General features: G+C 43.9%; 5 protein-coding genes across 7 annotated transcripts in view; 4 read left to right on the top strand and 1 right to left on the bottom strand.

Moving 5' to 3' along the window:
- ptchd1 (patched domain containing 1) overlaps positions 1-4792 on the top strand; it is a 12285-nt gene extending 7493 nt beyond the window's left edge. The window contains exon 3 of the mRNA XM_062521220.1: positions 2891-4792. Within this exon, the coding sequence (XP_062377204.1) occupies positions 2891-4584 (1694 nt within the window). The 3' untranslated portion in view covers positions 4585-4792. The remainder of the gene's footprint in view (positions 1-2890) is intronic.
- A 7044-nt stretch (positions 4793-11836) lies between these two features.
- Positions 11837-40725, top strand: adgrg2a (adhesion G protein-coupled receptor G2a). 2 transcript variants are annotated; one of them, XM_062521398.1, is made up of 34 exons: positions 11837-11995; positions 16374-16483; positions 19748-20350; positions 21015-21053; positions 23306-23347; positions 24019-25227; positions 25565-25612; positions 25727-25806; positions 26100-26126; positions 26216-26253; positions 26731-26861; positions 27096-27213; positions 27535-27599; positions 27936-27983; positions 28883-28953; positions 29053-29093; positions 29223-29265; positions 29379-29413; positions 29598-29725; positions 30076-30199; positions 30346-32165; positions 32664-32898; positions 33139-33286; positions 33399-33584; positions 33738-33860; positions 34033-34078; positions 34356-34459; positions 35525-35649; positions 36250-36521; positions 37030-37129; positions 37268-37551; positions 38508-38609; positions 38843-38992; positions 39212-40725. In XM_062521398.1, the coding sequence occupies exons 1-34, from the start codon at positions 11979-11981 to the stop codon at positions 39313-39315; spliced, it is 6816 nt and encodes a 2271-aa protein (XP_062377382.1). In that variant the 5' UTR covers positions 11837-11978; the 3' UTR covers positions 39316-40725. The 2 variants fall into 2 exon arrangements, with proteins under 2 accessions (XP_062377382.1, XP_062377381.1); XM_062521397.1 differs by having other exon boundaries at positions 16371-16483.
- Positions 40726-41101: 376 nt separating this feature from the next.
- On the bottom strand, positions 41102-51168 carry LOC134066171 (gamma-aminobutyric acid receptor subunit rho-3). The gene is made up of 9 exons (XM_062521414.1): positions 51041-51168; positions 49187-49299; positions 47358-47425; positions 46390-46613; positions 45226-45308; positions 44142-44279; positions 43299-43451; positions 41741-41934; positions 41102-41401 (listed from the first exon to the last, which is right to left on the bottom strand). Exons 1-9 carry the CDS (start codon positions 51166-51168, stop codon positions 41102-41104), a joined length of 1401 nt encoding a protein of 466 aa, XP_062377398.1.
- Positions 51169-53866: 2698 nt separating this feature from the next.
- hhla2b.1 (HERV-H LTR-associating 2b, tandem duplicate 1) lies at positions 53867-61015 on the top strand. The gene is made up of 9 exons (XM_062521292.1): positions 53867-54000; positions 54827-55003; positions 55756-55876; positions 57489-57788; positions 58257-58541; positions 58868-59188; positions 59960-60073; positions 60278-60337; positions 60441-61015. The coding sequence occupies exons 3-9, from the start codon at positions 55807-55809 to the stop codon at positions 60509-60511; spliced, it is 1221 nt and encodes a 406-aa protein (XP_062377276.1). The 5' UTR covers positions 53867-54000; positions 54827-55003; positions 55756-55806; the 3' UTR covers positions 60512-61015.
- Positions 61016-62486: 1471 nt separating this feature from the next.
- On the top strand, positions 62487-68499 carry hhla2b.2 (HERV-H LTR-associating 2b, tandem duplicate 2). 2 transcript variants are annotated; one of them, XM_062521577.1, is made up of 6 exons: positions 62487-62738; positions 63974-64291; positions 64467-64724; positions 65190-65489; positions 66442-66528; positions 66943-68499. In XM_062521577.1, the coding sequence occupies exons 1-6, from the start codon at positions 62666-62668 to the stop codon at positions 67011-67013; spliced, it is 1107 nt and encodes a 368-aa protein (XP_062377561.1). In that variant the 5' UTR covers positions 62487-62665; the 3' UTR covers positions 67014-68499. The 2 variants fall into 2 exon arrangements, with proteins under 2 accessions (XP_062377561.1, XP_062377560.1); XM_062521576.1 differs by having other exon boundaries at positions 62488-62738; positions 63971-64291; positions 66943-68498.
- Positions 68500-71465: the final 2966 nt, after the last annotated feature.

The following is a 71465-nucleotide window of genomic DNA, read 5'->3' as shown; positions in this document are numbered from 1 at the left end:
GTGTGTGTGTGTGTGTGTGTGTGTGTGTGTGTGAGAGAGAGAGTGTGGGTGTATGCATATGTATGTGTGTGTGCTTGCGTGCCTTACATTTTCCTTTTAAGACCTGTTAAAGCAACACAGTGCATTTGGATGCTACAATGTAGCCTACACTATATGCTGTTGATCGGTTAGGATCAAGACCCATTCAGTCGATTTCTTATTTCATATGACCTGGGTATCATCTTTTGACTAAAAATGGCTTTGAATATTTATGCCTAGGGCGTAAATATCAGTTCCTTCACGGTGAGGCTTTAGAGAGTGAGATTGCGAGTCTGAGCCGCCGACTGAAGAGTAGCTGCTCTGAATGAAGCCGTCAGGGGGTTAGGAGTTCAAACCGCAGTGTAGCGCCGTCCTCCGGGGAGCCCTCTCCTCACCCCCGCCGGCTCCGTCGCCTGGAGCGCCCCCTCCTCAGTCCTCACCCTCGATGCCGCCGCCGCCCGCCCGCCCGCCCGCCCGCCCGCCCGCCCCGGATCTCATCCCTCCAAATCCCAAGCCGTAATGGCATCATCCTCCTCTGTCCATCAAAGAGATGTCCATCTAATCCTTCTAGATCCCATTCATAATGGCATCCTCCTCCCCTGTCCATCACAGAGATGTCCATCTCCGTGGTCGGTCACAGCCCTTCCTTCCTCCGTCTGCTCAGTTCAGCTCAGTTCAGCGGTCATGCCGTGTGTTTGTTATGTGCGTGTTTGTTTACGTGTTTGTGGGTGTATGAGTCACGCCACCTTCACCTTTGCTGTTCACTTCCCTGACTGAGAGAGAGTGTGAAAAAAAAAAAAAAAAAAAAACACAGATCATGATTCACTGCCACCAGGCAGGCAGTCACACAAGCTACTGGGTCCAGTCAGTCGTCACGCCTCAGGCACTGTTCCCGGGTCAGGGCTACCAAGCCATCTGGCTCCCGGAGTGCCTGGAAAGACCCTGTGGAGTCACAGAGGCGGCCTGTATCCAGGTCAGTGATGAGGAGGTGACAGAGGAGGGAGAGAGAGAGGAGGGAGAGAAGAGAGAGAGGGAGAGAGGGGGAGGGGGGGAAGTGAGAGAGAGAGGGAGAGAGAGTGAGAGGAGGAAGTGAGAAAGAGAGGGAGAAAGTGAGAGAGAGGGAGAGAGTGAGAGGAAAAGAAAGAGGGAGTGAGAGAAAGGAAGAGAGAGAGTGAGAGAGAGAAAGGAAGAGGTGCCGGTGATGGGGAGCTGGGGGATACACTGCTGTCACGGCTGAGTCACGGGTGCCATGGCAACCCTGGAGGTGAGGGCCATCTGCTGCCTTGAGACGAGAGAGTGGAAGACAGAGAGAGAGAGAGGAAGAGAGAGAGGGAGAGATAGAGTTAGAGGGAGAGATAGAGAGAGAGAGTGGGGGAGAGAGAATGGGTAAGAGTGACAGAGAGTGAATGAGAATGAGACACAGAGAGAGAGGGGGAGAGATCAAGAGATAGAGAAGGAGAGGGGGGAGGGATGGAGAAGGTGTAGAGTGGGATTGAAAGAGGGGGACAGTGAGAAATGGAGCAAAAAGCAGTCACTCAAAGCAATCTGACACAAATGGAAACTTTCTTTCTCACACACACAAACACACACACACACACACAGACACAGACACACACACACAAACACACACACACACTCACGCGCAAACGAAGGTATCTCCGCTTAGCTCACAGGTATTCCTTTACACGTTTTGTCTTGGTCCAGCTTGTGTCGTCCGAGCGATCCAGTTCGACGAGACTTGTTGTCTCCAAGTTTACTTTTCTCTATAAGTAGACTGACCCAGTTAGCACAGGGGGTGTCCACCAACACAGGCACTGGCCCCAGCAACCGCCGCTCAGTCCCACGGCTACGGAAAGAGGCTCTCAGCTTGCGCGGGCTGCCCGAGCGCATCAGATCAACTTAACATGAGTGACTGGTCTGAGTGAGCCAGACGTACCGTTCACAGATAATTCATCACCCCGGGCCTAGCTTCTGAGTTATTTAATTCATTATCTGGCGGCCGCCCGAAGACAGAGGGAAAATACACGCCTGAGCTAAATGACATGACATTGTTTGAGGGCACAGAGAGATTGTTTGGCTTTCCGGCGGGGGGTTGAGTTTGACTGACAAGTGCAAAAAAGATTGATGAATTTGTGTTTGTCTTGCTGCATTTATTATAACTGTGCTGAGTATTTAGATAGCGTCGCACCTACACACCCACACACTGTGCCTATTAGAGGCTCAAGATTAAATTAGCACAGGCTAGAGAGAGAGAGAGTGTGAGAGTGTGAGAATAAATGAGAGAGTGTGTGTGTGTGTGGGTGTGAGAGAGAGAGAGAGCGAGACAGCAAACGGAAGACTGCACAAGAGGAAAAATAGAGTAAATAGGGGGATAAAGACTCGGAGAGAAGGAGAGAGATAAAGGGAATGGAACATGATGACAGGAGCAGAGAGAAAGAAGACTGGAGACAGAGAAAAGAGAGGGAGAGAATAAAAAGAAAGAAAGAGAGAGAGAGAGAGAGAGAGAGAGAGAGAGAGAGAGAGAGAGAGAGAGAGAGAGAGAGAAAGCTCCTTTATCAGTGAGGTGAGGAGTAAGGTGGCGGTGATGTAGGGTCTTATTGAATTATTTAGGCGTGCCTCTCGGCAGCCACAGGTGAGAGTGTAAAGCCTGCCAGGATTCTCGCTCTCTTCCCCGGCTTTGTCTTATCCTCGTCTAGCGTTCATCTCTTTAGCGGAGCGTTTATAAATCAAACAGTCAAAGAGACCCCCCCCCCCACTCCCCCTTAACGCTGTGTCTCATGCTGTCATGGCTTATTTCTTTGTCTCTCACTCTCTCTCTCTCTCTCTCTCTCTCTCTGTGTTTTTTTCTTCTTCTCTCGTCTGTGTTCTCCAGGTCACGGCTTGTTTGGCATCTTCGAGATGCTGGCGTCGTGGCGGCGGACGCGCGAGGACCAGCACGTGAAGGAGCGCGTGGCGGCCGTCTTCTCCGACTGCCTGCTGCCCTTCACGGCGGGCACGGCGCTGCACCTGGTGACCTTCGGCATCGGCGCCAGCCCCTTCACCAACATCGAGGCCGTGCGCCTCTTCTGCCGCAACGCCTGCCTCTCCGTGCTCTTCAACTACCTCTACATCCTCACCTTCTTCGGCTCCAACCTGGTGTTCGCCGGCTACCTGGAGAACAACTACCGCCACAGCCTCTTCTGCCGACGCGTGCCCAAGCCCGAGCTCCTGCAGCAGAAGCCCGCCTGGTACCGCTTCCTGATGTACACGCAGTACAACGAGGGCCCGGCGTCCGAGCCCGACCTGCAGGCCTACGAGAGCCACCTGCTGGTGGCCTTCATGAAGCGCTACTACTGCGACTGGATCACCAACACGTACGTCAAGCCCTTCGTGGTGCTCTTCTACCTGGTGTACGTGTCCTTCGCGCTCATGGGCTACCTGCAGGTGAGCGAGGGCTCGGACCTGAGCAACATGGTGGCCACGGAGACGGGCACCATCGCGTACATGCGCGCGCAGCAGCGCTACTTCAGCAGCTACAGCCCGGTGATCGGCTTCTACATCTACGAGTCCATCGAGTACTGGAACGCCAGCGTGCAGGAGGACCTGCTGGAGTACACGCGCGGCTTCGAGCGCATCTCGTGGTTCGAGAGCTACCTGAAGTACCTGCGCGGGCTCAACGCCAGCCAGAGCCTGCCGCGCGGCGACTTCACCGAGCGGCTGCGCGCCGGCTTCCTGCGGCAGCCGCGCTACGCGCACTTCGCCGACGACATCATCTTCGCGCGACGCGGCGTCGGCTCCGACGGCGGCGCCGGGAGCGACGCCGAGGTGGTGGCCTCGCGCATGTTCCTGGTGGCCAAGACGACGGAGAACAAGCGCGAGGAGATGGCCGTGCTGCTGGACACGCTGCGCAAGCTCTCGCTGACCTCGCGCATCAAGTTCATCATCTTCAACCCGTCGTTCGTCTACATGGACCGCTACGCGTCGTCGGTGGGCGCGCCGCTCAAGAACTCGTGCGTGGCCGCCCTCTTCCTCCTCTTCTTCTCCACCTTCCTGGCGGCCGACCCGCTGGTCAACGGCTGGCTGGCCGTGACGGTGGCCTCGGTGGAGTTCGGCGTGGTGGGCTTCATGACGCTGTGGCACGTGGAGCTGGACTGCGTCTCGGTGCTCTGCCTCATCTACGGCGTCAACTACGCGGTGGACTCGAGCGCGCCGCTGGTCTCGGCGTTCGTGCTGGGCCGCGAGCACTCGCGCACCCACTGGGTCAAGCTGGCGCTGGAGCACCACGGCGTGCCAGCGCTGCAGAGCTACCTGTGCTACGGCGCCGCCCTGCTGCCCGTGGCCGCCGTGCCCTCCAACCTGACGCGCACGCTCTTCCGCTGCCTCTTCCTCACCGTGCTCATCGTGGCGTTCCACTGCCTGGCCATCCTGCCGGTGCTGCTGACCTTCCTGCCGCCGTCCAAGCGCAAGAAGAAGCGAGACCGGAAGAGGGCCGGCGGCGGCGGCGGCAGCGACGGGGGCCGCGAGGAGATCGAGTGCGTGGAGATGGCGGACAGCACGCGCGTCGTCGACCAGATCACCACCGTCTGACGGCCGCAGCTCGGGAAAAAAAAAACGCTAACCCGCTAACCGCCCACTCCCCCCCGTCAACTGTTTGACCAACACAAATGGACAGACAGAGAAACGGAAAGCTGATGCCTTTCCGGTGGAAGGTGACCCACAAGAGGGGCTTTGTTTGAGTCTATGAGTACGTCACTCGCGTGTGACAAGTGTGTCAAGTTTTAGGCTGCGGCTCAGAGCGTTCGGTCTTGTATTTAAAAAAAAAAAAAAAAAAAAAAGTGTTCCAATCCCAACTGCTGTTTTCCGGTGAGGTTCAGTTGCTGTGTCATAGCCCCTTTTTTCTGTAGGCCTCTCTCTGCTCTGCGTGTGTGGAAGTTTAGGCCTGGTTGCCATGGTGAAGTTTCTCTGTAGGCGATAGCGATAGCACAGCGTAGCGCAGCGTAGCAGAAGAACCTTCTCTGCTCCCTCTGCCCTTCTGGACACATCGGAGGCAGATTATCCCAACAGCTGCAGACAATTAGAGCTCGGTGGCAGGCGTCCGCTAACGTAGGCAGGCGTGCACTAATAGAAAGAGCCAGAACGCGAGGGGGGGGGGGGGGGGGTCTTCGAATGTCTTTATTTTCAATGCGGTTGTGTAGTGCGCACTTAGACGTAGAGAGCGATTTTACTGTGATGAGCGCAGCGAGTTGGGGTTGTCGGAGGAGTCAGCCAGTCCCTTTAGTCATATTCATGAACTGATGCACTCCTGCTCTCTGTCACTGTCAGACGCTTGTTTCTGTCTCTCTCCTCCTCTCGTGCTCCTCTCCCTCCTCCTCTCGTGCTCCTCTCCCTCCTCCTCTTCGTCTCCATCCCTCTCCTCTTCGTCTCCATCCCTCTCCTTTTCTCCTCTTTGCTTTCCCCCCTTTTGTGTTGAGCGTGCCCTGCGTCTCTGCTGTTTTTCTTTTAAGACTGAATATGACAGGGAGAATGGATGTTTGTGTTAGTAAAAGAGAAAGTGAGAGAGAGTGAAAGAGAGAGAGATAGAGAGAGGGTGGGAGGTAGTGTGTGTGTGTGTGTGTGTGTGTGTGTTGCATGTGTGTTTGTGTGTGTGTGTGTGTGTGTGTGTGTGTTTGTGTGTGTGAACGGAAAAGAGGGTGCTGCCTCTTGGAATCGTGAGGTCGGGGCGCAGTGCGGTGCTTCCATGGTAACCCACATACAGTAGTAGTAGTGCCGGTCGCAGTTTCTTTCTCTTTTTTTTCTCTCTCTTTTGCTATGCGGAGTATTTTTTAATGCCCAGCCTCTTGACCAAGCCCACCGCTGTGAGTGACAGGCGACGTCTCTGCGCGGTGTCCACAGCCTGGATTTTCCTCCATCTGATCTCTCTGTTTTTGTTTTCCTCCCCGGCTGCAGGAGAGCCCAGCGACATGCCTCATAAATATGGATGGGACAAAGAGCTCTTGTGTTGTCTCCTCCTCACCCTTTGTGTGAAGAGGGAAAAATAGAGGGGAGCGGAGGAGAGAGAGAGAGAGAGTGAGAGAGAGGGGGGGGGGAGAGGATGAGAGGATGAGAAAGACAGTAAAGAGACGAGCAGCAGGGAGGAGGAAAGAGACAGAAAAGAAAAGAAAAGATCAGAGAGAGAGAGGGAGAGAGGAAGAGAAAATGACAGAGGAGAGATGACAGAGCAGGACAAGAGCGCTGAGTGCTGAAGGGTTAGAGGGAGGATGTTAAGACCTGCACACACACACACACACACACACACACACACACACACACACACTTGGGGAGGGAGAATGTGGGGAGTGGTAGCCCACGTTGCTGCAGAGTCCGTGCCACATATGGACCCAAGTGCCCACGGGGACCCGGGTCAGAACCTGACCCTCATTAGAACTTGGCCTGCGGTCATTTCCCCACCCCACCTCCCCTCCCCGACTCACTTCCTGTCTCTTTTCATGAAGGCACAAGGACTAAACCATATTTGGGCAAAATAGAGAGAGAAAGGAGGATGAGAGGAAGCCTTTTGTTCTCCTAGGTGTGGCTGAGACATAAGCATCACTCACTTGGACCTGGATAGGTGAACCTAGGACAGGACAAGCCTCTTTATTACATTCATATCTCCCCCATTCTCTCTCTCTTTCTCTCTCCCTCTCTCTCTCTCCCTCCTGTCTCTTGAGGACACCTGCATCTCTCTCTCTATTTCTCTCTGTTTACACACGCACAATCTGGAAATGCAAAACAGGGGGACCAGGGAGAAACACCAACAGCAGAAATGCATAAATACACAGATGGTGGTCTGCCAGTGCTAGACTCAGTTCCAGGCCAATTATGTCACACACACAAACACACACACACACACACACACACACACACACACACACACACACACACACACACACACACACACACACAAACACATTTGGCTTAACAGCTATCTATCTCCAGCGAAGACCCATATGATAGGTCGATTTTCTGCAAAGTCAGCAAGTGCGCTCAAGGTATCCATGGTGATACACTCAAACACCATGGTGATGGGTCCTTCTGGGACTTAGGGATGCAACATCTCGCCTCAGAATATTAGCTGCTACATTCTCTCCTTATACTCTCTCTCTCTCTCTCTCCATCCCCTCTCACAGTGTCTCTCCTCTCTCTCTGCCCCCCCTCTCTTCTCTCTCTCTGCCCCCCCCTCTCAATCTCTCCCTCTCTCTCATTTCACTCTCTGCCCCCCCCCCCCCCCCCTTCCCCACCCCTTCTCTCAGTGTCTATCTCTCTCTCCTCTGCACCACTTACAAGGCTCTCGACACTGCATACAAATTGCCTTCCCAAAATTCACTCACCAGGACTCCCATGCTTCAAGTGTCCACAACATGACACGTGCCTGAGGCGGTGTCTAGCCAACTGACCAAGGTTCTTATTCTGGCATTTTCCGGGAGATAAGAAGTCAACACAAGACAAAAAACAAGGACCGCAAGCCACTGGTCTGGACAGCAGGGACACGGAGAAGCAGACAGCACGTCGTGTCCGAAGGCTCCTTACTGTGGGTCAAACGGTGTGCTGAAGTATTACTGGACATCTTACATTTTAACCTGAATGTACAATTCCCTGTTTTACATGCAAGCATCAGAGCATCGTCACGCTGCGCCTCTGTGGACTGTGTGACCCGTCCAGTCTGAAGCGTCGGTCATCCCTGGAGGTCGAGCATCATCACGCTGCTCCTCTGCGGACTGGACGACCCGTCCAGTCTAAAGTGTCGGCCATCCCTGGAGGCTGAGCTTTAAAGCTTTGACCCTTTAAAGATTGTCATGGACCTCTCTCGTACGCTCTGGTATTGATTCTCATTTTATAAATGAGCCTCGCCACCCCTCCCCTCAGCCTCTGAAAAGCTGTCACAAAAACACAATTCATCTGCCACCACCTGTCTCGCACTGTTAGCCACCAATTTGCTGAGCCCATTGTCACTTCGACTAATACCTGTGCATTCTCTCAAACATACGCACGCACACACACACACACACACACACACACACACACACACACACACACACACACACACACACACACACACACACACATATGGAACCTCACATAAACATATCAGCTGCTGATACAGATCCCCTTAATGATGTCAGCAAAAGCGTACACACACACACACACACATACCTGGACACACATACATGATACACTTATTACAGACATTAAAGAATAATGTTGTACAACAGAAAGATTGTCTAGTTTTGCAATTGATTTCACTTTTTTTCAGAACAATAAAAATATGTGAACAGCTCTCCATGCGCCCCCAGCTTTATTACATTTGGCCACATTTCTCACTTGGGTACAAGGAATTTCTTAACGTTGCTCACTCTGTCATCATGTCAGTGTTTGATTGTGAATGTGAACTACTAGCCACAAAAGTCTTTGCTAATAATAATGGCTTGGTTGCTTACATAGCTTCACAGTGTCATCTTGTGGTTGCCCTGTGTAGTGCAGCGGAGATTATTTGCACTGAAACTACCTGAGGCCAGCAGCATAGTCTGATTGGACTCGAGGGCAACTTGAATACTCAAATATAAGATGAACAGTGAACACAGATACTTAAAAGAGATGTGATACGTTTATTGCATGGAGAAGAATTAAATGGATTTGTGAAAATCAACACATTCGTTCAGTAGGTTGGTCTAATTGTATCCACAAACCCTGTCAAATTCAGCCCCCTACAGAGCACACAGTGGGTTTGGTATAGCCCCTTATCATTACAGTCACATTGGAAGGGGTCATTATGGAAACAGAACGCTAATATGCATGTGGAAGTTGAAAGAGGGATGCTCGAATGTGTGGGTGGGTGTCTGCTATAAGGACAAAAGGAACCTTTTAACCATAGTGGTGAATGACTAGTATAGTGGTTAAAGTGATACAGATATCCCTATGGGTGGAGGAAGTTATATGTCTCGTGAGGGTAAAGGACTAAGATCATAGTGCAACACCCTCAGCCTTAGGTTGATATCATCAGCCATACAACTAATAGTCAACTGTAACCCAATACAGCCTGTTTGGCTGGGCCTCTATGCACAGAAATCCCCTCATACATCAATGATTGTGTTACACGACATGTTATTGTCCGTGTGTGGTTTTGAACAAGAGACTGTTACCAGAGGGAAATGAGTTAGAAGCCAGGTGCAGGTGGACAAAATGGATTTGTTTTTCAAATCCTCGGTGTAATGAATATGCTGTAGTGTAGACATAAAACTTAGAGGAGAAAAAAGAGAGAGTGACAGACAGTTTGTCAGGGACGAGAGTAGATCATAGTTTTGTGTGGGAAGGAACAGACACATAGAGTGTAGGTGACAGAGGAGGATTTCTTCATTGTATTTCAAACTCAGGTTGTTTGTTTTAGGATATGGGCTTGCGGTATGACCTTGCATGACTGCTCATCAGGAGTGTGCAAAGGGCTGAATGGTTCCTTACACAGAGAGGTGAAAGCTTGATCAGAGCTCAGCGTAGTGGAACACTCACAGACACACAAGCATAACATGTTTCACTCATTCCAAAAATATGTTGGTTTCCCTAGGTATTTGAGAAATTAAGAGAAAGAGAGTGGGGCAGAGAGAGAAGGAGACATTGAATCCATTCCATGGACTCTGGGATGGCCATTGACAGATCCATTCAGGGCCACCAAATAATATGGTTTTTTTTTTGTGGGTGGCAGTTGTGAATGTTTTGAATGCCCTTAAAACATAGAGGCATGCTAGATAAACTGTTCAAACTGCTTAGTTGTAGGTTCTGTTCAAAAGAATATTTATCTATGAGCACACAAAAATGAAATGATTTATGATTGCAGGACTAAAGGCATGATGAGTATGGTGTTGAATAGGTACAGTATCAGCATTTGGAATAATAGTGACAGAAGGACCATGTGCCAGGTGTCAGATAACAGGCCTATGATGCCACAACATTTGTGGATGTTCACTATAGCTTTTGCTTAAGGGACCAATTTGTTGCACATTTGCACCTTTGCTTCGTTAACTGATTTCCTGGTGCATGAGACACGAGGAGTGCTTGTGAGCACAGAATAAACACCTGTCAACATGCACCTCACATCCTCATGAAAGCAGTTTACACAGACACAGGTATACAAAATACACGAAGACATTAAAGTTCCTTAAAATGTGTGTTATTTCATATGTTCTGTTGGCCATTATAAACCACCAAGAAATCATCTGTGCTGCTGCATTTCAATAACATAAGTGTTAAACAGAAAGTATCCTTCAATTGACACTGACACTGGAACTGATCTCACATGGATTCAATGAAACATTCCTCAGGGCAGAAGGAGAGCTCAATGGGGCATCACGTGTATCCAAAAAACCAAACAAACAAACAAAATGGAGCGTCTCTTGGATCAATGTAGCCAACATCACTCTACAGAGAGTCTGCATTTTGTAGCTTTTGGAGAGCTCACATCCATGTGTGAAACCATAGGGGTCTGAATCTCTGCTCGGCAGGCACCAATGGCTGGCTTTGCAGCGCTTGATTGCCTAAGAAATCCACACCTTGCGCATCCCCACCCTTCTCAAGTGAAAGAAAGAATGATGCTCGTCCCGCAAGCTCAGTTCCATAACCACTGGCGTCACTGCGTTCCTGTGAAGAAAAGCCTGCGCAGGTAAGAGGAGGAGAAGCCCGACCGGTCGACTCACCTATGTGACGCCGCAGTCTGTAGCCTAGGGCGCTTGTGGCCAAAACCAACACCCGTGCACTTCACAGTCTGAAGCTAGTTGCAAGAATGACAGCCTGCCACTAATTTCCTTTGTTCTCAGGCATTAGACCTCCAGGTTGAGATAGCAAGAGGTCATATGAATGACAACAAAATACAAAATGAGTTGTTTGGAAATTTGTGATTGCATTACAAATATATTATAGTAAGAAAATAAATAAGAAATTAAGAAATATAGGGGTAGGAATTGTTCCTGCATCTGTGTCATACTCTTGTAAACACACACACATGCACACATGCACACACACACACACGCACGCACGCACGCACGCACGCACGCACGCACGCACACACACACACACACACACACACACACACACACACACACACACACACACACACACACACACACACACACACACACACACACACACAAAGTGGGCTAAAACTCTCTCCAGGAACTGTCTTGGTCAACATCCGTGTAGCAGGACCAGCTGTTGCCTGAAAGCCCCATACCCTCTCTGATTCTCCTCACCCAGTCCTGTCTCAGGGAACAATCAGATGCGCTCACTAAGAGGATGAGGATTAAGACTTTCAAAAGATGTTGTGCTGAAAGGACGCAGGTCCTCTACAGTAATACTTTTTTCTGTATTGATTAATACTTGAAACGATGACGCTGAAAATGACGGGAATGATAAGTAGCCTATACATTTTCGAATAGGCCATACTTTTCTAAAAAATAAATAGGCTGCATAGCATTGTAATGCTCTAATAATTATCCTTGCAAAATATGTTTTAACGTGTTTTATATGTTCAAATGTAGTTTTATGAAGAAATGGGCAGCTCCTTTGTTGCTATAGGCTTAAGCTTGTTCATTTGATATCATAGAAGATTCACAAAAGGATTTGAAATGACATCTAGAATGCAGCAGAAACTTTCCGGCGAGGGCGTGTCATTTATCTGGATGCCTTGCGTATGCTTCATAATGATGGGAGTGCCAGTTTTGAAGGTCTAGTCGGGTGTCACGTTTCAGCATATTATGTTCCTGAGAAATCTCTTAACCTTATGATGCAGTAGCGCTAAGCTGTTTTTAACGATTTTGCAACGAAAAACGTAAGATTAAAACCTTGTTGTATAGGCTACGGGAGCGTTCAACACATTGGGCTACAGAGTGATGCTGGGCTTGGGACAAGTCAAGACTCCAGGAACGTCTCCCACAGTAAGATGGTCTCGCGCATAGTTTATGCGCGGCATCAACAGGTGAGTGTCCGCGGGCTCAGTTTCAAACTCCGGTAAAATGTGAAAATATTCTGTTTGTAAACTTGAATGTGTAAACTTGAATGTGATCTAAAAATGTTTGCGAATATCATAGGGAAACATTCATTAACTACCCTGAAGTTTGACATGGGTGAGACATTCATTCACTAAAAACACTAATGGCTATGAATGATGGTAGTCTACCGGTAAACAAAAAAGGAAAACTGAGGTAGGCCTAGCCTAAACGTTTACGCTAAACTTTTAAGTTTTACGCTATCATGCTTTTCATTTGTTTTAGCCCTTTTTACAAAGAAGGATTATAATTTGTGTTTGATACAACATTAGCCTATAACTGTAGTCTAGGTTAGTAGGCTAAGTGACAGGTAACTCAGTAGCAATCTATCTATGGCCTAGCTATTTAATATGCTTTATATTTTTCATGATTCATGTGTAGCCTATGGATACAGTAGGCCTAGGCCTACACTACACCCTGATATTTGATATCAAATTACTAAGTGGTACAAATAGGGCATACTGTAACATGTACATTCATACAGATTAATCGACAACACACAGACACACACACACACACACACACACACACACACACACACACACACACACACACACACACACACACACACACACAGATAGATAGGTAGGCCTACACACATACTTATACTACAAATACATACACAGCCTACTTAGGCCTACATAGATAGATAGATAGATAGATAGATGGATGGATAGATTGACAACATTCCATAGGTTTAGTGATGTCAACTTGAACTTCCTTCTGTTACCCCCAAGGAAATGAAAGAAGTCATAACAGTCTGGAACATCAGAGAGATGTCAGTGAAATGTAATTTTCTGACCAACGAAACACATTTCACGGCTCTTATGCCTCAGGCACCTCAATGATATGTGAATGAAGTGCCATACATGCCACTGACAATCATTGGGTTTTCAAAGGGATTAAGTCCTGGTGATTCAGCCATAAGAATGACGCACATTCTCTTGGGCTATGTCCTCTTTTGGGATGGGGGAATGAGATGTTAACTGAATGGGACCATGTCATCCTGCAGGTCAGATTGTTCCCCTGCTGTGGTCTGGAATGTTCCTTCTCGTTGTTTTTGGCTCACATTATTGATACGTGACGATCTCATACACTGTAATTCACTTTAATACCAAAATGTCAGTCAAACGTTCTCATCACAGTTATGCAACATCTAAAACAATTGTCTATCAATAATAACTGTCCACACAAAACCTATTTACCAAGTTAAAACTTCATAAGAGAGGCATAACTCAATTCAGACTTTAAAAACTCCATGCCAGCCAGGCTGAGGACATACTTTCCCACATTGTGGAGCTAACTTGGTACCGCATATTGGCATCAACACAGACAATACACATGGCACCGTGCCTTTAAATCTGAACCTCAAATAACCTTGTCAGTGAGAACTGAACAACAAATAATTGTTAGTTGATGCTGAAAAAATAATATACAAAATGTTACAATATTTCTGTTTTCATCATCAAGTTCAATATTTTGATTAGTGTTGTTATTTTGATTATTGTCGTTGTATGTTTTGTAACTTTCCAGGAGGACCACCAACATCTTGATTACACATTGCCACTTCTCATTGGTCTGGTCTGATTCTAGGCCTCCCCCTATTAGGATAAGGGATTATACTCTCACCTTAACGGTAGACACTGGGCATGGTTTTCCAACAGTCCTGAAAGGGATCATACATATTGAGCAGCACTTGTTGGCTGCTTTTTGTGAGAATCATTTCCACGTGACTCTTTCATGAAACTGGTTATGATGATGACAGTGCAGCACAAGACAGTCATGAAGGTATATGGAGGCTATTTGGCAAGTATGTTTTGGTTTTGGGTTTTCAGCATTGTTCTACAACATGTACATTACATTTACCAGAAAACTTTTACAGTATCCAAAGCGACTTACATATTATACTAGAAATGCAATTCCAGAGGAATTACTAATAGTGGATGGAAGGCTACTGGCTATAACGTTGGTGGGGAGACATTGAGTCTCTTAATCTTTGAGTTCTTACAAACTTTCGTACCAAAAAAACATTGTGTGTCAAGGCGTTCTTGAGATATAACACTCAAGGCGTGTTTGACATTTGACTTCAAAAATCAGTTCACTTTCATCTTCATCCCAGAAGCGGGAATTGGACCTATTATTTTTCAGGCATGCTAGTTAGAGTCTAAATAGCTAAAAAAAGAAGGAATTATAAGACAGTGTGTGTTTCAAAATGTTTGACGTTGTACATACTCAGTTTTGCCCTCTGGCTCTGTCATCATCGAAGGTTTGCTTACATGTGGCCAATTTGTGTACCAGAAGAATGTCCACTTTGAATATGCTTGTCCATGAAACTACCTATTCGAACACAGATACAAATAGATACAGACACAGACACAGACACAGACACTCACAAACACAGACACACACACACACACACACACACACACACACACACACACACACACACACACACACACACACACACACACACACACACACACACACACACACACACACACACACACACACGCACACACACACACACACGCTCCCTGAGCAATGCCCTGCTGCAAAATGTCCTGGAAATTGCAAAAAAAAAGCTGATAGATGGCTGACATAATTGACCTTATGTGGCCTCCTGCTCTTGGAAGCTCTCAGGCCTGCTTAGTGAGGGCCATGCTCTTTGCTCTCACCCACTGGCAGTAACATGATCGTGATTAAGTGTTCTCTTGCGTGATCCACAAAGGCCCACACTGCTATCTGTGTAATAGTGACTCTGCCCCTTCCTTCCTCTGGGACAGAGGGGGCTTATCAGCTGTGATTTCTTCTTGTTGTTTTTTTTTTTTTCTCTCGTCAGTGAAAGCGTGGCATATCTAATAAAAATATTTGCTATTCCTCACCAGTGGCAGAGTTTGACACAACACGATGCTGGCTTGCTCTGTGCCACCACAACTGGCGTGCCATTTGATAACACTGCATGTCAAACAGCGATTTGGCACTTGTTCGGACAGCATGAAGTTGGATCGAGGGAGAGGACAGTCTGTGATGACTTTAATGCAGTGGAATGCTTTGATCCGGTTCTTTGACAGAGGGGCCGGTAGCTGAGGTGTTGTGCGTGTGTTACTCTGAGTCAATTCTGATCCAACCCAAATGGTGCTATACACACACCGCTGTACACACACCGCAGCCACACGTGTTGTGAACGGTCCTCAGAGCCGTCTGCCTCGGCAGGGATTAATCGTCTTACCAGTAGAGTGTAAGCGCAGCCAAAGACTTTGAGGCTGGCATGTTTGCCATTTATTAACTTTGTTGCACATGTAAGTGTATTTAAGGTGTGTTCCAGCAGATTTAGGTTGGCATATGGAAGTTTCAATTTGACCTTGATGCTGTCCTATTTGGAGGGCAAGAAGGATTTCAATATTTTGGACTTTTTTTTTTACTTACTGTAATGGGATCCAAGTGGTGAAAAAATATTGTCTACGATATACAGTAGGTCTACTCTGATGAGAGCAACACCACCAGCATGAGATGCAAAAATGGCCGATGCTTATGCATTACTGAAATAGAATATCATTCAAACATTGCTTTTGAATATTATTTTATGGTGTTGTTGAGGGGTTTACACTGTAACCCGAGGTTTACAGTATCATCAGATCAAACAAATCTGTATGTCAAAAAGTCATTTGCATCACTGCACCATAAGGTGATTGATGGCCATGTATAGGGTTTCATTAGTGCAGCATAACCTGGAAAGTCAGCAGCTTTGTTGAGCATTGTTTAGATCTTTAAAGAATGCCATGCAAACAAACTCTGATGAACAAGTCCTCTGCTGTGACAGAGGAATTACATACCGTACAGGGCAAAAGGCTTGGGCCATGAAGCCTGTTTTTTCCCCCACAATGTTGTTATAAGAGCAATAAATGTTTCATTCTCGTTGTCAGAACACAACCACAAATGCAGAAAATACAGTATAGTATGTATGCAGGATTAAAATATTGTAATCATTAAACGTTTATTCATAACCACCGACCAGCAAATCGAATTGTGTTCAAGGCTTAAATTGTCTTTCGTTGACTTCACTCTGGTAGAGTTAAGCTGTGTGCATGTACAGTTTGCACATGCGATGTGGACAGAACAAGGCTTTGTTTTCGGCATCTTTTTTTGAAAATGATCATTACATGGCAATATCCTCACCACTCCCTTCTGGCATTTGAACATAGATATAATTGTGTTTGCTGTACCGTCCTTGCTTTTTACAGTCTTAATGAATCATGGAATATACTGTACAATTCAATTGATTTGAACTTCTTCTTTCTCTCACAGAAGGATGCAGCCTGGTACTGTGGACTACCTCTCACCCATCGCACAGAGCAAACCTGTTGGTCTTCTCACTCGGCTCTTCTGGCTCTGGATGATTCATTCTTCGGTGCTTCAAGGTAAAGAATTGCTTCGCATTTTTCAAGCACAGGGCAAGAAAATGAATTTCACTGTGAAAAGCATAACTTTTTCAGCTGAGATGACTTCAAGTGTGCGTCTGTCAAAGCAATACACCGGAGAATGTTTATATAACCACAGAGTCAGACAAGGACAAAGGCCCATAAGAAAAGCATTCTTTCAGAACAGTTTGAATGTTCTTGGGACTTACCTGTTCCCATGGTTACCTCTTACTGTCCAGCAGACTCTTCAGTAGACTCGCTCCCGACTGGACAAATTTGGTAATAAACTGTGAACAATGAAAGATGAGTGGGGAAGTAGGGAAGGAGCAGGAAGAGAGACAGGAAAGACAACACAAGAGCAGAGCGACTAAAAGACTGCATTGATATGGTATATCAATCTATACAGAGTTGCCAACTTTCAAGGCTGGTGACACAAAACAGAGTTATAGCAACCCTAATGTATAGTATACAGACAGTATATTGTGCTCACAGTGAGTTATTTTACATACTGAATGTTTATTTCCATACGTATTTACAGTACATACTGTACATAGCTGATTCTTTGTACTAGTATGTACGACTATTTGTGTATTTTATATATTTAATAACATGGACTACAGAAACAGTATGTGTAGTGTAGTGATTGATGTATAGAATTAAGATGACATTTGCTGTAAGTTGTGCTGTAAAGCAGCACATTAGAAGATTTGCTCTTGGGGTCCCCCACAGTTGAGTAGTGCAAAATAAACAAACTAAATGTGCATTTTTTGCTACAAAGCATGAACATAACTCGAATACTATATAGGGGGAATGCACCGACAGCAGTCTGTAGAAAGAGATCTCCGAATTCCTGTATCTTAGCACCTTTCCATTTCGATTTCGGAGGAGGGTATGGTGTTCCTACCTATTCTAGGTCGGTAATAGCTAATAGGTAATAGTTACGAGGTTATGTGCCATCAAAATGATTTGGGAAAGAACTCTTAAGCTGTGCGAGTCTTTTCAATATAGACATGATGTAGGCTACTTTATCTAAGGATAGGAAGCTGTTTCTGTTTAACAGGATTCCCAAGTCTACCTTATTGTTTAGTTTAAAGCCAGTCATTATCTTCTGGACACAATTACGTAGGAGGAGAAGCACAACTGAAGCATAACTTCATGATCTCGTTCTGTAAACAGTCTCCTGCAGAGACACTGAATTTGGGCCTGAGGACTATGCGGTATAACACTTGATGAAATCTACTGTATGAAATTCAGTTCCATTCCTAACCAAAGTGCATACAGTATGGCCATTCCTTTCCATGTTTTTGGAGAGCCTTCAGGAGCTTTTGGACGGGTGAGAAAAACCTCGTTGGGCAATGTGACTGTGAGGCTTTTTATCCATTTAGGAAGGAAATGGCAGCGGTGTTTTTTTTCTTTCGGTGCAGTGAAAGGCTTGGCCCTTTTGATGCCCGACGAGAGCTCAGGATTCGGTCGAATGGTCATGAGGCGGCGTGACTTTCGATCTCGCCTTTAATCAGGGGATTAATTAGCCAAGATGACAGCATGGGCCACCCTGGTCAGCCAAGTGGACTTACTGGCCCTTTTCTCTCAAGGATGCTTGCATGTGTGGTGTGTGCGTGCGTGCGTGCGTGCGTGCGTGTGTGCGTGCATGCACGCGTGTCTCTATGTGTGTGTGTGTTTGTGTATGTGTTTGTGTGTGTGTGTGTATGTGTGTGTGTGTGTGTGTGTGTGTGTGTGTGTGTGTTTTGAGTGTCTATGTTTGTGTTTGTTTTTAAGTTTGGGTGCATGTCATGGACAAGCATATTCAAAGCAGACATCCTTCTGAAGTTAAAAAGTGGCCACGTAAAAACAACTCTGTCTGTGTGCATGAGTTCATGATTGTGTGTTTGATATGAAAAACTGAATTTGCACTGATTCCAATATATAATAGGAACAACGTAAGAGAAGATTATTATTATGTTATTATTATGTTACCATTGTTACCTTCCATGATGACCACCTAACCCTAATTTTCAGTGGATCCCTCTCCAAGTATCTCAAATAGAGGCAGAGTACCCATGAAGTACATTAAGAGCTTACTGTGTTTGCTAACAGTGACAGCAAACTATAGCAAAGTGGCAGAGAATGCACAGGTGCAAGGTAAAATGAAAGTCGAAGAATTAAAAAAAAAAATCAATGTTCAATTCAGCAAACTATAGCACACACCGAATTGCATTCCTGTCTTGCGAGGTCTATTCCTAGTTTCTTAAGTGTTTTTGTACTTATATATAACCTTTATGATAACCTTTTGTTGTTGCTCGACACGTCAGTCAGATCTGTAGAATGAAAGGGCTTCAGTCAGCCTCAATGCAGGCTATCCTGTTTTTAAACTGAGCTGTTCTGATGGAAATACATACTGTACTGACAGAGGCATACAAGGGCCAAGCATTGCATCAGAGGAACACTCTAAATACTCTAAAAAAATAAATGGTTCCTAAGAGCATGCCATAGATGCCATAGAAGAACCTTTTGTAGTGCTATAAAGAAGCCAAGGTGAAGAACCTTTAGGAAAAGGCAAGCAGGTGTGAAGATAGTCTTTGTGAAGAACCTTTCACTTAATGTACTTGATGTATCATTTCATCACCCCCCCCCCTTATCCCATTAACACCCCCAGCACACAAATACAGTACACACACATTTCCCCCCTAACACACACAATTACCCCCCCACACACACATACACACACCATGCCCCCACATGCACAACATAACCACCCCTCCATCCACACCATTTCATCATCCCCTACCCAAACACACAGCATACCCCCCACAAACCATTTCATCATCCCCATAAAAACAAGCATTTAAGCACCTTTATTTTTTAGAGTGTACCACCGCATGTTGAGTTTCTTGCCATACACCATTCGACAAATGAATCTTTCCCCACAGTGTGAGACTTCTCAGTGTTGAAGCCATAATAGAATCAGACATCTGGAAGATCAGCACTAACAATCAATCCCCTGTATATTCTTCTTGGATTGTTGATACTCCAGATTTCTTTTTTCTGTGGTTGACCTAACTTCGCTGTGGCTGTGACTTCTAAGAATAGGACTAGCTGCGTGTAAATCAATTGTTTGCTTTGTAGTTTCAAGTTAAGCTGCCAATTACCAAATGGGAACTGGTTGTACAAGAAGTGTGAAGAAAACATGTCATCATGCATGTGTGTCTCACATACTCACCGTGTTGTTTTTTCTGCCCTTGGCCTTTCTTACTCACACTTTCCCAGCTCATGGCTATTTCATGTATGACTCCAAGGCTGTTCTGGGCGATTGCCAAGACTACTGGACCTTCCGGGACCGCGAGCGCATCCCGCTGCTCTTCCAGGTGACGGTGTGCGTGGACGTGCGCGTGGTCTCGCCGGGCCCCTGGCTGGCCTTCTCCTACAGCTCCCCGCGCGCGCCGCGCTACGACCTGGCGCTGGAGGGCGATGCCCACTCCCTGCACGCCTGGCTGCTGGGCGTCCGGCACCGCTTCCCCGTGCGCCTGGCGCCGCGCGTCTGGCACCGGCTCTGCCTGCGGCGCGACTCGCTGCGCAACACCTTCAGCCTGGAGGTGGACGGCAGGAGCGACGGCGAACACCAGCGCACCGTCATCGCCCGGCTCATCCCCCCCAGCGGGGAGCTGACGCTGGGCTGCCAGCCGTGGGATGCCCACCCCGGGGCGCCGGCCGCTGCCCCCCGGGGGAAGGTGGAGCTCTACCTGTTCCGCATGTGGGGGGACGTGGAGCCGCACGGGGCCTGCGAGGACGGCTCAGTGGCCGGCTGGGAGTCGCGGATGTGGGCCGTCACTCACCCTAGGGCCAAAGTCCGGGATGACCAGCTGTATTGTGGTAAGAATCAGCATGTGACATGACTTAGACAGACAGACAGACAGACAGATAGACAGACAGACAGAGAGTACTGTATTGCACACCAAAGGGAAATTTGCTTGACTTCATTTAGAGGTCGAGGTAGCGTGTTGAACTGGATGGGCCAACCTGAGCAGAACAAAGCTCCACAGTCAACACACAAATAATAATACCATTAATACCATTCAAATGTGTTGGTAAGGAAGTGTGGCTGTCTGGCCTGCACGGTGTGCTTTTCATCTCATAAATGGAAATCATATAGCTTTCTTTGGAAAGGGACTTCCCTCCGGATGCCGGAAAAGAGTTTATGTAGAGATTTCAGTAATTCTGTTTTTTAAAAGTTAATGTAAGTTATGTTTATTTGTATTTATATACTCATGACTTAGCACACTTCAGTTAAAACCTTACAGTACCTTACAAGGGGCTACATCAGTGAGAACATGAACTGAACATGAACAGAAAATGTTCTTTTCTGGGAAGGGGGGAGGTTGCTATAGTGCATGTACTTCTCAGTATTTCTGTTGTAGGATAGCCTTTATTTCCTACTTCATTTTGAAAAAGACCAACTCTTTTTCAAATGTGCATGACTTTGGCTTTGGGTGTGTAGTAGCTGCATGCTGTCCTCACTGTCACATTGATCTCTTAGGCAAGACAAGGAGGAAACGGGATAGCAATTCAGACGGAGGTAAGTTTTGTGGTGGTGGTGTGTCTTTACCTGTTCCTCTGTAGTACTGGAGAGGCTGATTTATCAGTGCTTTGCAATGTTTGTGTCAAAGAAGTGAAGATAGCATTCAAATCAAGAGACGCTCCTCTGCCTTTGACCCGGCCCTGAGCTGAAATGTTACTATGGCTCTGACAAACAAGCAAATTATTGTTGTGTAGGAGCTATTTGGGGATGTGTTTTCCCGGTCTTTGCTTGTCGTGCTAAATCTAAACACTTTCCATGAATCAAGTATTCATAAAGCATAAAGCAAGTACATGCAAAGGGTTATAAATCATTCAAAAATCCTCATAGTTATTGACATAAATAGTTATATACTAATATCGATAGTTACAAGGCTTTCTGAATGGTTTATAACACTTTATGAATGCATTTGTGATACTTTATGAACAGGGACTGCACCATGTGGTATCAGATTTTTTCGGAACATGTTTGATGATGGTGGAGGTTATTGTCTGATGTTTATGGCAATGGTAGTGGTATTGCATAGTTCCTAGAGGGTTGATTAGTGTGAATAATACAATGTCATGTCTTTTGGGAGGTAGATACACTCAATTTCTGAAATTTCAGAGGTGGATAAACTGTGTTTTCTTGTGTTTAGCCTCCATTACAGCCCTGTTTATGAATACTGGGTTCATAGAAAGTGTTACCCCTGGATGACACGATTCCTAACTAACTAACCGAAGGTGATGAGGAAGTAAACACAAATAGAACTGGATCTCTATTTCGTCTAGTTTTGGGCAAGAACCAACATACCACACTTGTGGCCACATGGAGCATGAGCATGAATACCTTATTCATCCCTGGGGTCACAACAGCACACATACACTCTCAACCAAACACACAACTGTGGGAAACCCCTGTGGTAAAAGATCTTGAACACAGTAATGAATTAAGTTGGCTCTCATTTCTCTTGTGAAGGGCCTCTACTGTACTGTATGTTCTTCGACCACTCCATGGTCTTGTCACGTGCCTAAATGCTACAGGCCGGCTCTAGTCATTTAAGACTATGGGGTGCCCCTTCTTAGGCACAGGCACCAGGCATGATGTTTTCCACAGAGTGGGAACCTGTCCCATCAGCCTCAGATTGAATATGTTGTGATAGCTGTTAGGTACTCCCGTCGAGCCCCTCAGTGCATATACTCCATCGCTGCTTCTCCCAGTTCAAGACCTTCCAGTTGAAGCCTTTTCAGCTGGTCAGCTGTGGCAGGGGGAGTAGGTAGAGTTCCAGGTACCGGGACCTGAGAACAGCTTAAGGGTGATGATGACTTGTCTGTTGATCACTGCTATTGAACACAATTCATTTATATCTTCTTCTCCTATAAAAACGGCACCATCAAAAACTGCTTATACTGCAGAGTATAGCAAAAAAAAAAAAAACATGCGAACGAGTTGACATGCTATGACATTCCGAAGGGCTGTGCAGTAAATCAGTAAATCAGCACAGTAATAAAAAATAAAAAAAGGATTATTTAGCTATTACTAATACTGTGAAAAAGACAAGTTTCTTTTTCAGGTTTCTATAAATAGAGTGTTTCTTACCATGAGTAAGCAATGTTAAATAATGTGAATTCACTGTAATGTACTGAAAAAGATCATTGTGACTATTATTTATTTCCCATTACAATTTGAAAGAGACCAAATCTTTTTCAAATAAACTCGACTTTTCTTATATAGTATGATATACTGTACTGTATATTGCTAGACACGATTTTGGTGTGTGGATTCATACTGTCCTCCTCAATACCACATTGATTTCATAGGCAGGTGCAATAACAATAGTGCCAAACACAATCCCAATTGTGTTACCAGTGGTGCTACAGGTGAGTTTCCTTTGATGACAGCGATTGTGGTGTGCAGGAAGCTGGCGTCTGTGTCTGGGTTGCTGTGAGAGTGTGGGGGCTCTGAGCACTGTCTGTCTGCTGGTGACACTGTACTGATCCGGAAAGCAAACAGGCAACATAATAATAATTAGCACATACTGTTCACACAACATGAAGGAAGGTATTGACATGGTGACCTGTGCTTTGCCAGTGTACGTGTCGCATCACATCTGCAAATGTATCTGTGCTTTGCAAGTGTGCTTGCCAAATCAATTTGCACTCAACATCAAGAGACATGCTGGTGCCACAGAAGCACTGAGCACAAACAAATGATTGTTGTCTCTTGAATATTCTCCAATGCGTTCTAACATATACTTTCTCATTCTCTTCCAGCTACTAGACTTGCAGACGGCAGAGATTTTGTCTCCACACCTGGTAAGTGCAGCCTGCCACTCTGGGCAAAAGCCCTTTTCCCACTCCATATCTCATAGTCTCTAACTCAGTGGGCTCTTCTAAAAGGACCACCATCACCAGATGGTTTATGTTTAAGGTATTTGGCAGCAAACATACAAAAAAAACATTGCACACTGCAGTTGGATAATCCACCCACAGATCTGTTCAATAAACAACAAGCTATTAACAAACTACCTGTTGACAATGTATACCACGATTTATGGTTAAGGTAAGGGGTTGGATTTAATTAAGGTGATGTTCAATAACTATTGAACAATTTTACATACTGAATTTGATGCTTAATGGATGAACGAAACAGCCCACCCCTACCTTCAGTATTCCCAGAGAAACTCCACACAGGGTTTCGTCTATCAACAGGCACACACACACACACACACACACACACACACACACATACACACACACACACACACACACACACACACACATATATATATACTGTATATGTATATGTACTCAAAGAAAAGACTAACTAACAGTCGTGAGGAGATGATTTTAGAGGTATCAAAAACACACAAAATATGCCATGATGTGGACATTCCCCAGAGTAGCATAGTTTATTCTGAAACACATTTAGTGTAACATGTTTAATGTATCAACAACCACATCTCCACTCTTAACCACACCCACAGGAAGTACACCACTTCCCAAGACCACACCCACAGAAAGTACATCGGCTCCCCAGACCACACCCACAGGAACACCTCGTCCCCTGGCCACACCCACAGGAACGACGTCACCTCCCCAGATCACACCCACAGGAAGTACATCACCTCCCCAGACCATACCTGCAGGAAGTACATCGCCTCCCCAGACCACACCTACAGCAACACCTCGTTCCCTGACCACACCCACAGAAACGACGCCACCTCCCCAGACCACACCCACAGGAAGGACATTACCTCCCCAGACCACATCCACAGGAACACCACCTCCTCAGACCACACCCACGGGAACTACACCACCTACCCAGACCACACTAACAGGAAGTACATCACCTCCCCAGACCACACCCACAGGAACACCACCTCCTCAGACCACACCCACAGGAAGTACACCACCTACCCAGACCGCACTAACAGGAAGTACATCACCTCCCCAGACCACACCCACAGGAACACCACCTCCTCAGACCACACCCACGGGAACTACACCACCTATCCAGACCACACTAACAGGAAGTACATCACCTCCCCAGACCACACCCACAGGAACACCACCTCCTCAGACCACACCCACGGGAACTACACCACCTACCCAGACCACACTAACAGGAAGTACACTACCTCCCCTGACCACACTAACAACAAATGCCAGAACTATATCTACAGTGACGACTGCTAAAGCGACCACAGTTAGCACTGTGGCACCGACCTCAGAATCGGTATCGGCAAAAACAACACTACCACCCACCACCGGTCAAGGAACACAATACCCTCCCAGGGGTCCAGGAAGCACGCCAACCTCGTCTACAGTGGGCTCTCAGCAAACGGCGACCGAGGAGGCCCATCCATCAAAACTTCCACCCTCCTCAACATCAACATCAACTTCCTCTCCCATGATGACCTTTGACCCTGAGACAACAGCAACTATGGCATCCACAACCAGGCTGGTCACAGCTGCTGACCCCACATCCATGCCTACCGAGAGCACCAAAAGCCCCTCAGTGTCCACTTACCCTCCTGTAACAGCCACAACCAAGCCCACACAGATTACAACCATCACTGCTCTACTGCCCAGCACATTCAGTTCATCTCAAACAAACTCGACTGCCACACCCACGGCTAGGACACAGCTGTCCAATCACACCACAGATGCTCAGTGGCCAATTCTTGATAAAGGTGAGTGCCATGATGGTTTATGTCAAGAACGGGACAATTGACTGCTTTGCTTCCCACAGTATGACTGCAGAGGACAGTTAGGCGATCTGTTATTGGAACGCTTAACGGCACAATAACAAGATACCAGTTTTTTTTTTTTCTAACCAACTTAAGTACAGCATCACAGTCAAGTATCAATGCAAAATGCCTCCTTGTGTAAAAGAATATCAAGACTTTTAAAGGACTGTTTAAATGTATACATAGGACTGTTTAAATGTACAGTGTACGTACTGTAAGACCTATAACTGTAGCATGTTCTTCTGTAATCTATACCATCTCTATTCATATGCTTCATCAGGACCCATTGTGATGGAGTGCAACTTCTCTCAGTTCTGTTCAAACACAAGTAAGTCTTTCAGGGCATGGTACTGTATAATCTGTCCATTTCATTGGGACACATTTTCATCCAGTGGTTGGTATGACAGATGACTTGAATGTCCTGAGTTTTGTTTCCTAATAGCATCCCATTACTGGATGATGATCAGTGTAACTGTGGAGGGACAAGCAAGGGACAAGACCGAGAAAGATATTGAAGACTGGGTATGTCACTGACCGTTGAGTTTTTCCCATGTCATGCAAAAATGTTGTGTGGGGTCAGACTGGTTTTTGGATGACACTATGCTGCAAAACTGGCAATTATCTCTTCTAAAAAAGAACATTTTACTGCTTTGAATCATTGGTAATAAAAACAAAATAAACATGAAAATCAAAAGCATGAACATAAAAGGCTTACTTGGAAAGAGTAGATGTTTGTCTTGTGTTTAAATGGGCTCTGTATAAATATGTCTACTGAACTCGTTTCTCCTCTTCTCCGCTCCCTGTTGTTTTGTCAGCTTCATAAGTCAATCAGCCATGTTGAGGTAAGCTCAATCCCACACTCATCAAGGCAGTATGCTGTTAATATTGCTTCTTTTAGAACAAGCTAAACAATCCATTCTTATCTTTACAGTCCATAGAAATAAACTGTGCAGACAAGACCAATATAACGTAAGTCTTCTAACTTAGCATTTCTAACTATGATTTACATTGCTTGATTGTAATTTTGAGTTGAGAATAAATTATTCAAATCTGGTGTCTGTTTGATAATCCTGATAATCCTAGTGAAATGATCATGAATTCTGCTCTGTTGATGATGTTTTGGTTTTCTTTTTTTTTCTCTGTCTGTTTTGAGTTCTTTGGATAGATATTCAGGCCACTGGTAGCTCATATTTGACCATGAAGGAGAGCCTTTACGAATCCAACAATCATACAACAAGCCACACATTTGCAACTGCCACAAGCCAATTATGCATTGTAGTTGAATCTCCTGTCATGCTGTGTAATAAAAAAAAGACTTGAGTGTTGATCAGTCACTGTGGAAAATACCCCACCTGTAGCACAAGGGATTTAAATGTGTATGTCTAAAATTGATTAAATATGACCTCATAAGTCATTGCCCATTCTCTGCTGCCCCCTTTTGTTCAGGAGGACTAACTGCACTGTGGAGCTGGGGCTCAGTGAGCCTGTGAACCCATGTGATCTGAAACAGCAGCTACAGGGGGCAACCAATGGATCGGGCATAAACGTTGCCATCTACAGCAATGTGGAGAGGGTTGGTAGGTGACCAGCAGAAAAATCTGAGTTCTGTGAGAAAAATGACGAGTTTTAATGACCAGAAAAATAACTTTTGTAGTGATATAAATATGAGAAACCTGGTTGCTGACACAAAATGTAAAATTCAATCTATCCATTTGGAAGATGTGGTTATTTGTGAATTCAGACGCCTGGTCCCTAACAGTTGAAGCAAGGTGATTGGGAGTAAGTGCAGTTTTGTATCCATTGCATTGTAGGTAAAGGCCTCTGTGTTGATGAAGATAGGCTGACCTCTGGAGGAGGTTTTGTGAGGTGCACCTACCCTGAGCCCTATGCTGGAATGTGCACCTCTAACCAGGCTGTCAACGTCACATGGTATGTACTCTCTGTACATTGATTTTGCTTACATGTCGTATGGGGAACTGCTATGAATGTATGCATATCTGAGAATGATTGAATCTAGCTTACTTACACAAGGCTATGAAAAAAACAAGATGCACAAGCTTCCCAAAGGTTTGCTATTTAGAATATTCTGTGCTCATCATGCTTGTTTGATTTTATTAAAGGAAATAAATGAGGGAACTATTGAAGAGCCCTTGTGAACACTTACACACAAAATCACATTTGAAGTCATTCAACAGCATGTATTGTTAATATAATTTATTCTATACATGTAAACACATTTGTTGTCCTCAGCTCAGCTATGGACTCAGATTATGTCCCTGCGCCCTCTTCTGACCCTGAGCAAGACTCCTGCGCATGTGAGTATGACTGACCATCAGCTTCTATCCCAACATGAAACACACTGCAGTGTAATACTACACTGAAATATCTTCCATTTTAGTCTTTCAATGGGCTCACTGTACAATGTATTTGAAAGGTGAACAGACATTGATCAATATGTTTGTGTAGTGTTTGTGCAATGTTTGTGCAGCTCAATATCCAACCACACACCAATTGCTCTCTATATCATCATCTTTATCAGTCATTGACTGTCTCTTATCCATTCTGTGTTCTTTCACTGACCCATGTCTGTCATGTGAAGAGATGCTGTTTTGTTTGTTTGTTTGTTTATTTGTTTGTTGTTTGCTCTGCAGTTGAACAACAAGATCAGTGTAACTGTGAATCCTTCTGCAATGACACAGGTGACCTCCTCAGTTGCATTTCACAGCCTCAGTTGTAAATTGTTAAGAGTCAACATCATTATCCAGTTTTGAACACATCAGAAGAGTTGTATTGTCAAGATGTTTGCATTTATTTCTGCACAAGAGAGAGAATGTGTACATGTGGACATAGGCTTATGCTTTTAGTGGTTAGGCCTACCTCATGAAACCATTAGTGACAGCAAAACAAACCTAAACGAAACAGCCAGATGTCTCTTCATAAAATAGGCTAACAGAAGACACCTTCATAAACAATAACAAGTTTTGTCGTGAGACTAGGCTAATAAAAGCAGAAAAGATGTTCAGCTTGCTTCGGGATTGAATTCAATTTGGGACTGTTTGGCTAGTGGTAAATGCCGAAATTCCTAACCCTGCTCACAAGTGCCACCTGGTGGTTGTTTGGGACATTGCAGCTTCACTTGGGAAAAATAAATAAAATACACGTGATTCACATGTGATTCTCATGAGAATCTCACGTGAAAGCGGCCAATGTCAACCAACGCCCACTGTACGTGTGTTTTAGAGTTTCAGTGGTTATTGTTCTCAAGTGTGTAAGCCTGCATTGTTCTCCTAGCCTGATCAATTGCATTTATTATTAATTGATTGCACACTGTGTTTTAAGACCTTTTATTATTTATGACTCTAGGTGCATGTGTTTTATGTCTGATATGGATTTAAGAATATTTTAATAATAATACGTCATGCTTTTACTGATTGTAATGTTATCTACAATTCTTTTGTAGTGTAAAATACATTCAGTTGCCTTGTGTATGAAAGGCACTACACAGCTAAAACTTTAGAAATAAAGCTTGCCCTGCCTTGCTCTGTGTATGCATGGGAAGTTTGCTCGGAGCTAAACTGTTTCATACTCCCTGTTTCAGGAGAATATTATTATGCCTTGCGTTTGAGCATCACAAGTCCCACCATCAATGCGACAGGCATACAGAACCTGGTGTGTATTCTGAATTTAGACGTGTTTGAATCTGTCTGTGTCAGTGCTGAGAATAGTGTGTATGAATGATAATCGAATTCCTGTCATTCCCTTCCTCAGATCTTCAAAACCCATGCAGACTGTGATTCAGTCACCAATCGGTAAGCACACTCTCCAGTCTATCGTCTCTACCACCACCTTAGTATACTGTACTTGCTTGTCTATGCACATGCTCTGTTGAAACACACTGTCAGATATTACAGTCTTCTCTCTGTTCCTCCTCCCCTCAGGACCTTTTGTGAAAACATAACTCAGGCATTCAAACATTTTCGGGTAAGTTTGAATTGTGTGTTGCTTGGTCTTCTTGGTCTTCCTGTAAATAATTGTATTTTGATGGAGCTCATACACGTCAGTTAATTCTCACACATTTCTGTGAATTTCTGCAGGAGATACATTTGGAATGCCATGGAAACGAAACACGGTAAACATTGTGGAAGTGTGTGTGTATGCAACATGGAATAACTTAGTCCAAAGTGCCTTTGTCTCTGTGTGTGTGACTACATCAAATAACTGTCCTGCTTTGTGTGTGCGTTCATGTGTGTGTGTGTGTGTGTGTGTGTGTGTGTGTGTGTGTGTGTGTGTGTGCGTGTGCGTATGCACCTCAGGCTTCACAATTGTATGGTTGCTCTGATGCTGGACAAGCAGCTGGGCGTGTGTGAGGTCAACAGAGTGATGGCCTACCGGCTGCATCGGAGCGGAGGGGTGTCTTATGACGGACGGCTGTCTCGAATGGGTGAGTCACTGTGCACCTCCTCAATGAAATGAAATGTGTGTGCACGTGCACATGTGTGTGTGTATGTGTGTGAGGGGTTTCTTATGACAGGCTGCTCTTATGCGAATTGGTGAGAGCAAAGCAAAAACACAGACATTCTTTTGCTTATGTCGTCTACTGTACATATTACAACATTGCAAGCTATTTTTACCACTGACGACTGGACAAATCACTTGAACAAAAAGCACATACAATGCAGTTAACAAACATGCTGTTGTTTTGTGCAGCACTACAGCGCACACAATTGGATCTGAAGACTTAGACAGAGTTCTGTTAACTATGCCGTGTACTATGCTCTTTCACTTGTGTAGCGATGTGTGGTGGGTCCAATTCATCTGGCGTGAGGCTGCTGGACTCTAACCTCTCTTGGTTCTCGTCCAGTCTCACTGTGCCTGACTTCTGTGATGCTAAACTCCGCACTTCACACCTAACATGGTAAGTGGAGTTGACCAGCATAATACACTTTAAGTGCAAGTGATTATTAACTATGAGTAATGGAAGAAACATTATGCTATGTATGTTAATGATGGATGCTGAGAGATGTTTTTTTGTGTGTGTGTGTGTATTTTTATTCGTAACAGCCAAAAGGGTGAGACTAAGGCAGTACTTCTCAATGATGTCTGTCATGAACCACTATGGCAAGGAGACCAAAGCAAAACCACTGGCACCACCACCGCCGTTCCCCAGAGCACTGCACAATCTAACACCACAGCTGTTCCTCCAACCACTACACAATTTAACACAACAGCTGTTCCTCCAACCACTACACAATCTAACACCACAGCTGTTCCCCAGAACACTACACAATCTAACACCACAGCTGTTCCCCAGAACACTACACAATTTAACACAACAGCTGTTCCTCAGAACACTACACAATTGAACACCACAGCTGTTCCCCAGAACACTGCACAATTTAACACAACAACTGTTCCTCAGAACACTACACAATCTAATACCACAGCTGTTCCCCAGAACACTACACAATCTAACACCACCGCCGTTCCCCAGAACACTGCACAATTTAACATCACAGCTGTTCCCCAGAACACTGCACAATTTAACACCACAGCTGTTCCTCAGAAAACTACACAATCTAACACCACAGCTGTTCCCCAGAACATTACACAATTTAACACCACAGCTGTTCCTCAGAACACTACACAATTTAACACCACAGTTGTTCCTCAGAACACTATACAGAACACTACACAATATAACACAACAGCTGTTCCTTGGAACACTACACAATTTAACACAACAAGTGTTCCTCAGAACACTATACAGAACACAACACAATATAACACAACAGCTGTTTCTCGGAACACTACACAATCCAACACCACTGCTGTTCCTCCAACCACTACACAATATAACACAACAGCTGTTCCTCGGAACACTACACAATATAACACAACAGCTGTTGCTCACAACACTACACAATTTTACACCACAGCTGCTCCTCAGAACACTACACAATTTAACACCACAGATTTACTGTACACTTCACAATCCAATACAACATTAACACAAAACAACATTGAATTTAATGGTACAACCTTACAGCAAAACAGCACCCAGTTTTACATTACAACGGTACCACCAAATGCCACTCAATTTAACACCACAGGTGTTTCTCAGAACACTACGCAATTTACCATATCAACACAAAACAGCACTTTGTTTAACTCCACAACGGTATGGTGGAACAACACCCTATTAAACACCACAACACCATTTCCATTGAACACAACACAAATGTATACAACAAGAAATGAATCATTACACAATGGAACAGACATGAACACAACTGCTTTGCCCACTAATGTCACGCAATATGCCACCACTTACACGTCTCTAAACTCAACAGACTTTACCACAGCAGATGCATCAACAACATCCTCACATAATATCACCATTTCAAGCCCTCAGTTGAACATAACAGAGTCGTTTACAGTTTTGCCGTCACATCTTAATGCCACCATGGACTATAACTCAACAGCCATTCCACTTACGACAACTTCTCAAAATGCAAGTTCTTCACCAGCAACATTGGGTGTTAGTTCTACTACTACTGGAACAAATACCACCCTGAACGTGACAAGCAGCTACCCAGCAGGCTCTGTGCTGAACCAGACAGTTGCCATGGTAACAACATCAGAGCAGAACACAACAAGGCAGCACGAGAACGTCACCTTGGTTCCAGCTGATCCAGACAGGACCACAACCCTGGCAACCACGATCCTCACCACCCCGGCAACTACAACCCAGCCTGGGCCCCAACCCACAGAAGAGCCTCCTGTAAACACAAACGCCACAGTGCCAGCACAGGCTAGCACAGCCGCCACGACCACTGATCCAGAGGTGTCATCTCGGACTACCGTCACTACAGTCACTACAGGTAAGAAAGAAGCAGTGAGGTTATCTACCTTCCTCTCACAGCAAAGTCATGTTCCTAGATAACTGGCCTCACAAAGGTTTTCACTTCCATTAATCTCACAATTGCATTCAGAATGTGATATTGGCCACAACTATCTGTGTCAAAACTATATCTTGCTCAAAATGCTTAGTTTATGTCTCAAAAAGCTAATTTCTGCCAAGGAAATGGTCAGAGCAATCAAAATGAGAAGTCATGATGCCATTGTTTATATCAAGTTTTGTGTTGTTGTCAACATGACAAGCATTTTGTGAGTATTTTCTAATGAACAATGCTCAAGGCAGCACTATTTTCTATTCCAAAACTCTAAACTTACACATTATTGTGTGTGGAAGACGTTGATTGCGAACAAACAATTTAGTGAATTATACCATTCTGATCTGAGAAATACGCCAAAACAGCTGTAAGAACTGTGAGGAAAAACTGTTCAGCTATGCACCCAAATACTGGAAAACCTTTCAGAAACCACCATAGCAACAACAACAACGCCCAGCGCCAGTGAGCAGGCCAACCAGCTGCTGAACCAGACCAGGGACGTATCGTCACTGAACTCGTCTCAGGTGGCGGAGCTGGTGGAGCAGCTGGAGGAGATCCTCTCGGGCCCCAGCGTCAGTCCGGAGGTGGCCCAGGCCGTGCTATCCATCGTTAGCAACCTGCTGGATGCCGATCCCAGCACGCTGGGCTCCTCATCAAACGGGTGAGACAAGCCTTCCATGTGCCAGGTCATGTGCATCTGGTGTGTTTTCCTTGCTGTATGTATCCCTATATATCAAGGTCATCTTGTGTGCCTCGAGCTTCCAAGGTCAACTTTTGATATTCCACAACAGGAATTTCATGTGGTTGTTGCATGTCTCCTCACAACATATCGTATTCAAAGACAAAGACCTGCCTGATGACATTGCTGATGGCTGAATTTGTCTGTTTACTTCGTCTGCAGCTTAATCCAAGCTGTTGACACTGTGGGTCAGAAGGTGGAAATCGAGGATGACAGCACGACAATCGAAACGGACTCACTGGTGGTATCCGCAACGAGGGTAGATGGGGATAGTTTCAATGGCGGGACATTCACCATCGCAAACCAACAGGTACAGAGTAACATCAACCCAGACTGACCACTGTATCTCACTATTAATGGATCGAAGGCTAGCACCATGACATCTGTCTCACGTGCCATTCCTCTGGACATTTCTACGCTAGAGTGCCCGAGCGACGGTCAGGAGTGTACGCAGAAGTAGACGATCGGAGAGGGAGTCGGCGCTGGATGATGGAGACCTGGGCATGGTCACTCTGCCCTCCACCCTGACGGAGAACCTGAGCCCCGAGGAGCTGAAGCTCTTCTCCCGAATCCAGTTCAACTTCTTCTTCAAGACCACGTTCTTTCAGGTGCCTGTTGTCTGCTGTCCTTTATCACATTTGCTGTGTCTATCTTTCTCTCATCTCTCTCTCTGTCTGGCACTCCGTTTCTCTGTCTTTCTCTCATTCTCTGTTATTGTTTTACAGCTCTATGCTCTATGCCTGTCATTTATTATTTTATAGGACCAATCTCTGGACCAGCTTAGGCTCAACAGTCGTATTTTGAGTGCCAGCGCATCCAACTTGTCCATCAGTAACCTCACAGAAGACGTGGAGATAATTCTAAGAAATGAGGAGCCCATTCCGGTATAGTAGTCCCAGCTATACGCCTGTGTGTGTGTGTGTGTGTGTGTGTGTGTGTGAGTGTGTGTGTGCATGCGTGCATCTGTGCGTCCGTGTGTCCATGCATGTGTGCGTGCGTGCGTGCATTTCCAATGTGTCTAATCTTAATGCCAATGCTGTCTTTTCTCTACCTTAGCAAAATGCCACAGCTGTCTGCATGTTCTGGGACTTCAGCAAAAACGGTATTTTTTTAATAAATAATTTCTCTTTTTTTTGTAAGATTCCTATCAACTTTCATTTCAGTCCAACATATCCCCGCGGGGATTTCTCAGTTTAATGAAATTCTGTCAGTGGAAGCATTGAAATGTGTGTGTTATAATACCATTCCTATGATGTATTCAAAGGCTGATGACTATACAAAGCGTATTGAGACGATTACAACTCTTTCTGCGTTTTATAAATAATATTTAATTGAGTGAATTTATCACCTCCCTTTACCACCTCACCCTATTCTGCTAGGAGGCTCAGGAGGGTGGAACTCAGAGGGGTGTTCAGTGAAGAACACTACCAAGAATGCAACCATTTGCAGCTGCAATCATCTCACCAGCTTTGCTGTCCTCTTGGTACGGACACTAAACTAATCCTCTTTAGATGCTACTGGCCTCTGAGATTAAGAAAAACTGGGTGAAAACAAAGTACAATGGGAAAAAAAGAAGACAGTGGAATCAGTCAATAATAGAATATTGTAGTGTTGATTTGAGCTACAGAGTGTATGATGGAAAAAAAAACATTAAAAAATACATTAACCTCGATCTGAAATCTGAATATCTTTCATTAATGACATGAAATCATGCTTTACATAAGCACATCTTTTATTTCCTTCAAAAATGGACTAGAATGACCTATATTTAAGAGCTGTCATTTTAGTGCTGAAAGCATGATTTCACGGCCTTAGATAAGCACCAGAAAACTAACATGTGAACAACTACACTACTGTACATCTGTTACTGCTGTGATATATACATATGCTGTGATAGATACATGTCTGTCCTATGATGTGTCTGTCTGTCCACCCAACTGTGGTTGCATGCACTCACACATAACTTACTGTATATTTTTGCACATGAAAGATGTCTTCATATCTTGGTCCTCCAATTTGACCATCTGGCATGGCTAAAACCAGACTCATTCACTTCATGAATAGAGTCTGGGGACTCACAATTGGGAAATGTTTCCAACAGTAGTATGGTGACGGGCGTTAACTTTGAAATCACAGGTCCATGCAGGCAAACCAACATTTTACAAGTCAAGTAATACCATTGTCAAGCAGGAAACAAAGTACATAGGCCAACCTTTGCTGACAATAAATGTTCTAATGGCTTATGTAATTTTAGATGTTTGCAGCGAGTTTACCAAAACCAACCAAACACTTCAAAACACTGCTGATTAGCCCTACCTTTCTGCGGTCTGATAGAAATGTTAGTGAATTATGGTGTTCCAGACTAGTACAGTATCTCCCTGAAAGGAGATCTAGGTGGGCGTGGCCCGGTTAATGATCTTCTGGATCCAGCTCAGAAATGCAAATGCTAGAATTTAGCCTGCCATTGGTTAGTGTAGCGTTGACGAGGCTAGGGTCTACACTACAGTCTTGCTGATCTCTCTCTCTCTCTCCTTATTTTGTGCTCCAGGATCTGTCCGGACAAGGCATCACAGACCGCCTGCAGGCCACCATCCTGTCCTTCATCACCTACATCGGCTGTGGAGTCTCCGCCATCTTTCTGGCCATAACCCTCCTCACCTACTTATTATTTGAGTAAGTTCACCATGAATCAGGCTCATATTTTAACCTGGTTCATCCTTCTCGTGTACATACATATAATTTGAGTAAGTTCTCCATGGATCGAGCTCACATTTCAGTCTGGTTCACTTTGGGGAGCCTAATTTAAATTACATGCAAGGTGCAAAGTCTTAAGTCTAACCAAGGCTGATTTGATGACAAGGCAAAATCCATTTGCAGTTTCAACCATGAGCAAGATCCTAAACACTAACCCTGGTGGGTAAAATCAATGTTCCCACATGATGCCACAAGAGTTTAAATTAGGGCTGGTGTTTGTACCCTTACACTGGCTCTTTGTACGATCTGGTTGAACGTTTTCTCAAGCAGACTACCTTTGTCTTGGATATGTATCCACAGACATTGTGTGTAGCTTTGTGTGTTACACTGTACAAGGCTGCATTTGCACATTCAGCATTCCTTGTGTAATGTAACCCTTCTGGAAATACACTGTAACAAACTGGACCAAGCACACACCTGGCTATTACCATCAGTCAGAGAGAATGTATTAGTGTGCAGCAGAAAGCAATGGCAAGGAATGCATGAGTGTGGCCTCACCAGGCGTCTCCGTCTCTACAGGAAGCTCCGTCGGGACATCCCGTCCAAGATCCTGATCCAGCTGTGCTTTGCGCTGCTGATGCTGAACCTGGTGTTCCTGCTGGACTCGTGGCTGGCGCTCTACACGGACGCCGTGGGCCTCTGCATCAGCACCGCCTTCTTCCTGCACTACTTCCTGCTGGTCTCCTTCACCTGGATGGGCCTGGAGGCCATGCACATGTACCTGGCCATCGTCAAGGTGTTCAACAACTACATGTCCCGCTACATGCTCAAGTTCTCCCTCATGGGCTGGGGTGAGTGCCTTGTCTGTGGGGGCGGGGGGTTTGGGTTGGTTTGCACTCATGCCTCCTTCTGCATGGCACAGGATTGTGCCTTTGACTTTAGTGAGAAGCTTAAAGGGACATTTCACCGATTAGCATTAAGCTTTGTATCTTTAGAAAACCAGTCATGTTTTTGAATGGTCGTGCATCATTCCCTCAGTTTGCCTTGAGATGAGAGAAATACGGATTTCAATGAAACCCATGAATAGGACTTTTACATCATTGACAGCAGGAAGTCCAACATTGAAATACGTATTTCTCCCATCTCAAGGCAAACTGAGGGAATGATGCATGACCATTCAAAAACATGACTGGTTTTCTAAAGATACAAAGCTTAATGCTAATTGGTGAAGTGTCCCTTTAACGTTCATAGGTACCGGTACATGTTTGGCCACTGACATCATACTTATTTACTGTCAAGCTTCGAGTTGATTATAGTTTTATTTATGAGGTATGTGTTTTGTGTATTGTCATATTTCAGGCATTCCCCTCCCTGTGGTGATCATTGTTATCTCAGTGGACAAGAATAATTATGGCCTTGTCAACTATGGAAAGTACGCCGATGGAACTACAGATGATTTGTAAGTGTCCACTTGGAGTCTTTTTTTTTTTTTCTTTTACTGCTTTTCACATTCAGAGTTGGTTTATGTTCAGGGTACTTTATTTTGAATGCCATCTCTCTCTCTCTCTCTCTCTCTCTCTCTCTCTCTCCACCCCAGCTGCTGGTTCAAGAACGACATTGCCTTCTATGTGGGTGTGGTGGCGTACTTCTGTGTGGTCTTTGTGCTGAACCTGGCCATGTTCGTGGTGGTCATGGTGCAGCTGAACCGAGTCAAGCGGCAGAACCCCCAGAACAACCAGCACCGCTCGCGCGTGCACGACCTGCGTAGCGTCGCCGGCCTCACCTTCCTGCTGGGCCTCACCTGGGGCTTCGCCTTCTTCGCCTGGGGGCCCGTCAACCTCGCCTTCATGTACCTGTTTGCCATCTTCAACTCTCTGCAAGGTATGCAACACACACACACACACACACACACACACGCACATGCACACACACACCAACCTCACCTTCATGTACCTGTTTGCCATCTTCAACTCTCTGCAAGGTATGCAACACACACACACACACACACGCACATGCACACACACACCAACCTCACCTTCATCTACCTGTTCGCCATCTTCAACTCTCTACACAGTAGATGTGCCCAAAATGGTGCGATATCACTACCATTTATTCATACAGCTGATCAACTGAAAATCTGCTGCCACATATTTCAGTTGAATTTGGAGTTTTGTTTTCATGATCACACAGCTCCCAGGTGCATTTATTATTTAGAGTGGTGAATCTGTGTGAATTCTGAATGAGGCCATACTGTAACTGAATTTAATCAGTGGAATCAGCATGGAAAAATTTATCCTGTAATGATCTTAGGTCTTAGCAGCAGAGATGTAAAAGTCTGGCTTCAGCGCTTTCCGATGCCAGTTTCCGGGTTATGGGAGCTTTAGAACTATTAACAGCCAATCTCTTTGTCAGCAGTCAATGAGTAAATGTATTACACTCTCCAGCATCCGTAAATACATCCCACCCTCCTGTGATTCAGCCATTCAGCGCAGGTTTTTTAAAAACTTTTGATCATGTGGCAGTGACATCAAAGTGTCACAACTCTGTCTATGGCTCTGGTTCTACTGTACCTGTGTGCTTAAAACACGTGAGCTTCCACTAAGCTTAGCTGATCTGTCTGACTTAAGAGTTACTTAATTACTTAATTAGAATCAGCTGATTAAGTGAATGGTTGGAAAAAAAATGTGACCGGACTTTTACTTTCTGATGCCGGACTTCTACACCTCTGGCTCTTACTGTAGTTCTTAATATTTCATTCCCTGTCTGTCAATCACCCTGATAGTGCACACACAAATCATTAGTCGTTCAGGAGTTTTGTTGTTTCTGTCTCCTTGCAGGGTTCTTCATATTTATATTCCACTGTGCACTGAAGGATAATGTCCGCAGGCAGTGGAGAACTTACCTGTGCTGTGGTAGCCTACGGCTTGCTGAGAATTCAGGTATTGTATATCACCACACACACACACACACACACACACACACACACACACACACACACACACACACAGAGAGAGAGAGACACACACACACAGAGTGTAGCCTTCCTACGTGGGACACTGTGAGCCTGTCCATACAGGTCACATGCCAATATAAACATGTACATACTAACACATACAGATATTCATGACACCAGCATACTACTGTAACATTTGGCTTTTACTTATTTATGCAGATTGGAGCCGAACGGCTACTCAGAACAACACAAAGAAGACATCCTTAGCCACCACCTCCTCCGTCCACTCCTCCAACTCTGGCCTGACCCAGAGAGCCTCCAGGAACTCCTCTATGACCAGTGATGTTCTAGAACAATCTAATGGCATCCGTGAGTAACAGCAACTTCGCTTTCTTTCTTTCTTTCTTTTTTCTTTGTTTTTATTCTCTTGTTTACACAAGGGCAGATAGAAAGGTTGCAGGGGAAATAGAAATATCATTTTATTATTATAAATTGTGTGTGTGTGTGTGTGTGTGTGTGTGTGTGTGTGTGTGTGTGTGTCTGTCTGTCTGCCTATCCGTGTCTGTGTGCATGTGTGTGTCATAAAAGGCTCTCCATTCGAGGACAGTGTGATCACAGCTTTGGAAGACACTAATGGCGATGTTGTCCTCAATGAGATCAACAATCAGCATAGCATTAGAAGACGAGAGTGATGGGACGGGATTGACACATATGACCTGCAGGCTCATCGCTTGTGTTGCATCTACCGACTTGAATAATGTTCTTATTCAGAAAAATGTGAAATGGGAGTATTCACCATGCAAATCACTTTGAACTGAAGTGAAGTGAAAAGAGACTCAAAAAGTGACAGGAATGAGGACCTACCGTCAGGTACGGAATCCTGCAGAATGTTTAAAGGAAGTATACGTCTGATGCCAAGGTTCCTCACTCATGGTCTCACTCACTCAGTGTGGACTGCTGTGAGAACACATGAGCTTTCCCCAAATACATTTCCCACTCGGCCCAAGGAACAGTATTATGGTCTTGACTGCACGGAAGCCCACGGAGTCCCAACCTTCAAATCCCCAGAGAAGCGTCTGGTCCACTGGTGGCCAGGGACTGTTGAGTTCTGACATTGTGGGACACGGGCCACAGCCAATGCTTGACAGTAACTGACAATTAGACAGTCACTGAAAATGGCTGTGCTTTTGCCTGATGTTTTACAATGTGCATTGTAAATGACCATTCCTAAATTATTGTAGACATTTAACACAAGGTCCGTCTCTTAATGTCCAAATGTCCTTTCATTTGGGCTCTAGTAAATGATTGTACACTGATATGTGAAGAGTGGAAAGAGAGAAGATTTTTTTAAACAAATATCAGCTTAAAGGACTTGGCTGTGAAACAGCTAGGACTCGAGTGATATCCAACTCCATATACCAAAGGCTGTTTGGAATGACGTCTCAAAGTAACAGCCGTTTCTTTGATGAGGGACTTGTTTATGGTACTCCTCGGCAATGAATTCCTGCTTTAAATTTCAAGGTATAAATGAAGGTCTTGATCAAATGAAGTAAGCCAAAGTCATATGTTGCTACATCTTAGATTTAGAAAATGCTGATCAGCATGTTAAAAATATTTGTAAAGCACTTTTCAACTGTTTAGTACCAGTTGGCTTTGGTTAGTAGGTTCCTTTTCCTTTCAAGTATCCCCTGAGCCAACTACACTTCTGTTATGATGGATGCATGCTGTTTTGCATCTAATATGTTCTTCCCATGCAAAAACAATGCTGAGAGTATACAGTATGCTGTTATTTAATGAACGTCTCAGTTGCTTTAGTTTGGCCATGTACCACATACAACATATGATGACAGTAATAATGTTATCACTTATTCAATCTTAAATGTTAGAAGATTTAATTTTAGTTTCATTTGTATTATGTGGTTTTCATTCTAATGTGTTTTTTTTTCACATTTTGATGAATGTAGACTTTAAGACAAACCAGTAAATAGTGATCTATTTTTTTTATAGAGTGTGAAACACCCCAGTAATTATTATATTTTACATCTCATAATGATGGTGATGCTTCCTAAAACAGATTTAATAAATATATCTTTTAACTTTTACCAGCTTTGTTATCTGTAAATATCAGTCTAAATGCATTTATGACAGACAATTTTTTAAACCATGAATTTCATTGTGTATATCTATTTGTGTGTGTGTGTGTGTGTGTGTGTGTGTGTGTGTGTGTGTGTGTGTGTGTGTGTGTGTGAGTGTGAGTGTGAGAGAGTGTGTGTGTGTGTGCGTGTGTGTGTGTGTGTGTGTACAATAGGTGTGTATCCCTGTATGTCTTTGTATGTGAGTACGTGTGAGCTCAGTGTGTGTACGTGAGTGTGCACATGTCTGTGCATGTCCGCTAAATGAGTCAAAACCATCTTTTCAGAGAGAGCAGGATTCCTGCACACACACACCCCTCTCCAGGATTGCTGCAGACACTTTTGTTCATGAATAGACGCTCCAGTAGATGATGTTGAACAGCAGGTAGGCCATAGGAAAGCCGATCCTGGAGTACGAGTCTATCAGGTAGCTGTTGCTAATGATCAAGTCTAAGTAGTCCTGGACAGGGCGCCTCTTCCACAGACGGGTACCCACCACAGGCGGAACATCTGCTGCAGGGTCTGTGGGGAAGCTCGGAGGGTCCGCAGAAAGGGTCGGCATCGAAGAAAAGTCGGTAAGCTCAATGTCCGCCTCGTGGTAATAGCCATCGAAAGCCATGGTTTGGGTGGCGTCGAAGGAGGGCGGCTACAAGGACAAGAAACAAAATGCTGTGTCACAAACGGGGATTGAATTGTGCCCAGAGTTACTTGAACCTTGACATAAGTGGCCTATGAGCTTCCAGGAGAGGATAAGTGCAAGAACAACTAGGCCAATGGGTGCAAGTAACTGGTTGCGTATGCTGTGAACAGTTTATAAACTTCATTTTTGAATGTACCTTATTTAAAGGTCAACGATATGACGATTAGTACAGGACAGATTCCACTGAAGCTGCAGTTCAATTGATGCTTCTCTTGGCATTTTTATTGTATTTTATTTGGTTTGTTACTATTGATTAATGAATCCCCAAGGCATAGTGCCATTCACCTTTCCTTCCTTGCGTCTCTGCATCTCCTTAATGGTGGTCAGGTAGTTGACAGCAGCATACTGGATGACGGACAGGAACACAAACAGGAAGCTGACCCACAGGTAGATGTCCACCGCTTTGACGTAGGACACCTGGGGCATGGAGGCCGACACGCCCGTGATGATGGTGGACATGGTGAGCACCGTAGTAATACCTGAGGGGTTATGAAGAGAGGCTTATGTAGTAGTCATACTTGAGGGGTTATGAAGAGAGGCTTATGTAGTAGTCATACTTGAGGGGTTATGAAGAGAGGCTTATGTAGTAGTCATACTTGAGGGGTTATGAAGAGAGGCTTATGTATTGTAGTATAGTCATACTTGAGGGGTTATGAAGAGAGGCTTATGTAGTAGTCATACTTGAGGGGTAAGGAAGAGATCTGCTTATGTAGTAGTCATACTTGAGGGGTTATGAAGAGAGGCTATGTAGTAGTAATACCTGAAGGGTTCTGAAGAAAGGCTTATTTAGTAGTAATACCTGGGTGGTTATGAGAAGAGGCTTATTTAGTAGTAATACCTTGGTGGTTATGAGAAGAGGCCTATTTAGTAGTAATACCTGGGTGGTTATGAGAAGAGGCCTATTTAGTAGTAATACCTGGGTGGTTATTATGAGAAGAGGCCTATTTAGTAGTAATACCTGGGTGGTTATTTCAAGCTTTCTGCTCTTCTTCGGACTTGTAAACAATACAAAGTTGTAATCTTGAGTTTAAATAGCATCCTTTGTATTTGTATGTTTACTTACTGTACACCCTAGGCATTTCATGGATAGGCACACTTAAAATAATTTAGAAAGAGTATAATTTAGAAATGCGTGAAATAACATGTCAGATTATTAGTAATAATAAAAATAGTTACTAATTATATACAAAAATAATTACTAATTATACAGTATATATATATCCATATTTATAATTATAGTAACTAATAATAATTTAGAGATGTGTATGAGCAATGATCAAATCAGACAAGGTATATGGCCAGCATAGTGTGCTGTGTCATATTGATGCTGCTAGAAATGCCTACAGTATGAACACATTCCACTCACTACTGAGAGGCAGGGAGAACAGAAGGCAAGAGGAGTGGGGAAGAGAGATGGCATTGCATGCGAAAGCCAGAGCAAGTGACGTGGAGGAAGATTATGTGGGTTTCTATATCCTCTTAGGTAGGAACGGCTCAAGGAGAAAAATACCCCGCCAAGACTTTTGATCAACCATCATGTGCGTTTAACAGTAGTCAATGTTTTACACATTACGTGTGTGTGTCTGTGTGTGTGTGTGTGTGTGTGTGTGTGTGTGTGTGTGTGTGTGTGTGTGTGTGTGTGAGAGAGAGAGTGAGAGTGTATTGGGGTGTGTGTGTGTGTTTGTGTGTGTGTGTGTGTGTGTGTGTGTGTGTGTGTGTGTGTGTGTGTGTGTGCGTGCGTGCGTGCGTGCGTGCGTGCGTGCGTGCCTGCCTGCCTGCCTGCGTGCGGGCGGGCGTGCGTGCGTGCGTGCGTGCGTGCGTGCGTGTGTGTAAGTGTGTGTACCAAGGGAGACTCGAGCCGGCACAGCTCTCCTGTCGATCCAGAAGGACACCCATGAGAGCAGCACCATGAGCATTGTGGGGAAGTACGTCTGCAGCATGAAGAAGAAAATGTGCCGTCTCAGAATGAAGTTGATGTACAGCCGGTTATACCAGCCTGAGAGAGAAACAGAGAGACAGAGAGAGGGGGAGAGAGAGAGAGACAGAGAGAGAGAGAGAGAGAGAGAGAGAGGGAAGAAAAAAAGGGGATTGGTGTTTAGTACCAGCCAGAGCGGTAGAGAAAGCAGAGTGGAAACACTCCCATAAGAGACTGGAAAAAAATGGCAACTCTTTCCCATGCCAGTTTCCAGGTCATGGGATTTTTGGAACGTCAAACAGCCAATCTGTTGGTCAGTAGTCAATGACTTCATTGATTACACTCTCCAGCATCCAGAAATACATCCCACCCTCCTGTGATTCAGCCATTCAGCACAGGTTTTTTTGGAACGTTTGATCATGTGGCGCAACTCTCTCTTTCTATGACTCTGGTACCAGCTAGTTCCTGGTATGCAAAGACAACCACAGAGAAACATACTCTAAACAGTGAGTGGCATACCACAAAGACTAGAATAGTCAAATAGCCTGAGAGCAGACAAGTGCATCTAGCAGACAAAGGTAACTTTCACTGCTGAGGGGCACTATATCACGCCATACTCACAATACAATATAGCCTACAATACTTTCATTCTATTTGAAACTATTATTTTTAATAAACGTAGAGCTCATATACTGTAACTCACTTTGGGCAAAAGTGTTGGTCAAATACCATAAACATAAACGTCAACACAACAACAGAAATACACAGTACCCGTGCTGCCATAGAAGGCCATTCCAAAGGACGGGTGAAACTCCTCGATGAAAAATTGCGAGAGCACAATCTCGTCGGTCCTCAGAGAGTCGTTGCCGTTCTTCCAGTAGAGCATGAGGTCATTCTCATTGTAGGCATCTTCACAAGCGGAGGGGAAACAGAAAAGAGGCCATTTAGGGTAGAGAGGATTTAGAATGCATGCTTTCCAGACATCGTTTTACATATACTGTATCTAAGAATCTACAATATATGTAAGGGATAATCAACGACGCGCCGTGCGTTTATAGGAAAATAATGTACGTTCGAAGTGGTAATAAGGACCCGACGCCGCAGGCGGAGGGGACTTTACACTTCGATAAGTGCATTATTTTCCTATAAACGCACAGGGCGCGGAGTTGATTATCCCGCTTATACCACTGCTACTATCATTTTCGTTTATATTGCCGCCGTCTTAGATACAACATTGCTGTTTTTACCGTTACATTCACATTGCCGAATTAATATTCAAGTGTAATAAGCCCAAAAGAAGGGAACTACTTCATAGCCGTGCGGTATATAGAAAAATAATGCACGTTCCAAATAGCGCATCACAATAGGAAATTTGACCAAGCAGTGGTATAATTCAGAAATATACAATTACTGATATCTTATGACACATAGAGGTCATGACCCAGATCTCTAGCCTAAACCCTTGATCCTTTCTCATTTGTTTTCTTACTATAATTCACAGATTTTTCCAGTATTTCTTTAGAAATTACATTGATAGCAGTGAAGTTTTTGGTCGTGGTGTGTGTAGTAAAGTAAAAGGCTCATACTCACAGAATCACATACAATAGGTTATGAAACCTTATGAAAAATAATCAAATAATAATGAGTTCTATAAAAGTAGCACATCTCTAATGTTCTTTAATACCTCTATAATATCCTTGCCTTCAATAGTGTTCATATAGTACAATATTGATACTATAATATAGTACTGTACTATAAGATTACTACAGTATGTTGTCTCAAAATACTGTAAGGTTCCTGTAGTTCTTTTTCGTAGGGGGAACTTTGTATGAGTGTGTGCAGTGATGGCACTCACAGCTTTCCAGCTCCAGAGAGCAGTTCTGTGTGTCTAAAGGGAAGCTGCTGAAGTCCATGGCACACTGAGCCGTGACCGTGATCCTACAACAGACGTACAGTATGGCACTCATCAGTTTAGAGTCCAATCCAGTACAGTACAGTACAGAACAATATAGTACAGTATAGTAACGGTTAATAAGTGACAGTGATCCTTCACCAGACAGTCCTAATCAGTTTATAGTCCAGTACAGTAAGGTACAGCACAGTATAGTAACGGTTAATAAGTGACAGTGATCCTACAACAGACGGCTCTCATCAGTTAATACCTTGCTGTCATTCACAGGCTATTAATAGACAGGCGCAGCCTACATGTTTATGTTTTTTTCTCTTCATTCTTTCTGATTAAAGCCAAAACTGATTCTGATTTATTGGGCAATTATTGTTTGGCAACTTGTGGGCCCCTAACCCACAGCTGTGAGGCTTCATTACACATTACGGCATGTGGCATGTTGGCGTCATTGTCTTTGTTTAGCTTACGTATGTAGGCTACCACAGCCACTTGGCATTTAGTTTAATGTGAAACAGTTGGTTTCCGTAGATTGTGTAGTGGTTTCTGTAGTTTTTCAATCAGTCTAGGAGTGACTATAGTGGCTACTGTATGTTTATCTTTCATGTGATTTTATGAAAGTGATAGTGGGATTATGCCAGTTGCATGACGCCGGTGAACGTGAAATGTATTTTTTTTATGACACAATACAGTAGAATTTTAATAAACCAGGGTTACTACACAGGAAGCAGCTAATACTCAGGAAATGACTGTAATCATGTCAAACTGCTAACCTCACAATAAAACATGTTGAAGCGTGTTAGAGGAACAGCATTGTGATCAGGAGAGAGGAACTTATTAATGTTTTCAGTGTGTTTGCTGGTGAATTTTTGTGGTTTATAAGTTTCATCTTTTGCTTTGACAGCACATCCAGTCTCATAATTTTGCTGCAATCAGTGATACACAAAGAGATACTGTACTGTAGGTAGACCCCACAAGGACCACAATGGAAACAAGCCTTTGGGCTTTATTGTGTTTTTTTTATATCCTTTTGAACACATTATATTGTTCAATAAAGAATCAATCAATCAATCAATCAATCAATCAAAACCCACACAGGTAGACCCAGACAGTCACCTGACACTGTAGAGAATGTTGCCGTCGGGCCAAACTCTCAGCATGATGTTCTCCATAGTGGTGTCATGGATGAAGGAACGCTTGGAGTGGACAAAGAACACATCTGGCACCCAGATCTTCTTCACCAGTCGGGCATCAAACGTACGGCTGAGGTTGTTCCCGGAGGGAAAGGACAGCCTCTCATCCTGCCAGTAGTGTCTGAGGTATAGAGTCATGGTGAAGTCCTGCACACACACACACACACACACACACACACACACACACACACACACACAGACACAGGGTTATGGTGAAGTCCTATAAAGGCAAAGACCACTGGACTACGCAGACATCAGAGGTGGGACTGAAGACCATAACCACAATACCCCACTGTTAACAGAATACCCCACTGCCAACTCCTTTCCCTTTCCTTTACCATCAGCAAGACTGAAGCGTAGAGGCAGTGTGCGTGAGTACATTTTGTTTCTCTGTTTTTGTGTGTATGAGGACTCCCCTCCCCTCCCCTCTGGATAATAAAGTAACTTGAACTTGAACTTAAACTTGAGGGAATAAAATCAGATGACCCACCAGAAACACTGTATATTTACTTACTCTGCTCGCTTACCACCGGAGAAAACACTTACATACATGATTTACAGCACTGAAGAATATCAGTGGAATACTCCAGAAGAACAATCAATCTCTAGAGCTTGGGGAGGGTTTCTGACTGATCATGTTTATAAGTTAAGTGTAGTTACTTTATTTGTCCAGAAGAAAATGTTTCCTCTCGGCATCTGGAGGTAGTGTATACACAATCACTGCCCATTCACATTTTTAGAGTCAGGGATCATACTGTCCACTCTTTGCTCACAAGTCTGTTATCCTAACCGGTAGACCCCGGATAAGATAAGAACGATTCAGATGACCAAATTCTTACAAAGCATGAACTCTCTCTAGTTAAAAAAAGATCAAATCAGCTGTGACCGTACCATGTTGACCTCAGAGATGCTGTCAATACTCTCCACCTGTACGTCAATGCCAACAGGTATGGCTGATCCTATAAGATAAATTAAACATAGGCATAAGCACACACAAACACACACACACACACACACACACACACACACACACACACATTAAAACAGATAGAGCATCTATCATTTTTTTTTATATATTTTAAAATGTCATTACATGAGCCCGCCCTTACATCAGCATAAAGAATATTTTGTATTTTAACACTAATAGCACTATATACTGTATGATAACTATACATATTGGATGGGAGGGGGAAATAACACGTTGCCTGATCTTGTGTTGTAAGCCCAGAAACTCTGAGTGCCCTGCCCTACCACCCACCCCCTATCCTGTCCAGATCTCTCCACAGTAGCCAACAAACCGCCTATTTACAGGAAAATAACAGCCAACACAAATCTTTAAGCTATAACCTTCCCACTCAGCTCAATGTTTATCCACTAACACATAACAGGTCTATGTGTTTAAGAATGTTACATCAGTCTTGCAGGAGTTCTGCGGACAGGTTTGTATAGACACTGTGTGAATGTGAAGGCATTTAAGTTCATGGTTTTGTGGAAGTTGATGGTTTGATGGAAGCTATTTCAGTTGATGGTTTGAGGCAGTTGTGTGGTAGTGGTGGTAATAGTAGTAATGGTGAGATGTTTGTGGACATAGGTTTTATGTTGGTGTGTTAGTGGGAGGCACATCCTGAGTACTCAACTCAAAGGTCTTTTTAGAACAGATCTCTCTCTCTCTCTGTCTCTGTCTCTCTGTGTGTGTGTGTGTGTGTGTGTATAAGAGTGTGCGTGTGTCTGTGTGTGTGTGTGCGCGTGTGTGTGTGCGTGTGCGCAATGGTGGTCAGCCAGTCCTTAGCTGTGCAGTGTTTATGTTGGTAAACCTCCCTCCTGACACCTTAAGAGCAGTGCTGGCAAGAGTGCTGGCACGCTGGGCTTGTTGGCTCTACTGCTCGCACGCTCGACTCCTGATCCCGAGGTGTTGCGTGTGTGCGGGTTATACTCCAAGTGTGCGCAGGGCTGAGCCTCACGGGAACACAACACAGGTTGCACTGGTTACATGGTTACATGGTTCAATGTAAACAAAGAGCGATCGTCTCCTGCAGAAAATTGCATAGGGTCTCTTTAAGAGTCACAGCGCAGATTACATTTGCAGTGTTACATTTGAGTGTTTTTTATTCATCTTCAGATAGCCATGTATGCATATAAATCTCTGTTAGAATGTAAACAAAGTCTTTATGTGTATTCTCATGTATGCATGTATGCGTATGCATTTCTCTCTGTGTGCAATATTAATGAGTTTGTGGTCCTCCAGTGTCAAAGGCCATGAGACCCCAGCTGGAATCACCTCCTTCTGAACTGCAATGTTTTTCGCTCACTCATCTGTTTTATCAGATCAGGATGATAATCCAGATTACAACATGCTGAAGCACATCTGCAGCTCTGGCCATTGACTGCTCCGTGTTAATCTGGGTCAGATCTAATTTTAGGCAATCTGGCACTAGCACCGCGGGCCCCTGGTGACCTACTCCCCAGAGGCTTTCAGCGTGGATCAACACTACTGATCGCTTAAATGGCTCCCAAAATTATGGCAATTACGACCGTGTATACATCACGAGTGCAGATAACCCAAACAGCACTGCTAAGCAGCAATCCTCTGAGTCAGTCTATTGACAAACAGCACAGCAGACACCTCGTGAAGTTATATCTGTGCAACATGCATTGGAGTTAGACCCTCGTTCGCTCAGGAGAAGCAGGTTATTATGCAGGTGGGAAGGGTGTGATCTCACCCCCGAAGCCGGGCCTCATAGCGAAGTCGTGGTCCTCGATCCTCAGAAGCTGCTCTGTTTTAATCAGCAGCGTCTTGGTGCTGTCCTGCTTCTTGATCTTGTAGTTGATTCGCCTGCAGATCAGCGGGAGGGAAGAAAAAAAGGGGTCAGAATGAAATGCCAATGTGACGCACAAAAAAATAAACGTGTACGAGCACAAATCCCGCATGAACTCGGATCACACTCGTTTTTATTCCTTTGGGAAGGACAATGTAATGGATTTTAATGGAGTGGAATCATTGTCCTGTGCTGCAAAGGACATGCGTGTGTTATTCAAAAAACACAATAACAGTTTTTTTTTTTTTTTTTTTTTTTAAGTATAACGCACATGGAAACATGGCATGATATTCTGAAGAATAACATAATAAAGTATGACAAGATCAGAAAGATTGGATTTAGAAGAAGAATTTTGGATTTAGACTGTGTCCATTTAAGTCATTGACTGTATACTCTACTATATAGAGTCAATGGTTTAACTCTTAGAAGGCTACTCTCATGGCTCTGGTACTATTGTACACTGCCCCACAAGAGGATTTCAGCTCTTTAGCCTTAAAAGCCTCTAGAGAGAGAGCAGGTCACTTCCATCTACAAGAAGCCTCCATACACTTCTTCCTCCCACAAGCTTGGACATATTTAACTAGTGTCTTGGGCTCAACAAGTTTCCATGAGAGGGTATTACAGGACAAATCAACTCAGTTCTAACTCAGCTGCAGCTGTCTAACACTTTTTAAAAAAAAAGGGTTCACTAAATGTCACTGACTTACCAGTCTCTACATACAACCATGGAACTTTCAGATAGTTACAGTGTATTATTTTACATGTTATGAAGAAAGTCCTAAATACTAAATCATATAACCATAAAATAAAAGACATTTGCGATCGTAACTGACTATGGCAACTCGACCCAGGAAATACAAACAATTGTATATTTAGAAACAAGTTTACGATGCTGTGTCGGTACACCAGAAAGCAGGGTGGATGTGCATGAGGGCTAATGGAGAGTTGTGAGGGTAATGAAGCGTAATGAACAGAGCATGAACAGAGAGACTCTCCCGCAGGCACTGTCTGTCTCTCTCTGACTTTGCTCAGTGGTGAAAAACAAACATGCCACTCGTTAAAACTTCCAGTGGTTTAAGCTTGTTAAAGGTGAAAAAATGTCACCACAAAGAAATGCGTCAAGGCATGTTGTATGTTATGGTGTCGTGTTGCTTTGAAACACAGAGCGCAAACAAGGTTGACACTTCATTTGTCATGAGTGCGATAAACAGTACCACCATCAGCAGTGGTCATAAGGAGACACAGACCACAGACAACAGCAGCCCATAACCCTGTACTTCACATCCCTGAACCTCACATTTTCATAATCGACACTATCCGCACTACAGCTGTTTCCAGACGCCTAATCCCTCTGATAAAAAGACACAGGCAATTTCACAGTCTGACCAGCTCGACTTACAAACATACTGTCCCCTCATTACCCCGCAAATGTAAACACACTCGCAAGACCATAATGACAGACCTGCAGACCTGACGATGCATGTAAAGCCACAGGACATGACAGCATTTAACAAGTGACATACATTTCAGTAAGTGTGACATGTCAAATAAGTGATATTTCGATCAACAAGACATAATAAGAATAATTAAAATGCTTAAAAAGCATTGAGGCTATACAAAGACCAACAAGTCATTGCAAATTGTAAATTGATTGTGAGTGGCTTTGGATAAACACATCCCCACAAATGATTCAAATGTAAAAACACAAATGTCTATGTTCTGTCTAAGTGGGAAAATAAACATATCACAGTTCCTCACCCTCCATAATTGAACTTGCTCTGCCCTTCCAGAGGTACCTCCTTGTTGCGTCTGCGGCTGCTGAGCAGGGTGACCGGCCACAGCCAGGCCAGGCAGAGGAGCCTGAAAGCCAGCAGCACCAGCCTCATGGCCCCCGGGGTCACAGGTACCCTCCCAGAGACCCGGGGCAGCAAAACCAGCACATCATCTAGATATTTCCCTGTTGCTTCCGGTGAGAAGTCTCGGATCGCCTGTCTCTCAGATGTGTATTCCAGCCATCCTCTGCGGGCAGGAAAACCAGCAAGTCGTCTAGATATTTCCTAGTTTCCTATGTTAGGAGCCTCAGATGTCCGCCTCTCAGACGTATGCTCCAGCAATCCTCTGTTGGTGCTCCCTCTCTTTCGCTCGCTCTCTGTCTTGGCTCTGATCTCCTGGGCTGTAAGCTCTTGCACTGATAGTGGATGTGCCACCCGGGCCCCTAGCCCTAGTCACAGGGAGTGGCGGGTCAATGCGCTTTGGTGTCCCTCCACACGTACACGCCGTCCTCTGCTGTGTCCTTGTTAGCTCCAACGCAATGCAGCGCATAAGCCCCCTCAATGCATCTGCCTGTACATCAGCTTGTGCCCATCTGTGCCTTTGTTCCAGTCTTTGTGGATGTGTGTGTGTGTGTGTGTGTGTTTGTGTCTATGTGTTCCAGGAGTGCAGATGTGTGAGTCTGTCTTTGTTTGCATGGGTGTGTGAGCGTATGTATTTGTATGCATGTATGTGTCTGTCTATTTAGGTGTGTGTGAGAGAGAAAAAGAGAGAGAGAGCTCTGAGCTCTCCAGAGTGTGTGCAGACTTTTCCGTCACAGTAGCTGGGTGCTTCTTCAACCTCGCCTGATTAAAATCAATATGAATTCATTCTTACAGTGATAAAGCAATGACTTTAATTCCTGTGCAATCCTCTTATCTGCAGCCTCTGAAATCTTTTGGTAACCCACTGGAGACAGGGGTGGTCTCCCTAATCGGGATTTTCGCGTAAAAGAAAATAAATACGCCCGCTACAATAGCAGGGCTTACAGAGATACCATAAAGTACATTATGGCTGCCACCCAATACACAGATGTGCAAAGACAGAGAAAAAACACACACACACACACAAGCACACGCACACAATCTGCTGTTTTGGCACCATAACAACCCACAACTCTGTAGTGTGAGTATGCTTTGGGGTAAAGAAAATAGACTTATCGTCATTAAACAGACACATACACACAGACACACAATCACACACACACACAAACACAAACAAACACACACATTAGAGAGAAAAGGGGTCATCTGAAATTCAACAAATCTCTGAGGATCTCCTTAATCCCAAGTGCTAGCCTGTGTTTGTACAGGCCTCATTTCTCACATGTTTCATATCCCTCCCGCTAATCTGGCTAATCTGACCTATTCCCACACACACCCACTGTGACAAACGTGTGAGATGATCTGCAGAGACGTTGATTTCACTGTGTCATTCACTCACGTGGCAAAACTGTCTTGGAAGCATCTCAGTGTGTGGCTGTGAGATGTACGGAATCACATACTTAATCCTCTTCATCCTCTCTGGAGCTGCATCAATTCCGTGGCAACACATACCGTGGCAACACATATACCATGCATGATTACAGGATATTTTGTCCAATGTCGTCGGTCATCACCAACAAAACTTTTATTTATTATCAGTATGGAAAAAAGCTATTGCATAATGAGCACATTGACATTCAAAATGGTGAGTGGGAGTATGCGTGGAAGTAGAAGGTCAGAAAAACACAAAGAAGTAAACAGTCAATTAACTTTTTCAGTGCATTGCTGGTACTTCAGAATTAAAATATGTTGCAAGAGTCTGTTTACACCACTAACCTAAAAGTTAAGCTACTATTTATAGATTAGTGGTGACGGTGCCACCAAATTGTTCGGTAAAAAAATAGATCGCTGTGCAGTTCGGATGAGGGGAAAAATGGAGAATTCCTGAAAAGAGTAGACTTGGATCCAGATAGCAGACACCGTGAGTTAAAGGAACACTTCGCCGTTTTTTCATATTAAACTACGTTATTCCCTTAACTAAGACGAGTTGATACATAGCCTACCTCTCACGTTTCAATGTGTGCACTTACTGGCTCTGGCGCACGGTGCTACTTTGATAGCACTTACTGTAGCTAGCCCAGTTCATTCATTAGGATCCAAACAGAGACGAATTTAGAAATGACCAAACACCTCCATGTTTTCCCTGTTAAAATACAGTATCAAGAGACATGTCTCACCATACTTGGTCGTGTTACTACTCGTGTAACTGTAAAGGAAAACATGGAGGTGTTTGGTCGCTTCTGACTAACATCTCTGTTTGGATCCTAATGAATGAACTAGGCTAGCTAAGTGCTATCAAAGTAGCGTCGCGTGCCAGAGCCAGTGAGTGCACGCATTGAAACATGAGGGGTATGTATCAACTCGTCTTAGTTAAGGTAACAATGTAAATTAATGTGAAAAAAAATGGTGAAGTGTTCCTTTAAGAATGACATCAGAGGAATGACCGCTGTACAGTATATTTAGTGCCACTATCAGACAGTCAACAAGCAGCCCAAAAGACATGTCGCTGAGGCTGGTTGTGGTGAGCCAGCCTTCACTTACACAACCGCACACGTCTGACTCATCCAAGAGCAGACATGCATGGGGAGCAAACGTGGAAGCATTTCTCCTTTTGTCATGAAAGATGAATGTATTTCTCGTTCCATTTAGTCTTAAAGGATGCTGAGGGGGGAGGGAAGAGGTAAGAGGAAACAAGAGAACCTTAAACCGGAAAAGCCACTCAAAAGGAAGGTGAAACCAAGCCAAAAAGTGCCGTTCAAAGGCGCACAAAGGCACCCATGAGAAACCAGCTGAGCGGCCATTGAATCACTGAGAAAGGGGTAGCAGCTCCTAAACCTGCCAGGTGACCTCTGTCCCAATCTCAAGGTAACAATGTGTCATACTGATGAAAGGTGGACAATATAGTGGACTTGAGGTGTAAAGATGTGGAAATGTTGTGTAGAAGGAAGATAGTGAGCAGTGATGTGCGCACTAACTGTGGCAGGTGCCTGTGTCGCATGTTGCCACCTTTGTCTGATGTAGGTGTAGTTTCACTTATAACCTGCCACATAGAAAGCACGTCCTGATATGACTCTCCTGTCACACACAATTCATGGTAAAGTTGACGTCTGTGACAGCTATACATGTGACATATAATAGCACTTGAACTTGAGGTACTCTCTCTGTGTGGTTGTATTTGTAAATGAGCAGACATGCATAATTGTGTGTGTGTGTGTGTGTGTGTGTGTGTGTGTGTGTGTGCGTGCGTGTGTGCATTTGTGTGTGTGTGTCTGTGTGTGTTTGGGGTTTGTGTGTGTGTGTGTGTGTGTGTGTGTGTGTTTCTGTGTGTGTGTGTGTGTGTGGGGGGGGGGGGGGGGCGGGGGTGTTAGTACATGTACAAGCATGTGCAAGTTGGCTTCCAATGGCTCCTCTCGCTGGTTACGTGCAGAACGGAGAGGGGTGTGTGGGGCATGCAATTACCAGCCTCTTCAAGAGTTTGACAAGGTGTGTGTGTGTGTGTGTGTGTGTGTGTGTGTGTGTGTGTGTGTGTGTGTGTGTGTGTGTGTTTGTGTGTGTGTGTGTGTGCATATTGTATTCATATTCTAACTAACCTGTCTATCCAGTCACTGCTCTTCCAAGCACTCAAAAAAGAAATTCTGTGATTGGAACGTGAGCTGACACTTGTATCTGCACCTCCTCCTCCCTTCACTAGGAAAGACTGTGCGCTCACAAACATAAACAGAAGAAAACACCTAACCACCAGCACGGCACTCGTCATCACCAATGACAGCAACGCACAGAGTCCACACACCTCTCTCTGCTCTCGCTCTCTAATTCCCTCCGGTTACTATGAGCTGGGAAAGACTTGGGATTGTTGAAGAAGTGAACAGTAAGTTTTGCATGGCAGTTGTAAGAAGTGATATCTGTGTCCTTAAGTGGGTATACTGTATATAGTATAGGGTGTGTATATAATGTGGGGGGTTATAAGAGGTGATTGAAGAGAAATTGATACCCAGCTGATTATTTTTAGACCAGTTCTGGTTGCTGTGTTTGTGTGCATCAGATAGTCATTTAAAGTATAACTGCTCTGCCTCAGCATAGTGGTATGGGATTAGTTCGGTAAGTCAGATGAAAGGGAGTGTTTGTTTTAATAACTCCCACACTGTTCATGCTTGTGGTTCTCAGCAAGCGTATTTCCTGATCCTTAAGATAAGGGAGATGAAACTGGAGATCTGTTCATGGATATCTGGCATGATTGATCATGTATCATGGATATCTGTACATATTATTAAGGCAAAACTATACTATCTCTCAATTTTACTAATGTCCAAAATAGATAAATGTGTCTCATCATTGATCCATTAATGGATAATTAATCAATGATGTATACAACATATAGAAATGAAAAACATATTGGATATTGGATATGTTATTTTTTGCAACATTTACAAGAGACTAACTAAAGTCTTCTGATGTTTTGTTTTGTCCTTGTAAACTGAATGTTTCCACATGCTTTTCCAATTACGTTGATTGGAGGCATCCGTTTTTCCCTCTTAAAAGTCTTTGGTCGCTTTAATTGTAACATGTTTCTTAGAGGAAACGTGCCTCTAATTACCTGTCATGCCCCCCCTCTTCATACAGCCAGATGAGAAGAGTCCACCTTGAGTTCCTCTGAAGGACAGGAGCCACAGCATGACTCCAGGATTTATATGGACTTTGGCACTTTTGTGGACTATCACTCAGGCTGAGGCAAAGTCTCAAGGTAAGGAACAACATTTTTCCTACCTGGCTGATCAAAACTGACAGTGTGTGTTACATGTATGTCAACATTCCAATATATAGAATAGCTTTTGTGTGACACACATTACTCTGTGAGTTAGGTCGTTTCTAGCCAGCCGTCAGCTTTACTGTGATGTCTTCCAGACTTTGTAGAGCTTGGAATAGATTAACTTTCAGAAGGTAAATGAAAGGATTCTGGGTTGTTTTGATCTTTCTCGGCTAGTTTGAGGACATTTCCGTAGTTCTGAAAGGTAGGCGTCTGCAGTAAGTGGAGCCAGGGCTCTCCCAATGAATATCATGTGATCTGATTACTTTGAACCCGAAAGAGAGGATCATAGTTGCATGTGAGTATGGAGGGTCACATAGAGGCCAGAACTATCTGTGTGTGTGTGTGTGTGTGTGTGTGTGTGTGTGTGTGTGTGTGTGTGTGTGTGTGTGTGTGTGTGTGTGTGTGTGTGTGTGTGTGTGTGTGTGCGTGTGTGTGTGTGTGTGTGCGTGTGTGTGTGTGTGTGTGTGTGTGTGTGTGTGTGTGTGTGTGTATGTGTCTGTTTACAGACCACTATGACTGGGACCATTTACTATGCCCACTCTCTGGCACTCATTACCCACTGTTTAAGTCGACACAAGAGGTTGTCACTTCTCTAAAGTGACTGGATATAATACACACACAAAACACATTTTTGTACTGACATTCATGTCACTGCACCACACAACGCAAGGCTCATTTGTGAGCAATAGAGGATGCTGTCAATAAAATCAGTCATTAACAGATTCACTAGAGAGACATTGGTTGTGAGTGTGCCGTTGATCTCGGTACAGATCCCCAACAATCAGCTCACATGCCCATGGACTGGCTCGACACCAGTTCAAACCAGCACATGACCATAGAAGGCCGCTGTCTGCCATACATGTCTTATATGGAGAGACCAGTAAGCCCTGACATTAAAAAGGGATGTTAACTATTTGTGTTGGAGGCCGTGGCTCCTGCGTCTAGAGTACAAATGATCAGCTTGATCAGGATGTGGGTTTCACAACAGGAAAACTGACAAGAACAGGCATGTTATGCTTGGTCCTGGTGTGAGATTATGTAAACACAGAGCTGTCAGTCCTATAGAGGAGTGGTTGATTGAATGTGGTCTTTGATGAATGGAATCAGACGTTTCCCCACAGGGAAAGCTTTCAACATGAGCAGGGTGTCATTAGACACTTAATTTAGCTGGTGGAATTTTGTATTAGACTGAGAAAGACGACTGATTGGAGCAACAATAGTAATTGGCAGAGAAAGTCACCAAATTGCATCTCATACATAGAGATACAGGTATACAGCAGGAAACCATGCTTAGCTAAACAGCCCTGTGCTTGACAAGACATTTGGTTGATTATGGTCAAAAACTTGAATTTCCCCTTGGGGCTTGAACTTCCCCTTGAGGATCAATAAAGTATCTATCTATCTCCATGACGTCATGTAATAATTCATTATTTTCATCCAAGTATAACAACCAAAGCCAAACAAAAGAAAATGTAAAGCTTGTGGTGTGTCTGTGTCTGTGTAATGAACCGAACGTATTTGCCCGTATCTCCTCTCTCTGCCTCAGATGTCCAGGTCACTTGTTTCTACGCCAGAGACTGCATCCTGCCATGCATCTTCTCTCCAGTGGGGGGCGAGGTGGTCCGCTGGTACCGTCCTGGTAACAGCCTCATCCTAAGCAGCGACCGAAATGATACCCAGGAGCAGAACTATGTTGGCAAGGTGGTCCTGTTCGAGGACCAAGTCGCCCTTGGTAATGGCTCCCTCCTCCTCCAGCATTGCCTGCCGCAGGACAGGGGGAGATACAGGTGTCGTGTGACTGGCCAGCAGGAGGCGCCAGAGACCACAGTCACTGTCAGAGTGGAGGGTAGGTTCTCTCTAAGGATCTACTGTATCTGTGGTAGGACTGAGTTATGTCTGTGTTATATGAAATGCTCCTCCCAACCTACTTTACCTGAAAAGATTATCAGCATGTTTTCTTGATTGAATCTCTTTATTTTCAGATGATATATGATTAACGTGTGAGTAAGTAATAGAAAAGGTGCATAGTGACTACTACAATAATTCATAGAACATAGCACATGTCTGTATTTGGGACCTTTATTCATCGATTTTAATACTACAAAATGTAGTAACAATAACTTCAGTTGAATGAGTTGGACACTCACCTACTGTAGTCAAACCTGGACAACATATCATAGGTCCACTCTGTCAGGCAGCTGTAATCTGTGTCAAAGGCATTTGCTCTTGTGACAAAGGACTACCCAGAAGAACCCGACCGCATTTTGTCTTTTGAGCCACAGACTTCTGATGATATTCACTGATCTCTCATCAGCTCCTATGCGCTCTCTGACTCTGGAGACGACCAGGCTGAGCGGCTACGAGGAGGTGCTGTGCTCCACGCGTAACGTCTACCCCGCCCCGAACCTGGCCTGGTCAACGGAGCCGCCCACAGCCAAAAACGCACTGAAGCACACCACCCACAAAAGGGAGACCAAGGGCCTGTACACGCTGGAGAGCAAGCTGAGGAAACTGAGAGGGACGTCCAGCCTGACATACGTCTGCACCGTGACCGCTGCCTACGGCGCCCAGACATGGAGGGCCTCTCTGAGCGAAACAGGTGGGGGTCCTCCTCCAGGTCTTCTTCATGTGTATTCTTTGTAAAAGGTTATCCATAACACTACAGTTAGGCATACATATTATAATGCATTCATTCATTCATTCATATCACAGACAAACACACCCACACACACAATTTATATCATTTCACCAACTTTCTTTTATCTCCCTCTTTAAATGTCTCTTTGACCCTTGTCATTTGGAAACAACTAGTGTGCATTTGACACAGCTAATGCAGCCAGGGGCCATACATATTCATATGGATCTGTATCAGATTATAGATTGACAATTCTCTGATATTGTAGTTCTCATCTGTTTTTGCTTTAGAGGTCAGCAACACTGAGGGCGGTGACCTCATCCTCCCCTGCAGAGCCCCTAAAGACCTGCACAACTTTACCCTCACATGGTACTTCCTGCCCGCGGATCACCCCTTGGTCATCCTCACGTACAACAGCTCCACCCAGTGGACAGCCAAGGAATGGGCGGACCGAGCCCAGCTGGACGGGCTCAGATGGAAGGCTGGGGACGGATCTCTGAAGCTTCAGAACCCGCAGAGCTCAGAACACTCAGGAACCTACACCTGTTCCTTCACGGCCCACCAGAACACACATGTGGTCCACATCAGAGTAAATGTCACCGCCACTAGAGGTAAGACAATCCTTGATCCCTGACTGTACTGGTACTGTAAGCCTACAGGAAGAATACTCTTACTAAAGCTCAACTCCAGAGTAAAAACAACCTAGGGTCTATTAACAGTAGTTATCAACTTCAAATGAGATGAAATTCAACTTGATTGAGAGCAAAAATGCAAAAATGCATTATCACTGAATGGGCTTACAGTGATGCTGGCAACTAACAATGCTCAAAATATAATTACACGTCTGTGGAAGTGTGGTGAGGGTTTGTACATACAAACTGAAGTATTATTAAATTTGTAAATTTGTGTACAGAGAGGTTATAACAAGGACTGTATCTGTAGAGAGAAAACTCCATGGCTTCCTGGTCTGGTGTTGCAACAAATTCTGTGACCTGGCAAATTTTGTGACTAGTGGAGGGTGCTGTTGTATTGGAGTCTGAAATCAATGGGCATGTTTGACCGTGCACCGCTGTGCAGATCTCGCTGAATCTGTTAATGCAAACATGCCTTACGTTTAGCCAGATCTGCGACGCACTGAGTTGATCGAACGCACCTGATGATTTGCCGATACCAGACCAGGAAGTCATGCAATATGTGCTCGCTGACCTCTTGTGTGTGAAAAAAAAAATCTTTGAGATACAGTAATTAAGTTGCAAACACACAATGCACTTATCTAGGGTGTAACACCTTCCAATGAATGATGCATTGTTCTTTCTGTAAAATGGCACTCCTACTTCTTTGAAACTATGCAATCACCAAGCTATGAATGTTTCTTCAAACAGGCGAGAAGGCAGAGAGAGAGGCAGAGGCATCGTCTTCTTGGTGGATAGCTGCTGTGGTTGTAGCTGTGCTAGCCATTGCAATGGCAGCTGTCGTTGGGATCCTAAAGCTCAGAGGTTTAATAACATCAAACTTACAAACTTCTCATAAATAATCCAGTGACATAATACACATCCACATACTGTACTTTTTTGGGGTACATTTTTACTTTGGATGTTGTAATATAACAGAAAATATTTGCAAGATGTGTACTGTGAATAAAACTGCATACATTATTTTTTTGAAATACGCTAATCATAACTTTTGTGTCCCTTGATCAGCTGATTGTTCTCAGTCGGAGAAGAGGATGGAGGAGGCTACTATGATGCACCCTATAAGAGGTATACACTGGAAAAACACAGCATCCATCCACCATTTACTCAGAATGTATCCTCCCAACATGTGTACAAATGATGACTGGTATATTGTTTTGCTTTGTTTCAGATGAAAAAGATGCTGAGATTTCGTCTGAGAACTTTCATTTGGCAGAGCACCAGAGTGATGGCCACACATAGCCCAACTTGACAGTGTTCTAAGAGATGAAATGTGTGTCTACTCCATCGCCCCCATCACCTGGTCTGACTACAAGACTGTGCCCATAGGCAACGTCATGATGAACAAACAACAAAACAATACTGTGGTTGGTTATTCACAAAGACATGGTCAAAAAGACTCCAAACATCACACTGACCTCTCAGAGGCATGAAGGACTGGAAGTGGAAGTGTGTGTGTGTGTGTGTGCAGCTCAGAGAATAATTCACCTGTGGCCTCTAGATCTTTAATAATACAACAGTCCTTATACTGTAGGTGGACAGCTGAATTACTGAATGTACAGCCTTCCTCTCAGTTACTACAGTGTAACTGACAGGATCATGCTTTTAGAAATGAAAGACAGAAAAGTACTGATATCTTTAACTCCACAATTGCCTTGATTAACAAAATTGCTTTGGAGTTTATGGTATAGTGTCAAGCATGAACAAGAGACTTTTTCTACGTTTTTGAAGATAAATCGAAAACCCTGTAAAAGCCCTGCACACAATAAACATCTTTTTTACGAAGAAAACTGGTATTTTTTGCATGACTGATAACTGTGAATGAGAATGACATGGAGTAGGAACTTATTTTGACTGACTTTGGCAGCATTGTGGTTGACTGTTTATGTGACTGCACAGTGACTCATTACATTGAGAGTAATAATTAAGCCTGTTACTGTAAGTTATTGCTTTTTTAGATGGCCTATCTCAGTAATGCAGAACATCTGAGAGAAGGGGCACTTAAAACGTTTACTTTGATGTACTGGAATATGCAGTGTGTGTGTGTGTGTGTGTGAGTGTGTGTGTGTGTGTGTGTGTGTGTGTGTGTGTGTGTGTGTGTGTGTGTGTGTGTGTGTGTGTGTGTGCGCGCGCGTGCGCGGAGTCCTTGAAAGATACACTGGGCTGTCTCACTGACTCCTCAAAACAGCAACTTGCCATACAAATCAGCCTTTGTTTTGCGTCTAAAATGATAGGCCCTACCTCCGTAAGTGATTATACATTCATGACTGTAGATGTTATGGAATAACAGAGATTCCATTACAGTGTCTTTATAAAGTATTCCCTAGTGGGACTACTGTACATGATCATAACATTTTGCATAAAAGTGTTTTGCGTAAAACCCAGTCTGACCTGCCGGCGATTTGATTTTATTGAATCCATTCCATTGATCACACCTCTGAGCAGTAAAAATACAGTGCAGACCCCCCAGTAATGTTCAATCTCAAAAGATTGAGCTTAGTCTGGTGAAAGCCAGGCTAGTTCCCCAGTGTTTCAGAATTGGTCACCAATAGACCTCTGAAGTTCGCCTACAAAAAAGCTGCCATCTTTGAAATTCGGTATCTGGCGATTTTTCCTATGGGAAAATAACATGGGGATTTTGAATTATCGCACCTGTTAAACTCTCGCGGGGACGATAAAGTCTTAAATGCAGACGTTTTCCAGAACACACTTTTGTCCTCTGCCTTCTTGTGCATACTGTGATCTCCGGTGCGCGAAGGCGGCAGACTTTGATTTTTGCTACCCCAGAGCATTCAAAACACTCATGGGGGCGCTCGTGGAGGATCTCGCCTGGGGAGTAATTCAGTCTAGAACCGCCACTGATTGGCTAACTAACTGAATGGCAAGTTGCATCGCAGGTTAGCTCTGGGGTAGCAAAAATCAAAGTCTGCCGCCTTCGCGCACCGGAGATCACAGTATCCTCTCGAAGGCAGAGGCCAAAAGTGTGTTGAGGAAAAAACCTGAATTTCCGATTTTGTCATCCCCGCGAGAGTTTAACAGGTGTGATAATTCCAAATCCCCATGTTAATTTCCCATAGGAAAAATCGTCAGATACCGTAACTCCTTATATGGGCAAAGATGGTAGCTTTTTTGTAGGCGAACTTCAGAGGTCTATTGGCTGGAGTAAAATGAAAGTAGGCTGTACTTTGACCAATCACTGCTGTGGTGAAAAAAATCCTGTGTAACCTGTCGTCCCAGTCGTCGTGTCTTCCTTGGTGGAGTGTACGTGTGAGTGGGAATATTCATTCAGAATGAAGTTTCAAATATTACTCAATGAATAGGACTTGTAATGTTTTTTGTTTGTTTGTTTGTTTGTGAAACAGTAAAATATACAGTATATATATATACACATAGTAGATGTGCTATATGGCTGGGACATATGTGATCCTGGTTGTACTGCTCTCAATTCTGAAAACCACAGAAGGGAAAGGTAAGAAGCCAAAGTACACACATGTAACAATATGTTTGCTAACATTATGTTTTACTAAATCTTTAGTGAAATATTGTTTCTTGTCAATTATTATTATAAACACGCTCAACGCAACTCAACTGGGTACTAAAACCTCCTAAGCATCAAAATAAACTTTGTGAATAAAGGATAGCACGTACAGTTCTTTTTTCAAACTTTCAAATCTTTTTGAATAATTTCAGTTGATTTATTTCCTTTAATAAATAAATATATAAATATAGAATATATGATTTAATAGAACATTTAACACTGTGTATTGAGACCATTTTCATCATACTGTGAATAGTGATGAGTATAAACACAAATATATATGTATAAGTTTATAAACTGGCCTGTTTAGTCTGCCAGACTGGCACACAGGGATGAATATTGTGCAACTTGCCCACCTTGGCACTTCAACATATCAAAAGGTTAATAAGTAAACAATGTATCTTTATTGGTACTGTAAGTCAGCATGAGACTACGTTCATAAGTGTGTTTCTCTCGCCAAAAGATTGTGCACTTGCTTGACTACATTCCTTTCATGACAACAACTCCTATCTAAACTTTCAGGTTTCAGAAATATGCAGGTAAACATAGCCTGGCTAAACTCAATGAAATCTGGTCTGGGAACCAAACATTGATTTTCTCATATTAGAGGCATGGTTTACAAATGCCCAGATCTGTTTTTTTGGGTGCTACGGATGTCTGCCCACAATGTGCGTAGCTCATAGGCTAGCCAGTCGTATCAATTAGCCTATACAGTACCAGATGACATGTCAAGCGTTTTACATAACATTTGATAAATGAACCGAAATATTTTTCAGTAGTGATATGTGTGTAGATTTGAACAAAAGCTGGTTTGGTTCTTAACCAAAATACAAGCTTCGGTGTGTTGCTAAGATGTCGTCATCATCTTGCTGTCCACCTGTTCTGTGATTGCTCCCCTAGCTGAGGCTAAAATTAGGGCCGAGGTTTGAATGAAATCACGTGCAAAGCAGCATGGGTAGCCTACCCAGGTTAGGTAAACTGTAGGGAGGTGAACATTTTCTATTTGTACAATGTAAATGTTATATTTCGACAATGTTTTTCAAGGTGCACAATACTCTGTGTAATATACTGTGTCTACTGTACATGAACTCATGATGGTCTCCCCCTTAGTTTGTTTTAACTGTAACTTGTATCTCTAAACTGGACATTTTGTGCCTCCCCAGTAGATGCTCAAGTCACCTGCATCATCTCTGAGCACTGCATCCTTCCCTGTGCCATGGAACATGGTGATGATGTGGTAATTCACTGGTACCATGCTAAAAACAATGACAATCCAGTTCATAGTTATTATCAAGGAAGAGACCGACTAGAATATCAGGACACAAAGTATAGCGGAAGGACATATTTATTTACAGACCTGATATCTTCTGGAAATGCATCACTCTCATTGACTGACGTCAAGATACAAGATCAGGGCAGGTACAAATGTTACACCAGCACCAAGAAGGGAAATGACGAGCAGTTTGTAAACGTAGAAGTGGAAGGTATTTAACTTTTCCGACATGTATCTTTACTGTACATTATATTTATATTGTATGTAATCACACATATTTACAGATTGTCTTCTTATTTATATTGTAGACTTTTGATTCATGTCTGGCTGATAGAAGTCAGTGTTAGCATTGTCACCATGTTTAAATATAAACAATTCTTCAATAGCTGCATTGACGTCAGTGGATTTAACAGCGGTCAATGACATACTGACATGCAAGTCGGAGGACATCTATCCTGCTCCCACCCTCGCCTGGTCTACTGACCCACCCTCACAGATACAGCCAGAGAAGGCACCTGAGACACAGGAAAATGCCCAGGGCTTGTTCTCAATATCCAGTAGTGTGCAGAGGACGTCCAACAACACTTATACCTGCACTATTACAGCAGGGCAGACCACCCGGACATCATCACGGAAACAGCAAAGTATGTGTGTTTCAGCTTGATTCATTTGATATCAAAACCAGACTAACCACTGTATGTGTTGTCTATGTTACTTTGACAAAGAATGTAGAGCCAGCCTTGTACATGATAACAGACACTACTGTGCAAAATAAAAGGAACAGTCACTGTAGCAGTCCTGTAAAAGTTACATTGATACTATTCTTGAAGGACACTAAAACCTTTTTCTTTAGTGAATGTGAGGAATGGCCTTTAGAGACAGTAAAATGTGTCCATATATTTTATCAACCCAAGAACAATTGTTGCACTTCCTCAAGCACATTTTTGAAATAGAATAAACTTAAAATCCATCTCACCATATCCATATTAAGTGCAACACATATACTCATACTCATACATACTGTATACTGTCCTTATAGTTACAGTAGATGTGTTAGTGACTCGGGGTGAGAGGGGATGTTTACTGACTTGATATTTGTGATTTTGCAGGCCTCCTTGCTGAGGGAGGTGAGGATCTGACCATTCCCTGCAGTGTCCCAGAGGCAAACCTCAAAGACTTCACACTCACCTGGCTCTTCAATGGGGACACAAAAGTCCTCACTTTCGACAGTCGCACGTCAAGTAAAGTGTACGACCGGTGGGAAGGCCATGTGAAGTACACAGACAATCAATCAGTAATCAAACTTCTCAAGATGAATGACCAAACTTTCAGTGGGAAATACAGCTGTGAAGTTGTTACGACCAAGTCCAGATACTTTGAACAAACAGACGTCCTTGTGCAGCCTAAAGGTAAAAACAGCGGTCACCAGACCTCAAGTATTTACTGGGATCCACACAGACTTAAGTCAGAACTGTGGTTGGTTGCAGATGAATATTTTTTTTAATTTCTGTGGTTGTAAACAGAACTGAGACACTAAATCCTGCCTGTATTATATTCTCTGATGCAGTTAAAGGCAAAACCAAGTTTTTTTTACCTAAATATAGTATCTTCGAAGTAATTTTGATGTAACTTGTAATTGCTTATTAGCCTACATTAAAGGGACATTTCACCGATTAGCATTAAGCTTTGTATCTTTAGAAAACCAGTCATGTTTTTGAATGGTCGTGCATCATTTCCTCAGTTTGCCTTGAGATGGGATAAATACGGATTTCAATGAAACCCATGAATAGGACTTCCTGCTTTCAATGATTATGATTTTTACATCATTGAAAGCAGGAAGTCCAACATTGAAATCCGTATTTCTCCCATCTCGGGACACCGTAACATCGGGGCACATGAAACTTGGTGGGCATGTAGCCCCATTACACTTTAATGGAAAAGTTACACACACACACACACACACACACACACACACACACACACACACACACACACACACACACATACACACACACACACACACACACACACACACAGACACACACACAGACAACACATACTGTTCACACATACACACGCACACACGCGTATGCAATGCGCACACACATACACACACAGACACACACACACAGCGGCAGTATATTGTGTGCCGCTATGCAGTACATCTATAGGTTAACTTTATAACGTTGTGACCGGCCACCCGGTGTTTTCTGCCCCATGGCTACGAGCGCATCTACAGTATAGTTTTGTTGGTAAACCGGAAACCCGTGTATTAATACCTACCTACTGTATGGTTTAAAAGTTATGTTAGGAAGTTCATATTCTATGTCATATTCTCACTTTGAAATATTTCTCTTTCAGGCTCTGAAGCTACTATCGCAGCTGTAACAATTGTGATAACATTATGCATAATAGGCACTATTATTGGTATTGTAATATACAGAAAAGGTGAGTTTTGTTGTTGCGCTTGTATTATTATGATGGTTCTATTATGTATGTCATTTACAGTAACATATTCTCTTGGACAGAGATTTTCTCAATATTTGAGCCAGTTATTGGGTAATGCACTATAAGGAAAATGGCAAACTGTTACAATTATTGGACACTGTTTGTAATTCAACAAAGTGCATTTATGTTGTAGTCTATAACATTCAAACCCTTCAAATGGCTTACAAAAAAACATTAATTCTAGTAAACACACAGTGTAGTCCCTGAACACTTCAGGGCTTTTACTGTAAGTTCTCTGGTTGATCTCAAATGCATATTTTTTTCCCCCTCTTTATTATAGTTTTGTCGTTGCCGCTGTTTTGTCATTGTTCTTGAACTGACTGACTTACTGACTGAGTTTGTGGTACTTTACAGTTAAGAGGCCACCTGGAGCTCCTGCAGAATTACATGAACTGAAAAAAGGTGATCAACCTGAGAGTAAATAGAAGGAGGAAATAGCCGTCACCGGCCAATAGTGTGCCAGGACTGGAGTATGGCCGTTTCCGATTGGAGCCAAAGGTTCTGGCAGTAAACAGAGGGTATAGATCTGCTGGTTTCTAGCCTAAGCTGCCGGGTGAAATTCAAATTCCCCGGAAGTTCAGACAGGGTTCACCCAGCCTAGGCTATTTGTACATTCAGGTCTGGATGTCACTAAAATGCATTCATGCGTAAAGCAGAAAATGAGTCTGGCTATCACCATACAAAGCTCAATCTTTTAAGATTGAACATTAGTCTGGGGAGTCTGCGCTTTATTTTTTACTGCACATGAGGCATGATCAATGGGCATAGTTCAAATGACTCTGTACACTTGGATAGTCTTTCAACCAATCAGGCCAGTGATACGGGTGTGCCTGGTGGATAAGCCAATTTGTGATTGGACCCAGCAAATGTGGACAGGATGCAGGAGAGATAGATGTGGAGGTTTCCAGCCTGAACTGCTGGGTGAAATCCAAATCGCGGGCTGATCAGGCTGGGTTTACCCAGGAAATGACCTGAGTCTCATACTGCTGAGTTTAATGACAGTCATTTTATTAGACCTGAAACTAGATAGCAGCAAAATGCCAATCAGGTTACTCAGGAAGTTATTTTCACTAAGGGCAAAGCTGTTTTATTGTTTTCGATATAAAATTTCGATATAAAATTCTGAATGAAAACCAGTGAGCATATATTATACATGCGTGTACAAGTATTTTTTTAAATGATGTTGTGTTTTTTTTTGATAATGCTCAGTGTTTTCTGGGTTAACAGAGAGGTACTTTGTGAGCTCTTATCAGTGAACTTTGGCATGTTGCTGAACCTGTTTCATTCTCAGACCTTGAACTAAGTCAGCGAGGGCACAAGTATCTTTGTATGTGTCTAAAAACCTCCCACTCAGATATTCTCCCGTGGAAATAATTTGCTGACTGAATGTATCAATATCCGGGGATAAAAGTTTATGAGAGTAGCCTGCACTTACTCATTACTGCTTTGTGTAGCACAGTAGTTTTGAAGAGTATTCCTCAAAGTATTCACCAAGTCATCAAACTATCCAGCTCAAGCACTGCCAATGATCTCTATTATTTCAAATGTAATTATTGGAATAGTATAATTAACCAGTAAGAGCCTTACGTAAATCTGGTCATTTCTGAAGCTATTACTGTATTTCTAACACACTCTCATCACCCCCTGGTGGTCAGATCTAAAACTGCCTGAAATTTGAAAATGATTGTGCTCACCTTTATAGTGAATTCTGTGAATGTTTACAACCCTAGAAATCCATTCTAGTGGAACTTCAAAAACCAAGTTGAACACACTGTATAAAACAAATACAGTACATTAGCCTGACATGGCTTGTGTGGTTTACAGGACAGTTTCATGATGTAATTCTAATCAACAAGATAAGTGGTGAGAGTGTGTTAAAAGTCTCTAAAAAGAAAAGTTAAAGATTAATAAAAGGCACATTCTTTACACATGACTTGTTTTTTTCTTTCATCCAAGCACATAAAATGAGAGGGGTGAAAAAAGAGGGTATACATACAGTATACAGTATCACCTCCCAACACACACACAGTCTGCCCCTTACCAGCTTCTTATTAAGCCACAGTATGCCACTGCCCCACACACACAGCACACTGCACCCCCCCCCCCCCCAGCACACACACACACACACACACACACACACACACACACACACACTGCCCCTTACCAGCATCTTTATGCCACATACATACAACACATTGCCCCCCCCCACACACACACACACAAATGCACACTTCCCCTACACATACTGTACACTGCCCCTTAACCCTCCAACCCCTACATACATACAGTACACCACTTAACCCCCCCCCCCCCCCCCCCTTTTTATTACCCACTACCACTCCACTCAAGACATCACACATGATTGCCCTTAGGATTCCCTTGCCCTCACACACACACTAACATGCTCCCTCTACTAGCACGACCCCAGGCAGTTGGGTTGGCCATGGATCTGCCCAAGATTTCATCCTGAAAAAGGAAGTTTCCTTGCCCCTGTTGCTCCTGGGTGTCCCTTGGTGCTCCCCAACCCCTCTTTGTATAGTACTGTATCTATTTTTTTTCTTTCTTATTTATTTCTTGACACAATGAATTTCATTGCATATAAATTCTTTTTTATGAGTACATGACAATAAACTTAAACTTGAACTTGAACTTACACGTTGCTGTACCTCATATCATATGCAGGGATGGACGCCTTTGTCCAAAATGAATGGTTACAGACTGAAGATCTTAGTGGAGAGTGCTACATACAGTAGTCCAGTTGTTTAGTTTAGTGGCCTGGCCATTTTTACTGGGCTTTGCATAACTCTGCTGGGGGCAGGAGGGGTTGGAGGCAACATGTGTAGCTGAACCATTTGTTTTGGTCTATGAAGCTGGCTCTCCACCTGTTTCGGGCTATGGGACACCAAAAGTCAAATCAAAACACATAGCGACTTAGGGTTAATGCTTAGGATGAATCTCACACATTATTGTAGTCTATTCTTAGTTCATTCTCATATGCTTGTAATTTGTATTCATGAACTGAATACAAGAAGGCAAGTTATGACGTGGTTATTCATATTGGGAAGATTTTATGCTTGCACAGTAGGTTGTATTGTAGCTATGGCAGGAGATGTGAGAAGGATCTCAGCTTTACAATATGAAATCAAACTGAAAATGGTAGCCTACTACAGAAAAGTAAACCTCTGACTACCTAAAATTATTTTGATTAAGAACTCTGCTGCAACAGACAGACAGACAGGAAGAAAAGGGGGCGGGGCTGGTGCAGACCTGGGCCTGCAGGATCCTAACATTTGTCACTAGGTGGTGCTACACCACATAGCTTTGGTTAATGTGGTTCCTTATAGACAACACACCACCACGGAAATGTGATCAGGGTGCACAATGGTTGGTGAGTTTAACTGCTTCGTTCACCCCAAGTTTTGAGGGGGTCAATGCAGAGGCGTGTGGCTCCAAAGGACCATGAGAAGAAAATGCAGAGTCTTTTCTCTTTGACACAGGTTTTTCTGTTTGCCAGAACACCCCAAAGGTCAGATCCTAGAATCGCCACTGAGTCAAGTGCGCTGCATATTTTCTGTGCAAATGAGGTGTTGTCTTCTTAGTTTCTGCAAATTGTTGAGCCATTGCAATGGCACACATAATAATGTCCCCAGTCATATCACCTGTGTCATGCATTTACTTTCAAAAATACATGAGAACCACCCAAGCATTAGCCTGGCTAACGCCTACCACTTCTCAAATGAGACGTGGTCTGGCAACCAGACGTTCATTTTCTAGTATTTGAAAAAAAGCCCAGATCCGTTCATTGGGCGCCACGGATGTCTATCAAATGCGCATAGCTCACCCAACTCGTTCGTATACAACGCTAAGGGCTGCCCTTGACATCAGTGTAAATCCTTTGGCGTCGAATGTAGACGCAAGAAGGCAACGGACACTTCTCGGATGTTCTGTGATTGGTTCGCCAACATCAGGCGAACATTTGGGCATTAGTTTCCAGACTGGCTTAGCAGCGGGATTGAAATCACCGCGCAAGGCAGTATGGGAACATCCAGGCTACCCAAGCATAGTGATGAGAGTGAACTTTTTCTACACTTTTCTGCAATGTCTTTGAAAATATGATTAAAGTGTATTGCTGGCACAATATGACATGGCATGATTAAAAAACAAAACAAAACAAAACAAAAACTTGTCATCATATTTTATTTAGTATGATTAATGTGGATGTAATGCTTCCTCTTTGCTTGAAAAGGAGTCACCAGGGTTTTGGGTTGACACATCCACAGAAATATGTTCATCCATAATGTGAAAACTATGTGTAGTAGGCCTATCCTATGTCTGACAATTGGTTGACAACTAGGCTATGCCACCCCAGGACAGGGACCCAAGGAGCACCCAATTAACCCGACCTGATTAATCATATAATTGTTATGCTTTGAAAAGACAGAGACGTGCACATTGAAACATACAATAATTTATTAGAGACACAGGGACATATTTCTAATCAGGCACAGATACAAATAAGGTTTGGCCACTGGATGGAGAGGGACAGGCCATCACCCAGGAACTGGCCACCTTCAGGGAGTTTTAAAAGCTGGAATTAACTAGCAGGGAGTCACAAGGTCACAAGCGTATCTCACACATGGGAGGGGTGATTAACTATTTAGATGACACACAATGAAACACTGCAACACCAAAAAAGGTGATTTTTCAACCTTCTTACAATAACTCTTGGCCCATAGTCCATACAATCAGTAGACAAGGCGCAGCAGCAGGACATCACACAATTACACACAATTGCAAAATATAAGCACCAATTCAATAAGCCCCGCTTCTTCATTCTCTATATATATAAAAAAAACCTTGTGCTGAACTAACATTTT

Source organism: Sardina pilchardus, chromosome 19 (genome assembly GCF_963854185.1).
Source record: "Sardina pilchardus chromosome 19, fSarPil1.1, whole genome shotgun sequence".
Taxonomy (NCBI): domain Eukaryota; kingdom Metazoa; phylum Chordata; class Actinopteri; order Clupeiformes; family Clupeidae; genus Sardina; species Sardina pilchardus.
This window is presented reverse-complemented; position numbering and strand designations above follow the sequence as displayed.

Bases quoted from the DNA above. Each gene is read 5' to 3' on its own strand.
- adgrg2a (XM_062521397.1), top strand. The intron at 25,228-25,564 runs GTGAGTGCCATG...ATGCTTCATCAG, and splicing joins GTGGCCAATTCTTGATAAAG to GACCCATTGTGATGGAGTGC. The intron at 29,266-29,378 runs GTAAGTTTGAAT...GAATTTCTGCAG, and splicing joins AGGCATTCAAACATTTTCGG to GAGATACATTTGGAATGCCA.
- LOC134066171 (XM_062521414.1), bottom strand. From the start codon at position 51,168: ATGAGGCTGGTGCTGCTGGCTTTCAGGCTCCTCTGCCTGGCCTGGCTG. The intron at 41,935-43,298 runs GTACACACACTT...ATAACCCCTCAG, and splicing joins GCCGGCTCGAGTCTCCCTTG to GTATTACTACGGTGCTCACC. The intron at 41,402-41,740 runs GTGAATGGCACT...TTGTCCTTGTAG, and splicing joins AGAGACGCAAGGAAGGAAAG to CCGCCCTCCTTCGACGCCAC.
- hhla2b.1 (XM_062521292.1), top strand. From the start codon at position 55,807: ATGACTCCAGGATTTATATGGACTTTGGCACTTTTGTGGACTATCACT. The intron at 58,542-58,867 runs GTGGGGGTCCTC...TTTTTGCTTTAG, and splicing joins GGCCTCTCTGAGCGAAACAG to AGGTCAGCAACACTGAGGGC. The intron at 60,074-60,277 runs GTTTAATAACAT...TCCCTTGATCAG, and splicing joins TGGGATCCTAAAGCTCAGAG to CTGATTGTTCTCAGTCGGAG.
- hhla2b.2 (XM_062521576.1), top strand. From the start codon at position 62,666: ATGTGCTATATGGCTGGGACATATGTGATCCTGGTTGTACTGCTCTCA. The intron at 64,292-64,466 runs GTATTTAACTTT...ATTCTTCAATAG, and splicing joins TGTAAACGTAGAAGTGGAAG to CTGCATTGACGTCAGTGGAT. The intron at 65,490-66,441 runs GTAAAAACAGCG...TTTCTCTTTCAG, and splicing joins CGTCCTTGTGCAGCCTAAAG to GCTCTGAAGCTACTATCGCA.